Below are 72089 nucleotides of genomic sequence, written 5' to 3' on the forward strand. Positions count from 1 at the left end.
TGCCTGATGCTGAAAACGTGTTTGGTGTATCGCAGCATAAAACTATCAGTTGATGTTATTTACAATGATACAAGCCAACAGAGAAACACAAAAGAATCTGACAAAAACCAGGAACTAATTTGGTACTTCCTACTGAATATTTAAACAAAATGTTAACTTTCCTGTTATTAAAACATAAAATGAGGTTTCAACCTTTATATTTTTTATGTGCACTTTAACTGTTAATACATATGATTAGTCATTTAATATTAGTACAATAATTAATAAAGTTGAAAACAGTTTTAGTCAAACTAGAAAACATCAGATGCTGCTCTGTAAACACAACCTGTTACGGAACAACTGGTTGAGTGACATTGAACATGGACGATGTTGTGTAAACATTCTGTAACATGTGTTTAGAGTAGAGTGCAAACAATATTTTATTTTCAGGTCAGTTTTGTCCCCTGTGCTCACAATATGGGACGACATATAGAGTGTGCTGTACGTTTCATTAGAAATGCAAAGTCAAATATATAATCCTTGTATGAAGCAAGGATGGAGTGAGGTACATGTATAAACTACCTTGAAACAAAACGGTGCCAAACTAGAAAGGAACGATAGAACAATGGATAAATCTTGCATTTTAATATAGACATTGGATCACATGAGCTTCAGTTCTTTGATGTGCAGAAAAACCAGTTTGAGTGTTTATGAAGAAGGAGGAGGTCAACCGTTCCAGTTCTCTGGTTTTAGTGCTTTTATCAATTTGACCATTTGTGCAAACTAAACTCAAAACTCTGCTTTTAATCCAACCATTTAAACAAATAACAAGTAGGACAAAACAATGTTCTCTGAAATATTGGAGTTCACAAATGTATGAAGGTTGTATATATTAAATTAATTTTAAAAACATCAGTTTATTGTACAGGATTGCTCTTTATGATTTATTTCAAATTATGAGACATAAATCACAAAGCAAATTAGATTTCATTTTCTATGGGTTGTTTTTTTATCACATTAATAGTCAGAGGTGGGTAAATTGTACTCAAATTAGAAAACAATTTGACTTTTTACTCAAAAAAAGTAAAACATGGCTGTCTAAAAGTGAAAAGTTTTTTATAAAAAGGCCCCTGAAGTACTGAGTAACTGATCACAGCGTTTGTTTTAATATTTAAAACACATTTACATCAGACAGACAAAAAGTTATCAGCAAATGTTTACGGAGATCCGCTTTAATATATAATTAGTTTTCCATGTAATCATAAGTAAATAATGTTCAACAATAATAATGTTTCAGTGTTAAACAAACCAACACACCTAACTGGAGTTTAGAAATAATTGAAATAGAGAAACTAAACGAGCCTCGGTCTGATCTTTCATCAGGAGACAGACCAGCTGCTGCATAATGACAAATCATAAAGAGCAAATCTAGATGTTATTTAGTGTTTCTCCTGTTTCGTCCTCAATGTATGGATTGTCTTACCTTCAGTTTGAAGTTGATCTGCAACACAGCAAAGATAAGTGAAAATAAGTGTCTGAATTTTTTAGGTTTTTCCTCCAGTTGAGAAACCGATTCTGTTTCTATTCCCTGATTCACATCCAGTTCTTCGTGGTTTTTTAGTTCCTATTCCTCAATTTGCAGGTTTTGCTTACTGTAAGCAAGTTATCAGAGGCAACTGGCAGACTCAGCTTCCCCTATTTCTGATGCAAAGCTGGAAGGTTGAGCCCTGTGAGTATGGCAGGCCAGTTTAGCATACAATCTGTTTTGTCTGACTCTATAAATATTTAAAAGGAGTTTTGACTAGAAACAACTACATTTTGACTATTCTAAAGGGTAATTTAAAATATCTGCTTTTATATTATGACTTGTAAATAAACAATTCAAAATGTCTCCAGTGTTTGTGTTTCCCACGGTGTGTTATAGTGGGTTTGGTTTTTACCTTTAGTTAAACAAAAACATGTGCCACTGTTTGTATGGCAAGCCGTGTTAATATAAAATCATCTTCTCCATACTCACATTGCAGACATCTGAAATCACTTTATGATTAAACATGATTAGTTAATTATGAAGCTATCTCTTCTACTGAGTCCCAGTTGAAGATATCAGCAATTAATATTGACTATTAAAAACATATATTTCCCATGTTGATAATAATAATGAGGAGAACATGAGGAAGCGCTAAAATAATTCATATACTTGGATATTTTGCATATATTTGATTAACACCTCTAGTTGTTTCCCTATGTGAGTTTTGTATTTTTACATAATCCTCATTTTTTCATTTGTTGTATTTTTGCCACTTGCTCAATAACATTTCTTGGGGAAATAAGAATGAGGAGAGTTAACAGAACTGCTGTGTAAATAACCTTCACCCACTTCAAAATAAGAGCATGAACATAAGCATTTAATTATTCTTAACAGTAAAAACCAAAACTTTGACACAGATGTTAAATTTGATTAAACTGAATGTTTACAAAACAGCAAAGTAAATTAGTGATTTAAAATTCATCTGGAAAAATTAACTTAAGGAAAGCTAAATGCACTGAACATTTTCAAAGTTAGCAAAAATTTCTAATAAGAAAAAATAGCTCTGCTACTAGCATTGTAGTGGAAGTGTGCAAAGTAACACATTTCAAGATGGCAGATATCCTCTTACTCTTGTCTCAAGGCAGACTAGCAATTAGCTTTAGTATCTAATCTCTTGTCGTCCTGTATGACTAGAGACTGAAGGTAAGCTGTTAGCTGCTAATAACCTCTCAACAGAACCCCACTTCAAAAACATCTAAATTCTCCTTTTAATGTAACAGAAAATGGCATTTAAACAACTGCTTTACTAGATATCATGAAAAATGTTCATTATACAACAGTTTATTCAGAAACCACATTGTTTGTCCTATTTAAAGGTATATTCCTGAATAAAGTAAATCAGGTGTTAAGTAAATAGAAGGGATAAAATGTGGTACAAGAACTGAAAACCAAATCCAGTCAGAAATTATTGTCGTTTTCCACATTCTGAACATTTCATGTTGTTTTTTGAAGCATCAACAAGAAAACAAAACAATCCTGGGATTCCAGCTCCAGATCTCCAGTATTAAATTATCACATTATATTTCTACTCATAAAGATGGAAAAAGCTGAACAAAAGAGAAGCAACTCATTTTAAGTGTCTGAGGAGCTTTTACTCCATGTTTACTGGACTGATGATCAGGGGCATTTCGTTTTTTCCTGATTTGTTGGTGCAGGGGCTGAAGAAGGGGAAGAGGTTTTCAGTGAAGATGTCGTGGAAAAAGTAAATGTGGACTTTGGAATCGACGTTGTAAAAATACCTGTGGGAAGAAGAAAAGAACAAGGACAGTTTACTAACTTAATAAGGTTTCACATCCAGCCATTAATCGTTAGATTGATGAGTTCCTGAAAGTAAAACAAGGTTTTGTTTTCACCTCTCCTTTCTCATAGTCCACAAATATTCCAATCTTATGAGGTCGAAGTTTCATCTCCACGTTTGTGCACGGCTCAGAGCGAAAGGCGTAATTGTGTCTGAGGGAAAAGAAGAAAACAATTAAATTTTCTAATGACTGCCTGTAGAGCCTTGATGGGAAGAGTGGACACACAGCCAGACACAGGGATTTAACGTGAGGAGGTTTCTGTTATAATGTGTGAAAATAGTCATAATGTTACCAGAATAAAGTTGTCACATGGCAAGAAAAACGTTGTAATATTACTAAAATAAAAAACAACAGCATAGAATAAAATAAAGTTGTAATATTAGTAAAATAAAGTAGTAATTAGTTAAGAAAAACATGACAGAAGTCTGATGGTCTCTGATTGGTTAGCGAGTGGGGTCAGAGGTCACATTACAATAGTTACAATAATCCAATCCACCATTTACAAAAACTCACAGCAGTCACTGAGTCTGACCAAAAGCCAAAGAATGATCAGAAATTTCAACATGGCTTCCATGTCCTCCATTACTAATGAAGGACGTTGTTTTTGGGTTACATACAGATCACATTGTACTGACATTGGCATCACCTACTAGAGCTCTGACTCAGTGGTGATAGAAAACCATCCGCACTGTGTAGAGCAGAACTGAGCCAATTCAAAGCTAGTTGCTTTTGGTAAAGGGCCGTAAGTTAGACTGGCAGTCCACTAGTTCACAATTTGTAGCGTAGAGACGACCATATGAACACAACAGACAGAAAGCAGGAGACGTAAATATACAGACCATAAATATGGATGTTTGATGTTGGGCATTCTGACCACCAGGAACCTCTGAGATCTTCACTCTGTGGAGGAATCATAAAGATATTTATCACATTCCAGCTCTCCATACAAAACAGGCAAAAATAGATCTTGACAAATAATAAAAGTAACCCTAAGAAGCAACTTCAACATATACTTTTTTAACATTTGTTTTGACAGTGAAAACAGAGAAAAAGCTTTAGCCTCTTCTGACCGGAACATCTTCTTCTACAATTTCTCTTTCTATCTTCTCATCACTCTCAGCATCTCACATTCCTACCCTTAGAAATCCTGACCTGCTCATCTTTCCCATCTCTGTCTCTCTACTTCACCAACCTGTACAAATTATTATTTCCCTCCTTATTGTCCAACCAGCATATAGGTCATTATTGGCCCTTTGTTTAGGCTTTGCCAGCACTATTTTCACAATACTTTTTCCTCCACATGTGCTACTGTAGCACATATTCTCAAGGGAGAAATTGAGTCTTTTCAAAATGCTTTATACATTTTTTTATTTTTTTAATAAAATTTCAAAATGCTATATGAACAACAGATGATTTGACAGAATAATTATTCAAAATATCTAAAAAGAAAAGATGAATTTTAGCTTATCCAAAATACACTTTCAGATATCTGTTGTTAGTTTTATCTGGAATTATTTGCTTTCATAGTATCTATAATTTAATTTGTACATGTCGAGTCCTATAGGTTATTGTATCTAAAAATACATTTAAAAGTCTTGAATTATGATGTAATATAAGACATATTTAATTGGAATTATGACTAGTCAGAACAAAAATCAGGATGTCTCAAATTTAGTTTATAACTAATCATAATTTAGTTATTGATACATGAGATGTATGTTTCAGATGGTCAGTAATTCTAGAATTAGAGTTTGAAAAACCTTAAAGTTAAACCTGATTCAATTTGATTGAAATAAAAAATATTTTATTTATCTGAATGGGAAATTAAATCTTGTAAGTTATATTAATTTAAGATTCCTCAAAAAGTTGTTGATGGTGATGACTGTTGGCAGGAAATATCTAGTATTACAACGATTTACTGACAGTTTCATGAAGAGAATGCTCATTGTTTTCCATAATCTTGATTTATGTATAATCCTTCTTTGCACCATCGTCTTTGGACCAGAACATCAGATGTTAGATCAGCACCATCAGTCTGTAGCTGCTGAGGTTCTTTGAATGTTTGGTCTTTGGTACACAGGAGATATTTCGCTGTTTTTAGTAATTACCCCAGAATCACAGTGATGGGAATATCAAAACAACTCCACAGTCATTTAAAGATATTTTATTGTCAAACATATAGAATCCCTTATTTAAACATCTGTAAACATAAAATCTCCTTCAAGTGTTCATAAAGTGAACACTCTTTATGAACTCTTACCAAAGTAAGTAAAATGGGTTTTTTCTTGATTAAAGCTTAAAAAGTGATTTTAAAACTGGGAGACCCAAACCAGCACCATACAAACTGTAACATAGTGTAGATAAATAATGCAATACAGATATTAATAAAATGCCTTAAAAAGCTAAATTTCACACAGTTTTACATAATTTATGTTCCGTTTATAATAACATATCAGTACTGAAAAATATAGTCAAGTACTTTTACTCCCTTCATGTCACCAACTTGTTAGTTTAATCACAGGAAAGAGTTTTATTACAGTAACATTAGAATATGGTGCGATTCAAACAAATGTAAATAATGCATGTAGACATTATATTGCCTTCACAAGACAACAGCAGCTGAGAAAAACTACTTCTTAACCAGTTTTCACATGAATAGATAAATAAAAGTGTACATAAAGAAAAAACATGTCAAGGATTAAGAAAACACTTGAAGAATCCAGAGGTCTGGAAAGAACATTGGCAAAACTTTCATTCTGGTTTTACTTTGGATGCATCTGCTGAACTAATTTCTATTGTCTCACAAATTGAAATGGAAATAAATATTCATGTTTTTCCTTAACTATTGAATGCTCTCTGAGGATCTTAGCAAAACCTCTTTAGGACGGTTATTTAAAATGCTGCTTCCTGGCTTTTGATAAAATTCTTCATTTTCAAATGAAACTCCAATCTTTATGGAACAACATTGGCTTACAATTTACTTTAAAGTGCAACTTAAGAATCTTTTTCCAACTTCATAGACAGGCACCAGATAATGTCAGTGTAAAGTAGGTTTTCTCCCTCTGACTTAGAATGACTTTAAAATGAGCACCAACAGACTCCTGAACGACTCCTGAACCCAAATCCAGGATAAAGAGGTTCAGTGAATTTGGTGTTGAAGGTGTAGATGTGGATCAGTGCATCTGAAGAGACTCTGTAGAAGGACAGAGTCCCAGCAGGACAGTCCACATACACAGCCACTTTGGAGGAGGAAGAGGGTGAACACTTAAAAATCTTTTTACAATCATGCCAAACAGCATAACCCTCATCTGAGCAGATCAGACTCCAAGAGTTATTATTAAATCCAAACCAGCTGTCATCAGTCTGTCCTTCTCTTTGGATTCCCCTGTAACTCACTGATACATAGACCCTCCCAGTCCACTCCACCTCCCAGTAACAACGACCAGTCAGAGGTTTAGCACACAGCAGCTGAAACAAATCAAATCTGTCTGGATGATCAGGATATGGCTGCTCCTCTTCCACAAGCATCACCTTCCTGTTGCCTTCAGATAGTCTGAGGAATCTGTTTACAGTGTTCATGTCGACTTTGAGAGGACAGGAATCTGAAAGACAGGAGAAACATGAATCAACTTGAAGATAAAATGATCATTTTAATGTCTTGATCATGACAAATAAATTGATGTTCAGACCACTTTATTATAAATCACATGAAAAACACACTTACACTTCCTCAGACCTGCTGTTAACCACTGGACTCCAGCAGGTTCCACCCTGGAAGAGGTCAGACATTCACATGAATCACATCAGTGTCTTTTTGTCATGTATGTGGTTTTTATGCAAGAGTGGGAAAAAGAAAGTCAGTTCTGAAAAAACAGTGCAGCTTAGTTTGTAATAATCCATATATAGGATACAGCAAGCATGTGAGAGAAGGGATACTAAAACATTGTGATCAAGGTTTGTATTTTTAATTATATTTTGTTTTTTGGCTTTCATACCATCATTATCACCAAATTACAGTTATACTTTTAGTTGTTGATTAAATTATCATGCTGTGTCACAGAATGTCAATTAAAATTTGGTTTGAAACTGGCAAAATGTGGAAGAAAAAGAATAATTTAACAAGATGCTTTAACTAGGTTCATTGTAGAAAAAGATGTTAGTGGACTGTATGCTTCACTTAGGAAGTGTAATGGCATGTAATTGATGATGCCAGTAATGTAGATTTATACAGTATCTGACAATAACACTGTTAAGCTGCAGCAGAAGTTTCCCTACTTCAGAGTCTCCAGCTTCCAGTCTGCATGATCCCGTCCGGCAAACAGAGGCTGAGCTCCTCTCTCTCCTGGATGATTGTAACTCAGGTCCAACTCCTTCAGGTGTTTGGGATTCAACATCAGAGCAGAGGCCAGAGCAGCAAAACCTTCCTCTGTGATCAGACATCCTGAAAGCCTGCAGACAAACAAACATAACAGCGCAATGCAAAAACATTTACTAACAATACCCTAAAAAAGACTGATGACCTGCCGTCTTATTTTTAATCAATAATTTGCAGAGTGGCTTAAAGTTTCTTGTGTTACAGCAGCAGTGGAGAAGAAATGGTAGAAAGCTCAGGTGTCATAACACCACATTTACACCAAGACATTTGTGTATTCAGCAACCTTGACATCAATCATTCCTTTTGTCAGACAGTTTTAGCTTCAAGCTTTTTATTACAGATAGTCTGAATATTTTCTCATTATTGAAAATGAGTTTTAAAATGTTCGTGTTTCACACCAAATGCTGCAGTTGCCACTAGATATAATCTAGAAACAACATCTTTTGATGTTGAAACAAAAGATGTAATCATAGAAAAAGAAGCAAAAACCTAAAATTTAGCAAAACAAATGCAACCACAAACAAAATGCTGCAACCATAGAATATAGAAGTGAAAGGGAAATTATCACAAATAGCACAAACAACGGCAAATATGAACAAATTAAAGTGCTGCAAACCAGTTTGGAGTAAAATTTGGGGATTTGCAGACATTTTATGAGTAACTTTATCAGCTTCATCCGATATTAAAATCTGAACTAACCTCAGAACTTCGAGTTTACAGTTTGGACTCTTCAGTCCGTCACAGAGCAGCTTCACTCCTGAGTCGCCCAGGTTGTTGTTACTCAGGTCCAGATCCTTCAGGCGAGAATCTTGAGAGGAGAGAACTGAGGACAGAGCTTCACTGACAGGTTACATCCACTGAGTCTAAGGAGACAAAATAAATACAGAGTATTTATTATTATGTGTTTAAAGTGAACTGCTGCAAGAAACTGGTTTCAAGGCAGCAGCTAAAGAGAAAATAGCTACATTAGACATAAACAACAATTTTTTTATTTATTTATCTTGGTCAGCTATGAACATTTTTATTATTACTGCCACTGTGTCAGAGTCTCTGTGTGCTACCTGATGGACTTAGGGTCTGGATACGTACAGGTTACGTCTGGGTTGATGCTCTATGGTCTTGATCTTGAAAGATTCCAGATAAGGAGCACAAAGTTGTGCATACAAAAAGAATCACATCTGTACTGAGTGGCCATGTTGCAAGCAATGTAAGAGAGGAAATATTATTTATAGCACAACTGTGTGCCACTGGACCTGAGTGAAACTGCTGCAGATCCCCTTCTTTCAATGTGGATTTTGCATGTCTTAGTGGCAGTCATAATAGAAAGTATTATGGAGTGACATGGTCGTAAAAGAAAACTGAAGGCATGGAGTTTGAGGTATAATAATACATTTCATTTACATAAGTGTCTCAAAATAATAAAGCATAACAGTAGAAGCATGTAAAAGAACCTCCAGACATTTGATTTTTGCTGCTTTCTCACATGGTTTTTCACATAGTTCTCAGAGAAATGCTTCATTATTTTGCTCTTCACTAGTTTATACAATGAAATAGAAAAAACTGATTTAATTGATCTGTACTTACATAGCTTTGCTGGAGGCTTTGACTATTGGCAACAGTCTGTGAAGAGCTTCCTCTGAAGCAGAGTATTTCTTCAGGTCAAACATCTCAAGGATTTTCTCAGATGAAAGGAGGATGAAGTGCAGAGCTGACCACTGAGCAGGAGACAACTGGTGTGTTGAAAGACTTCCTGTTCGTAGAGATTGTTGGATTTCCTCCATCAGAGATTGATCATTTAGTTCACTTAGACAGTGGAACAGATTGATGCTTTTCTCAACACAAAGATCATTATTCATCTTCTCCTTGATGTACTGGGCTGTGTCTTTATTAACCGCTAAACTATCTTCTGTCTGTGCCACAAAGCCTCTGAAGTGACGCTTATTGGTCTGCAGTGAAAGACCAAGTAGGAAGCGGAGGAACAAGTCCAGGTGCCCATCTGGACTCTCTAGGGCCATGTCCACAGCACTCTTGTACATTTCTGTCTCTGAGGATTCCTGGTGTCTTTTTTCCAATTCCTTGGATTTCATTTCACCTTTTGCCATCAGATTGACTCCAGATTTGATGAAGGTCAGATGAACATGAAGAGTAGCCAGAAACTCCTGAACACTCAGGTGGACGAAGCAGAAAACTTTGTTCTGATACAGACCTCTCTCTTCTCTGAAGATCTGTGTGAAAACTCCTGAGCATGTTGAAGCTGTTCTGATATCGATGCCACACTCTGTCAGGTCTGATTCATAGAAGATCATGTTTCTTTTCATCAACTGTTCAAAAGCCAGTTTTCCCAGAGACTCGAGCATCTTCTGGTTCTCTGGACTCCAGATTGAATTTGTCTCAGCTCCTCCATCATACTTGATGACCTTCAGTTTGGTCTGCACCACCAGGAAGTGGATGTACATCTCAGTCAGGGTCTCTGGCAGCTCTTCTTCATCTTTCTTGTTCAACATGTCTTCCACAACTGTAGCAGTGATCCAGCAGAAGATTGGGATGTGGCACATGATGTGGAGGCTTCTGGATTTCTTTACATGGGAGATTACTATTCTGGCCTGCATCTTAGATTTAAATTTTTTGGTGAAGTATTCATCTTTCTTTAGGTCAGTGAATCCTCTGATCTCCGTCATCTTGCCAATAAACTCAGGAGGGATCCGATTGGCTGCTGCAGGTCTTGTGGTTATCCAGAGGAGAGCTTTGGGAAGCAGGTTCCCTCTGATGAGGTTTGTCAGAATAACATCCACTGAAGTGAACTTTGTTACATCTGTCAGGATCTCATTTTTCTTGAAGTCCAGTGGAAGTCGACATTCATCCAACCCATCAAAGATGAACACAACTTCTAAATCTTCAAACCTAGAGATTCTTTTGGTGTCACTAAAAAAGTGGTGAACAAGCTCCACTAAGCTGAACTGCTGGTCTTTTAACAGATTCAGCTCTCTGAACATGAATGGAAACATGAACTGGATCTTTGGGTTTGCTTTGTCTTCAGCCCAGTCCAGAGTGAACTTCTGTGTCAGCACTGTTTTCCCAATGCCAGCCACTCCCTTTGTCATCACTTTTCTAATTGGTTCATCTCCTTCATGAAAGGGTTTAAATATGTCTTCATGTCTAATTGTTTCTGGTTGGTCTGGTTTCCAGGACACTGATTCAATCTGTCTGACCTCATGTTCAACATTGACCTTTCCAGCGTCTTTCTGTGTGATGTATAGCTCTGTGTAGATTCTATTCAGAACATTGTGAGTTTTTGGTTTACCAATCCCTTCAGGCACCTTTGTTAACCTCGTCTTCATTCTAGACTTCAGTGTTTGTTGGCATGTGGTGAGTGATCCTTAAAGAATGGGAAAAAAAGTAAAATATTTTTTTTCATTTGTTTTACATTTCATTTTGAAAACATTCATGTATGTGTAGATATCACACAAATATTTCTGCTTAATTCATTTTTTATAAGCTATGATACACAACATTTAAGAACCAATTATTTAAATCCTAATGTCTGGCCATAAGAATAAAATACCACTGAATATAATTGAGAAAATATGAGCTTCCTACTGGATGGTTACTTCATAGCCAACTGTCTTCCAACTGGCAACGAGTTACTTACTGTTAGTGAACAGTAAGTAAGAGAGTAAGAGTAAGTAAGAAAGACATCTTATTGTTGTGGAAATGATGTTAGTCTGTTTTACAAGCGTAAAATTATTGGCATCAAGCAGAGGAAACATCTAAGGAGATCCAAAGACTAAGGTTGGGTTAAAACTAATATTATTTTAAAAAATAGAAGGAAACAAAACCCTGAATGACTGTAATTGGTGATCACTTAAGTGTTCAGTTAAATCAAATCAAAGGAAAAGATTGGTAGAAGTCAGGTCTAAGAATGAGAATTTCCACAACATGAAGGGAATAGTATTGTAGCCATATGAAAACCTTTAATCAATGAGGTTAACTGGAGAAAACAGCTTTAATGTGTAAGGCAACATAAAGCTATGACTCTATTGTGACACAAGAAGGTCAATTGATCTGATGAGTCCAAATTTACTCTCTTCTAGAATGAAAGGCACATCAGGGTAAGAAGAGAGGCAGATTAAACTGAATGTTCACACAGCAACCAACCAGTAAGTATAAGATTGAATAATTGAACTGTATTTGGCCCAGACATGATCTATACCTACTTGCTAAATATTCTTAATACCCCGCATGAAAACCAAACTAATTCTAACATAAGGAATAAATTGAAAGACAAATTTACTTATCAATCTTCCAGCATATTAACTCTATAGAGAAATTGTCTTAATGGTTTGAAGATGGTTAGCCAGCTCCTTCTTGTTCATCCTTCTGAAGTAGTATTGTGTGATTGTCTCAAATGCTTTTCTCATTTGCTCTTTATCTTCACCCTCTAAATCATCTTCATCCTCATTCCCCTCTAGAACATCTGGGTAATCTGAATCCAGAACCATTTGGATCTTCTTCAGCTCATTTTCCACAAAAATGGAAATGTTCTGTTTAAGCTCCTAAAACAGAAAAAACACAACTTAAACTGAAAGCATTAAGGTGATGGACCTGAGTGAAGTTTCCCCTCCCAAATTCTTCAAATCAGACAAAATTGGTGTCAAACATCTGTGATACGTTTGTGCAGCAAAAAGTTTGGTTTGTGACGCTATAATTTAAAGATATCTTTAAAGATAAACATAAATATTTCTAGAGGTCACATTTAAATCTCTTTAGTTATTCGCACAAGCTCAGCTCGGTTTAGTTGGTTCTTGTTGTGCAACAAAAAACTTTCATTTGTGCTGCTTTGGCTTTGAAGATATCAAATCAGACACCCATTTTGTTTGATTTGACAAAGTTTGGTTGACCTTTCATGACCTCTAGAAATATTTATCTTTATCTTTAAAATGATAGCGTCCAAAAAAATTGCTGCACAAGCCAGCACAATCTTAGCACAAACGTTGACACTGATCTTGTCTAATTTAAAGAAGGTGTGGGGGCAACTTTATTCAAGTAAAGGGTATATTTTGGTAAAATATGTCATCAGAAACAGGTTTAAACCTGTATGAATCATAGAGTAAAAGGAAGACAACTAGCAGAAAAACAGTCAACTTCCTGTCCAAAGGGGGTGGGGCTAAGGTGATGTCACTCATTGTGATCAGTGGTGGTCTGCTATGACAAACATATTTCATGCAACTGTGATGTGTATGGAAGTTATTCCACTCTGGCGAATGGTCAGATTTTGAAGCCCATGCCCACATGCAATAAAAACCTTTTAATAACTTGAAAAAATATCAAACAGAAGAAAAGTGTGGCACTAATTCCATGACCATTTTATAAAAGCAAACTAGAGGATGTAGGGAAAGAGTGGGAGCCGCATCGGATAGGGGAGTGATGTATACTGACATGGGACAGGGCTTCCACAGGTAGTCTTCACTGTATGAAAGGTTTGTAACAATATGAATGTCTCATGACCACGTAACCATGTGTCAACTGTTGGATTCAACAGTTTTATAAAAGAGAGATATGTCTTCCATAAAACATGGGAGAGACTTTCTGGCTGTATTCTGCTGATCTACTGATCCATGCTGGGGTTTTCCACTAGTAATCATTTGTGGTACCAGAGAAAAGTGACAGAAGTCTGATGGTCTCTGATTGGTTAGAGAGTGAAGTCAGAGGTCACATTACAAGAGTGACTCCCTTACAATAATCCAATCCACTCAGTGACTGAGTCTGACCAAAAGCCAAAGACTGGTCAGAAATTTCAACATGGCTTCCATGTCCTCCATTACTAATGCAGGACGTTGTGTTTGGGTCACATACAGATCACATTGTGTCTACTAGAGCTCTTACTCAGTGGTGATAGAAAACCATCCACACTATGCAGAGCAGAACTGAGCCAATTCAAACAGCCCTGCTAGTCGCTGTTAGAAAAGGTCCATAAGTTAGACTGACAATCCACTAGTTCACAATTGTAGCGTAGAGACGACCATATGAACACAACAGACAGAAAGCAGGAGACATAAATATACAGACCATAAATATGGATGTTTGATGTTGGGCATTCTGACCACTAGGGAGCTCTGAGATCTTCACTCTGTGGAGGAATCATAAAGACTTTATCACACTCCAGCTCTCCATACAAAACAGGCAAAAATAAACAAAAGTTATTTGTAGATCTTGACAAATAATAAAATTAATCCTAAGAAGCAATTTCAACTGATTATACTTATATTTTTTCTAAATTTTTGTAGTGTAAACCATAAAATAGAGAAAAGGTCTGAGCCTCATCTGACCAAACATCTTCTTCAACAATTTCTCTTTCTATCTTCCCATCACTCTCAGCATCTGTCGTTTCTACCCTTAGAAATCCTGACCTGCTCATCTTTCTCATCTCTGTCTCTCTACTTCACCAACCTGTACAAATCGTTATTTCCCTTCTTATTGTCCAACCAGCATAGGTCATAATTGGCCCTTTGTTTAGGCTTTGCCAGCACTATTTTCACAATGCATTATATCTCCTGGTACTCCTTTATACACTCCTAATTCCTTTTCCTACCTTCTTTATTTTTATATGCATCTGAATTTTTCACAGTGTATTGAACTTCTTATTTTTAACAAAAAGGACAATCAGAAAGGAAATTTACCCCAAGTTACTATGAAAGCATTTGTGTGAAGCTCAATCTCTTTTAAGACACAACTGCACGACTTCCTCACTGTGAACATCCCCACACTGTCCGAGATCAGAACTGCTTATCCACATGTTATACTGCTAAAAAGGGAAATATGTGTACGTGATTACATGTCTCTAAACTGAATTCAGACAGCACTCCCAGGATTTTTCTGTCATTGAAAAATAAATTTGTAGAATAAGATTTTATCAGGGTACAAAACACATGTTAACTCTTAGTTGTGTCTACAAAAGAAAAAATGTGCAAAGTGAAAATAAATAGAGTTCTGTCACAATAGGAACTACTGCCTATAGACACAAACAAAGACGTAATGGAAAATATATTTAAAGTAAAAAGGATAAAAAAATTAAAACAAGGCCAGTTGGATGAAAAAATAATGCCATCTGGGATTTGTATCTTCAGCTGATAAGTGGTTAAAATAGTTATACACAAAAACAAAACATTCACAAACAACTCACTCATGTGGAGATGGAGGTTGGTCTGTTTCTGACAGTTGTCCAGATGAAGAGCTGGAATATGAGTGCTGAGGGCTGCATGCAAAACAATCAGACAGTAAGAGAGATTTTTAAACACTGCTTTAACAAATTGCTTGGTGAGGCCTTAAAGTGCTCTGCTTTTTGTTTTGTTGAAAGTTTTTTGTCCTCGCCAATATGGAAACACCTGATTAAATTAGAACCATTCCAGCTTAAGAAAAAGACCCACAACTCCTACAAAATATAAATGTTTCTTTTTTAAGGCTGAGGTTCTGGAATACAACTTTACAAGTGTATATAAAAACTGCATGGCAATTTCTTGCTGTTTGTGTCCAACTTAAATCTATGTAATAAAAAAGTTTCAATAACAAAAGCATAAATATATGAAGCACTTTTCAAATCAGGATATTGTAAAGTTAATAACTAAATCATGAATCAACTGTGATTAACAACATTTTCAGGTTTTGTTTTACTGATCAATTGACTGACAGTTGAATTATTAAATCACTAGTTTTTTCTTCTGAAAGCAAAAAAAAATGTCATTTGTGAAATGCTGCATATGTTGAGTGTTTTAGACAGATTAATTATACATAGCTCACCTCTTTGGAGGGTTGTTTGATTTAAAACGAATAAGAATATCCATGGAGCTATTCTCACAGAGCTCTAGATCCAGTTCATCTTCATTCTGTTTTCTGTAAGTGAAGTAGGTTGAGTGATATGAATGCCTTTTTTTGGACTGAATGAAAACAAAAAATCTCTAAAATCTTCTATCTCACCTCCTGGTTTTCCTCTGATTCTCAGTTTTTGTCAGAGTTTCTCCTTCTTCCAGCTTCTCCCTCTGATCCATGATGGTGAGTTCAGATCCACATCAATCTGCAAGGAGTGTTTATGTTAAACTGGAGAAGCAAAACAATTCACTCACTAGTTCTTCAGTTCAGCAAATATTGTTTTCTTCACATTGTTTGTTCAATAAAACTATCAGCAAACAGTATTAGACAATAACACCAGCAAACAAAGAAGCAGGAAGAGAACTGGCAAAAAAAAGTAATATTCCTAATATTTTTTAAAGAAATGTTATGCACTTGCCTGATTTACATGCACTTGTGTGGGAACATGTTCTTCAAACTGTAGATAATTATGATTAATAACTTATAATTAACAGAAGTTGCTAGTTGTTTCACTCAGAATAAGTCTGGGCGCAACCTGATAACCAGGAATTACTGGCCAAACAACATTCAGTCAGTCAGTGATGTTCTGTGAAAACCAACTAAAGGAAGAGTTACAAAACAATAAATGGATTGACGTCACCATCTGGGAGGAGCCTGAACTTACAGCTGGTCTCTGTTTGTCTTTGTCTAAAGATCATTGGAAACAGGTGCGGTCACATTTCTGAGATTTTCACCTATGGTTTTAATTTTGTTTAGCCTCAAAATATCTAATGAGTTTGTGGAAAGAATAAAAAATATTCCATAAAACTACAGACCATTAGTTTGCTTTCACTAATTGGGCCACGTTACCCAACAACAGAAGATTGAAATAAAATTATTTCAACACTTTTATGATGGGGAAATATTATGTAATTATAAAACAAATAAGAATAAAGAAATAGATGTGAAGAGACCTGGAATAGTTATAAACTGTAAACCAAGTTGAGGCTTGTATTTCCACCAACTGGTTTCTCTCTCCAGTCTGTGTGATGATTTTTATTCTGCATAAAGCAGCCAAGATAAAAACAGAAGTGACTTTAGTTCCCTCTTTGGTTTAATGTCTATAATACAAGTAAAGATAATTACAAGAAATGAACCTGTAAACAAGTTAATTATCAAAGAGGCTGTTATCTTACCTTAAATCTTTCTGCTTCACAGCAAAATGAAATATATAAGAGTTTGATAAACAAATATGGGGAAAAGCTTCGTCTCTAAGACGGGACAGAACCAACCTCATCACAGGTGGATCGTCACCTGTGAGGGAGGGAGGAGTTTAACTACTGCTCATTGTTTTAAGCTGTCAGTTTATACTTTAGACAAGGGGTCTCAAACTCCAGTCCTCGAGGGCCAAAGTCCTGCAGTTTTTAGATGTGTCACAGGTACAAAACGCTGGAATAAAATGGCTTAATTACCTCCTTCTTGTGTAGATCAGTTCTCCAGACACTTGAATTATTCTATTCAAGTGTGGTGCAGCAGAGGCACATCTAAAAGTAGCAGGACACCAGCCCTTGAGGACTGGAGTTTGACACCCCTGCCTTAGAAGGAATTTTATCTAGTCAGAATACAGTCAGATATCTCTTAATTTAGCTTTGCCTGAAATTATTTGCTTTTAAGATATCTGTAGTTGGATTTGCACAAGTTGAATCCTATATAAGTTACTTCATATCTAAAAATACATTTAATACATCTTGACTACTTATGTAATTTAATATATATTTTATTGGAATTGTTACGAGACATAGCAAAAAAGCAAGATATCTTGCTTAATGACTAGTCATATTTAAATTTTATTTGAAATATTCAGATGGCCAGGAATGTATGGCATAAATAGACTTAGACTTAGACTTCCTTTATTGTCATTGTACAAAAAAAACACAAGGTGAATCTTGACAACGAAATGTCGTTACTTGGCTACCAGTGTAGCAGAGCTAAAACCTTATACTACCCAATAAATAAATAAATACAATACAAGTGCCATAGAATACACAGGTTCAGTGTTGTGAAAAAAACTAAACTAAAGTGCATGTATTAACCATGTCCATGGGGGGGTCATTTGGTTTGTGAGTGTGTGGAGGGGTGTTATGTGGCGTTAAGCAGTCTGATGGCCCGGGGGAAGAAACTGTTCAGTAGTCTGGTTGTTCTGCACAAGATGCTGCAGAACCTTCTTCCAGACGCCAGGGGGGGAAACAGTCCATGGTTGGGGTGGGTGGGGTCGGAGAGGATCTGGTGAGCGCGAGATAGGCAGCGCCTCTCTGCGATGTCCTTGATGCAGGGGAGCAGAGCCCCCGTGATCTTCTCCCCTGTCCTCACCCACCCTCTGTAGAGACTTCCAGTCAGAGGCCTTGCAGCTCCCAGACCAGATGGAGATGTAGCTGGTCAGTTGGCTCTCGATGGTCCCTCTGTAGAAGGTCTGAAGGATGGGGGGCGGGAGGGATGCTCTCTTCATCCGACGCAGGAAGTGCATGCGCTGCTGGCCCTTCTTCACCAATGAGGAGATGTGGGGAGACCAGCTGAGGTTTTCGTTGATGTGCACCCCCAGGAACTTGGTGCTGCTGACGACCTCCACTGCTGAGTCGTTGACGAGGAGTGGTGTGTGGGTGGGTCTGGATTTCCTGAAGTCTACGATGATCTCCTTGGTCTTGTTGACATTCAGGATCAGGTTGTTTCCTCTGCACCAGTCCACCAGATGCCGCACCTCCTCCCTATAGGCCGTCTCGTTGTTGTCCCGGATGAGGCCCACCACTGTGGTGTCGTCCGCGTACTTCAGGATGTGGTTGGATCTGAAGTGTGGACGGCAGTCGTGGGTCATCAGGGTGAACAGCAGGGGGCTCAGGACACAGCCCTGAGGGGTGCCGGTGTTCAGGGTGATGACATCGGAGGTGTTGTTCTCCATTCTGACAGCCTGGGTTCTGTCAGTGAGGAAGTCCAGTAGCCAGTTGCAGAGGGGGGTGTTAATTCCTAAGGGGCCCAGTTTGCCACCAGGTCTTGGGGGATGATGGTGTTGAACGCTGAGCTGAAGTCCAGGAACAGCATCCGCACGTGGGTGTTCTTCTCCCCCAGATGCTCCAGGCTCAGGTGGAGAGCAGTGGAGACTGCATCCTTAGCACTGCGCTTGAACTGGTATGCAAACTGGAAAGGGTCGTGTGATGGGGGGAGCGTGGAGATGATGTGGTCCTTAACAAGTCTTTCGAAGCACTTCATGATGGTGGATGTCAGTGGGACGGGGCGGAAGTCGTTAAGGCATGTGATGGTGGTTGACTTCGGGACCGGAACGACAGTGGCAGACTTGAAGCACCGTGGGACGACAGCCTGGTCCAGGGACGTGTTGAAGATGTCCGTGAGCACGTGGGCCAGCTGGTCCGAGCATTCCTTGATTAGCAGACCTGGAATGTTGTCCGGACCTGCAGCTTTCTGCGCGTTGACCTTCCTCAGAACCTTCCGCACTGCTGATGTTTCTAGTCTGAGCGCCTGTTCATCGGGGTGTGGCGTCGCTTTCCTCGCAGGGTTGTTGTTCAGCTCCTCAAATCTTCCGAAGAAGTTGTTGAGCTCGTTGAGGAAGCCAGTGTCGGTCTGGCAGGATGGGGGTGTGGGTTTGTAGTCTGTGATAGACTGGATGCCCTGCCACAGTTTCCTGGTGTTGTTGGAGTCCTGGAAGAGACCCTGGATTTTCCGGCTGTGGGCTTGCTTAGCGTCTCTGATGGCCCGGTTCAGGTTGACCCTCGCAGACCTGAGAGCCGCAGCATCACCAGATCTGAAAGCAGCATTTCGTTCTATCAGCTTCGTTCCCACCTCCTTGGTCATCCAAGGTTTCTGGTTTGCCCGAGTGACTATTGTTTTTGTTGCTGTCTCTTTTTCCATGCACCAACTGATATAGTCGGATACAGATGCAGCGTACTCCTCCAAGTTGGTGTGCTGGTTGTGTGTAGCTGCTTCCTTGAAGATGCCCCATTCAGTGCACTCAAAACAGTCCTGCAGTGCAGACATGGCGCCCTCAGGCCATACTCTCACCCTTCACTGCAGGTCTCTCTCTGATGAGCCGGGGCTGGTATGCAGGAATTAGCATGACAGAGAGATGGTCTGAGGAGCCCAGGTGGGGGCGGGGGGCTGCTCTGTAGGCCTTCTTTATGTTGGTGTAGACAAGGTCCAGAGTGTTCTCCCCTCTAGTAGCAAAGTCCACATGTTGGTGAAAGTTTGGGAGCGGTCTTCATGTTGGCCTGGTTGAAGTCGCCAGCAACAATAAAAACACCTTCCGGTTGTGTGGCTTGCATGTCCGTGATGTTGTTGTAGAGAACACTGAGGCTTGCTTTGTGTTGGCGCTGGGTGGGATGTAAACAGCAACAATGGTGACGCTGGTGAATTCACGTGGCAGATAAAAGGGTCGACATCTCACAGTCAGGAGTTCAATGTCTATGGAGCAGTGACTGGAGACCCTGGAAGCGTTGTTACACCAGCTGTTCTTCGTGTAGATGCAAACGCCCCCCCCCTCGGGTTTTACCTGTGAGAGCACCGCTTCTGTCGGCTCTGAATGTTGTTAGCCCGTCCAGGCTAACTGCGCTATCTGGGACCGATGCACTGTAGAATTGGAGCATCTTAATAGTAAACCTGATTAAATTTGATACAATTCAAATATACCTGATTGTTCCTGTTGTGTTTAGTTCTTCATATTCACAATGAACCACATCCTTTTGTCAGATAGCTCTATTCTCTTTATTGCTAACTCACAGGTCCAACTCCTTCAGTGCTGCCAACATCTCATTCTGACTCCTTCCCACCCAACCCTGCAGAACAACATGCACAATAATAATACTAAACAGAAAGTGAAAGTAACAGGATGAAGAACTTGTAGGCGTGCATTTCAAAACAAATTAAACAGCAGAAACACAACACAAAAACTCAAATACATGTTAATATGAGAATATATTCTAACAAATTCAAAGAAAAATTAAATGCGACTCATTAATTCAAAAAGGTGCTATAAATGTGGATGACTGTGGGCAGAAAAGATCTTGTGTCGCAGTCTGTTAGTGAGTTTGAATCTGAAATGTGTTCAAGTGTTCAAGTTGCTAATATTGAAATGCTGCCCTCTCGTGGACACATAGCATTCCCCCTAGTTATAACAGCGACACAACCTGCACTGAAGACTATATTGCTTGTTGTAGCATCTTTCATCTTTCCCTAATCAACCCAATGGAGCTCCAACTCCTCATTGTCCTTTATTTAGGAAATAAGAAGGTATCTTTTATGGATTATTTATCCCCTTTTCAGATGAGATGATTTGCTGGACCAGCAGGTTGTAACTGAAGAATAAGGAGCTTAAATATTAGGAGGTTGATAGTGGGAACAATGGATCAGGGCTGATAAGCTAACAGATTGCAGGTGTGAGGAGTTGGACCTGGAACCAGGCTGAGGAGGGGAAAGAGAAATTGTCACAGGAAATTGAAGGAGAGAAACAAGGGAATAGGAAATAACCTTAACACTAAGGAACAAATTAGATTAAAGAAACATGATAAACTAGAGCATCAGAAAATAACTTGGAGGCAAGAAAAACATAAAAACAATCACTGGGGAGAACAGAAGTGGAAAACAGAACAAAACTAAAGTAGATAAGTCAAAGGAACAACAATAATGACAAAAATCCACAACCTAATTTAAACGCCCCCAGATCCTGACACCAACCTTAATGGGGCAGGATATGAAATAATGAACATAAATCATGTTGTGCAATATAAATGTTACTCACTTTTATATCATTTATGTGTACCGCTTATAACATATTAGTGAAGATGTATATTTCCAAGTATTTATTCTTCTTATAGTTAATTTGTTAATCACAAGAAAACAATGACTGCTTGGAATCATTACTGTAACATTATAATATATTGCAGTTAAAAAGTGTCAAAAGTGCAAGTAGATTACATTACATTGTCTTTAGGCACTAATAGCAACAAGAAAATCTACATCTTAACCAGTTTTCACAAAACTTAGAGAACAAAGATGTACATCAGAAAAATGCATATTACAGAGATTATTGACAAAGAACCGAGAGGTTTTGGATTAAATGTTACATCCAGTCTTAGATTAATTCCTTTTAATGATCTGATCATAGAATCTTTATTCTCACATTCTGAGAACTAATTATGGATTCCCCACTGCACTCTGTGCATCTCAGCATTCCTTCCCTAGAGTGGCTGCAAGGTGTAGTAAATGATGCTGCCAGGCTTCTGACAATCCTACAGGTTTTCATATGTGACTCTAATATTGATGCAGTGACATTGACTTCAGTTTTTTTTCACAGTGTAATTTAAAATTATTTTATTGAGTGAAGGGGTTTTCACAGACAGGCACCATTGAATATCAGAAGGCCACTGCAGCCACATGTCCTGTGATCAGAACCTGCTGATAATTCTTTATGGTAAATTGAAAACAAAGGGAGACAGAACCATTAGTTCAGTGGTTCTTAGACTTAAGAATTCTCCTTTGTTTGGTCCTAAGATTAATGGACAATGTTATTTCTTTTAAAAAACAGTTTTATTTAAAGTGACTTTTTATTATTTTTTTCTGTTTTTAATGCATTGATAGTCTTGAGATGTTTTAGTATTGAAAAGCACTTAGGACTAAAATGAGCACCAACACGCTCTTGAACGATTCTTGAACCCAAATCCAGGATAAAGTGTTTCAGTGAATTTGGTGTTGAAGGTGTAGATGTGGATCAGTGTGTCTGAAGAGACTCTGTAGAAGGACAGAGTCCCAGCAGGACAGTCCACATACACAGCCACTTTGTCAGAGACAAAGGAGGGAGAGGAGAAGGAGAGAACAGGGATGCTAGCTTTTTTTTCACTATCATGCCAAACAGTGTAACCATCATTAGAGCAGACTAGACACCAGGACTTATTATTAAATCCAAACCAGGAATTATCACTCTCTCCCTTTCTTTTGATTCCCCTGTAACTCACTGATACATAAACCCGCCATCTCCACTCAACCTCCCAGTAACATCGACCAGTCAGACCATCAGTACACAGCAGCTGATAGAGATCAAATCTGTCTGGATGATCAGGATACGGCTGCTCCTCTGTTGAACATGTCACCTTCCTTTCTTCATCAGAAAGTTTGAGGAATCTGTTACAGTGTTTTGGTCGACTGTTAGTGGACAGGAATCTGAAGGACAGAAGAAACACAATTCAGTTACTGATGTATAATTTTCTGAATTCACTCATGCAAAGATGAGACAATCTACTATGAATCAAAATGCTCTTACATTTCCTCAGACCTGGTGTCCATCTTTCTCCTGCAGGCTCCAAGCTGTAAGAAAGGAGGTTTTTGATGGTTTTACCAATTTTCTGTTACCTATGTCTAATATTTTACTGGTACTATCACTTCAGTTATAATGGATGCCTTTTTCTCATAAGCTGTATATTATTTAAGAAGGTTCAAATCCCAGCATTAATGATCCTAAACATACAGCAAGAAATTAAACAAATATTGATCAATTATTGTTTATGAATTAGATACAATTTTTAGTCACAGCCCCATTTTCAGATTAAGATTAAAATGAAAACCTTATTAGTTATGCTGTGATGGACTGACAGCCTGTCCAGAGAGTCCCTGACCTCTCACCCAATGACTGTGGAGATTAGCACCAGCAACCCTCATCATCCTGCAAGGACAAGCGTGCTAGATAATGGATGGACACTAATTTTGAATGATGCAACAAACACTCATGCTTCTAGTTTGCAATTATGCTTTGCTTTGTGTTTGTTAAAGTTGAAGCTGTTTAAATAGTTTTGCACAGCTCTGTATGAACTGCTCAACATCCTTTTTATTGGTTTTGGCAACTAATCATCTCTCCAACATGGCAAGATTTTAATGCTGCACTACAAGTCGTCTCTGACATAAACTAGCATTCATTGTCTGAGGCTGTTTGGGGCTGTTGGGTTTATCCTACACTCAAGATTGATCTAGAAAGATGAACAAATCCCATCATTAATCTTCCTTTATTTTTTTTGACAAATAAAGAGTTCTGGGAGACTTTGAACAACACCTTCTGGTTTGCTGCCATATTTTCCACTGTGTCTATTCTGAATCTAGCATTAAGCAATAGCATAGCTATGTGGCTGCAGAAACTATTTTCTTACTTCAGAGATTCCAGTTTGAAGCTTGGATTCTTCAATATATCTGCTAGACTCTCCATTCCTGTGTCTCCTGGATTATTGTATCTGAGGTCCAGTTCCTTCAGGTGAGAGGAGTTCACAGTCAGAGCCGAAGCCAGAGCAGCACAGCCTTCCTCTGTGATGAGGCAGCCTGAAAGCCTGCAGACACAAACACATAAAAATGTTGAAAAAATCATTTATATTCTCGAAGTGACACACTGGTTAGAACTGCTAGAATAATTAGTTGGAATGCTAAAAAGGTTAGAGAACTGTGTCTGTTGAGCAGCAGCCTACATGCTGGCCTAACAAATAATAAAGATTATATTTTCTGTCTCCCAGTGTTACTATGTAAAAATTAGAATGACAAAATGGGGTTATATTGGTCAAAAAATTTGCTAATTCAAAGCTACATCTTGGTATATTTTCCATTAATCTCACAACTGGACAACTTCATCTTCAGTTGCAATGCTTCCTATGTTTTTGCCAACTTCTACTGTCACTTCATGATAATACAGTCAAACTGCAGATACCCTCAACAATCTCAAATCCACCAAAAATCTTCATTTGATCCCCAGAAGCAGAAAAATCTTCTGACTTGAACAACAACAACAAAAAACAAAGCTCTCATCTCATCCAACCAGACCAAACATGGAAGTAGACACCTCAGCCTTAGGAGCAAAGGTCACTCATTGGAAAATCTCCCCTGTTGACAACACATTATAGCACACACTCTATAACACACTTGATAGTAGTCTAGATTTTATCAATCTAGACCAGACCTGGGCATTGTATGGCCCGCGGGCCGCATGCGGACCGATTGAGGATCCTGTGCGGCCCGCGAGGTAAAAAGTCAGACCACACTATTTGCAGACCTGGGCATTGTACGCCCGCGCCACATACGGCCTGTCTAAGGTTAATTGGAAATTTCAAAATAAACATATTTTCTAATTTCACCTCGTGAATGGACTAAAGCTGCTTTGCTTTATTTGAAGTTTTTATTTACGTACATAATGACGCATCAGGACGCACGCATGATTGGATCGTTGTCACAAGCAGGTCACCGCACTACTTTAGCCCTGAGAAATGTCTGCTCGTGCTAAAAACAGAACGCTAAAGGCCGAACGCAGAGTTTCAACAGAAATTGGACAGCTAAGTATTTATTTACGGAAGTCGGAGGTAAAGCTGTGTGTTTAGTTTGCGGGAGCAGGTCGCCGTGTTTAAGGACTACAATTTGAATCGGCATTACGAGACGAAACACGCGGAGAACTACAGAAACTTGAACGATGCTGAAAGGCGCGGGCATCGGAAGCTTTGCTAGCTAAGCTACAAAAGCAGCAAGGTTTTTTTTTTACCATGCTTCTGTTGGAATAAGAATTTTAAAGTAGCACAATAGTACATAAGTTAACTTTAGGTTAAGATAAACTTAGATACAGATCCAAACTGGGACAGCTGGTGACTCTCTGAACGCAGAGGAGTAGACAGAAAACAGGCCTAGACGCCTTGAATCTCTTTAGATAGGGAGCCTGTCTGCCAGGCAATTAACAAATTCCTGAGCATGGTTCAAAAGTTCACTAGGATCTTAAAACTTTTTATAAATAATTTTATCTATATTAGAATTAACTATATTTCTTTAAGCATGTTTTTAATTAGTTACTTATTAGATCCAAACTTATAGTCATTATTTAGCATTACATTGTGTGCAAGCTTGGTTAAAAACACAAACTACTTTCTTGTGGAAACATTTTGAGGCAGAGATAGCGCTGCAGCTGCAATCATATATCAAACTGGACAGCGTCTGATACGAGAAGGGTTTTCCGTATATCTGCTTTTGGGGCTCTTTAGCAGGAGGTAATAAAATTAACATTAAGACAGCCCACACAAAGGAAAAGAACACACCTCCTAATGCATATATTTAAATGAGGAGAATACGCAGTCTATAAAAAATGGTTGGTTTCACAGCAGAAGTTGGAATCTCTTTGTGCTGAGTGAGAGTTTCCCGGAGGATGCATCTTCTGTTTTGTCTTTTTTTTACTCAGTTCTTTGTCTCTGTTTTGTAATGTCTTGGACTTTTGCTCTAGGTGAGAGGCTTATTGTAAAGTTCTTGGATTGAATTTCTCTGGATAAAACTCTGAATATCTGAAGTCTGACGTCGTATGATTGCTCTTTTCTCTCTGCACACTTACACAGACACAGGAATTCGGGACAAAGAATTAATTAACGAGCTAAATCAAGTTATTCCTCTTTTTAATTCTTAACACTTCACACATCCAGGGATGCAGCAACCAAGACCAGCTTTGTAATATCCCACAAAATCGCTAAAAACAGTAAGCCGTTCTCAGAGGGGGAGTTTGGTGGACTCTGCAGCACCAATATGCCCTCAACAAAAAGAAGCATTTGAGCAAATCCCGCTGTCCAGGCGAACCGTGACAAGAAGGATCGAGGACATTGCGGGGAATCTGGAGCTCCAGCTGCAACGCGAAGTGGCAAGTTTGGACTTTTTCTCCAAACTTGGAGAAAAACTTGGCTTTGGACGAGAGCTGTGATGTCCGCGACACAGCACAGTTACTCATATTTGTCCGTGGGATAATGTCGGACTTCAAGATTACGGAGGAGCTGGCAGCAATGCGGTCGATGAGAGGAGCGACAACCGGGAGCAATCTGTTCGCGGAGGTACATGCGTACATGGACACACGGGGACTGAAATGGGACAGACTGGCAGGTGTCCAAATCTTACGGGCAAAAATGTCAGACTTTTGAAACGTATTCAAGATAAAGTGACGGAAATCGATGCAGATCAAAAATTGGTATTTTTGCATTGTATTATACACCAACATGTGTTGTGCAAATCAGTGCTAAAAATTAACCATGTTATTGATGTTGTTACTAAAATTGTAAACTTCATCAGGGCACGGGCATTGAGTCACAGACAGTTTGTCACTTTGGAGGAGCATGAGGCTGAACATACAGCTGTCAGATGGCTCAGCCTGGGCAAAGTGCTAAAAACAGTGTGGGATCTGAAAGCAGAGATTGGAGAGTTTTGTGAGAAGAAAGGTAAAGACATCCCAGAGCTCTCAGACGAGGACTGGGTGACTGCACTGATGAATGAACATAAAATAAACATATTTTCTAATTTCACCTTGTGAATGGACTAAAGCTGCTTTGCTTTTATTTTGAAGTTTTTATTTACATACATAAATACGTAAATAATTTATGTACGTAAATATTTACGTATTTATGTAAAAATACGTAAATATTTTTACAAATATTTTGTGCACAAGGCAAGGGCCTTTTTGTTCATGAAATGCACAGCCTGGTGAAGGCTTTTATGAGAAAGATGCAGTTTCTTTCAAGCCAACTGGAGAGCAACACTCTCACTCACATGCAAACCCTGAAAGAAGTCACACCATCAGCTGATTGCCTTCGCAGGTACTCATCTATGTTAGGAGCATTGCACAGTGAGTTTTCAAGGCGATTTGAGGATCTCAGAAAAATTGAGGATGAAATGCACATGGTTTCTTCTCCATTTACCTGCAGTGTGGATAATGTACACAGTGATGTTCAGCTGGAACTCATTGACCTGCAGTCTGATGCAATACTGGCAGAGCACTTTAAGTCAGGATCTCTGCTTGATTTCTACTCTTCTCTGAAGGAGGGGAACTTTCCAAACATTAGGAGACATGCTCAGAAGATGTTGGTTCTCTTTGGCTCTACCTACATATGTGAACAAACATTTTCAAGGATGAACTTTATAAAATCCAGGTACAGATCCTCTCACTGATGAGCATCTGTCAGCCATGCTTCGCATCGCCACTTCAGACATTCAAGCTGACTTTGATGCACTCGCTAAAGCCCAGCAGAGACTAGATTTCTCTCACTGAAAATACCAATAAAGTGGTTAGACTACAAAGACATGTAAGCATGTAGGCATGTAAAGGCACCAACTAGCAGTGAACTGGAACACTTTTTTGGAAGCCCTTTTCTCAATCAGTTCAATGTGATGTATCTTGTTTGGAGTACAAAGACAATATTGTGGTGTCTTTAGTCTGTTAAGAACCTCTTTCCAACAGTATATAAAACTCAAATGTGTTTTGGAGTGAATGTGACTGAAAATGTTCACTAATATGAGTCACAAATTGTATAAATGTTCACATTTTGTTTACCATTGATTTGGTTAATTTGACTGAATAAATAACATTTTTTTGTAAGGCAACCTCAGTTTTTCATTGCTTAACTATAACATCTACTCTTACTAGCTTGTCAAAACAATGCTATTTACTGCTTTTTATAAAGAAATACAATTAATATTATGCAGGATTGAGTTCAGCCTTTTGGTCTGGCCCTCCACAACATTTTCTGTCTCTCATGTGGCCCCATGGAAAAAATAATTGCCCACCCCTGATCTAGACTATTCTCCGTCTCTTGTCTTGATCTAACAACTTGCAAAGTCCAAACCAAGGTATGTGTTTATTTGACCAGAGCACCGTATTTTGTTGCCATATTTTATGTCATTCCCCTTTATTGGTTCCAGCTGTCCCTCATTTCCTGATATCCCCACATGTATTGAAGTTCACCTGTGTCATCTGTTATCCCTGGATCCTCTATGTTCATTTGTTGTGCTTTGCAGCGTTCCAGAGCAACTTTGCATTTTGACATCATTAAAACATTTTTCTCACTTCAACCTGGGTCTGACTGCTCTCATCCTCATCTCAACCCTCAGTACAAATACTTTTGATTTTGCAGAGGGACCTGGTGGTTCTAAACTTCTTACATTACAAATAAACATAAGCAGTAGGAACTTCTGTGTTTTTCAGTACATTCAGTGGTGCCAAAAATGCTTTAATTTTTTTATAACGTTCAGCACACTAATCTCAAAGGTTTAGAGACAATTTCTTTGATGTCATTCTTTAATTTCTGCTCTGATAAGTGACCTGCAAGACATTTTATAGGCAAATTTGTTACAAATCATGTTCTTAATTTACCTATAGTAAATTAAGCTTAACTTAACTGATTAACAGTTAAATGTTAGAAACATTTAACTGATCAGTTAAGGTGCACCCTCAGCTGAGTCTTCAATAATAAAGATTTCAAATACCTAAGTAACTTTTCAAAATAACATTGTACATTTTTAGGAAATGTGCAAACATGTTGTTAGCACGGAAATACTTCTTATGGAGTTGTTTTTGCAGAAAGACTGTTGGTGCCATTAAAGTCGATATGATCTGACTCCCTTGCGTGTGAAGTACAAAGTTGGACCAAAACACAGGTTGGGAAGAAAGCTGTTTAGATAGATAAGAAAAACATTTGTGATTAATTGGCTTATTCGGCAGTTCAGATGTGGACCAGATGTTTAGATTAAAGAGATCAAGATTTTTCGAGAAACTCCAACAGACACTCAGTCTATGAGCAGCCAGAAATCTTGACACAAATCAAAATAATTATCTGGATTGGTCAAAACTTCCCCCATACACACTAGTGTAAAGGATGGTGTATAAAAATGGGTTGTTGATAAAAAATGAGGAGATTTTGGGGAAAAGACTTTTGGAACTTTGATTTTGTAATGATGCATCCGTGGTAGAAGTGATAATAAATCTCCTGACCCGTCGTGGCTGGTAGTGAAGGACTCGTCTCTAAGTATTGTTTGTTTAATAATCAAGAGTTTTGGACCTTCCTATTCTACAACAATGTTCAAAAACATTGTCCTTTGTCCCACTAACAAAGTGAAAACCTATTAGTGTCTACATTGTGTAGATTAAAAAAAGAGAATTACTCTCAAATCAATAACACAACATAATCTGGAAAAAAATGAAGAACTGGAAATACTTTACAGATACAGTTTAAAGCCACTGCTTTCATACAGAGGAACCAATTTTACACATTTATTTTGAATGTCTCAAAAATTTAACTTTAAATTTCACTTGGGGGAGCGTATCAACCACAATAAGAACAATGTTTCGGGGGCAAAAATATATATTTTGACACTGGTTGTTGATCGTTGCTGGGACCAATATTGATATTTGAAAATATGACTAACATTTGTCGATTCTGATATTGACAATATATTGTGCTTCCCTACAAGAAGTGAAGATTTTCAGCTTGAGACCATTTTGTATTTATATTTAGGTTATCTTGATTAATCTGAAACATGAAATATATTTTTAACAGTAACATGGTATTATACAGTTCAAATTAAAACTTTTATCTTATTTCCCTTGGACAAGTAAGAAAGATTCTATGTTCATTGTTAAACTCACAACTTTATATTTTTTTTAATGTTTTTTTCCTAGACAGTAACGATTTGCTTAACTAACTTGCCCACATATCAGCATTGAAACTTCTTTGCTGCAACTGCTCTCTACTGCCAAGTCAGAGAAAACTCAATACTTGATACAGTTTTCTTTTTAAAATGTACACAAACAAAAATATGCTTTAGACATGTTTCTAAATATGTAAAACAAAGAATTTTACATTCTACATCTTACATAAAATGCAAAACATATGTGTTGCACAGAATGTAAAACATAGAATTAAAATGGATCAAATCTGAGACTCTCCAGTTCACAGTTAGGACTCATCAGTCCTTCACACAGCAGCTTCACTCCAGAATCTGTCAGGTCATTGTTACTCAGGTCCAGATCTCTGAGACTAGAGGATGTTGAGCTGAGCAATGAGGACAGAGCTTCACCGCTTCTCTCTGAGAGGTTACAACCACTCAGTCTGAAAGGACAAAGACAATACAAAGTAAATGTATTATTATGATTGCAGACTTTTATAAAACTGACTACATCTGTACTTACATAGCTTTGCTGGAGGCTTTGACTATTGGCTGCAGTCTCTGAAGACCTTCCTCTGAAGCAGAGTATTTCTTCAGGTCAAATGTCTCCAGACCTTTGTCTGATGACAGCAGGATGAAATGCAGAGCTGACCAATGAGCAGGAGACAACTGGTGTGTTGAAAAACTTCCTGTACGTAGAGATTGTTGGATTTCCTCCACCAGAGATTGATCATTTAGTTCATTCAGGCAGTGGAACAGATTGATTATTTTCTCAACACCATAATGATTCATCTTCTCCTTGATGTACTGGGCTGTGTACTTATTGGCTGCTAAACTTTCTTCTGTCTGTGCCACAAAGCCTCTTAAGCGACGCTTATTGGTCTCCAGAGAAAGACCAAGTAGGAAGCGGAGGAACAAGTCCAGGTGTCCATCTGGACTCTCCAGGGCCATGTCCATAGCAGTCTTGTACATTTCTGTCTCTGAGGATTCCTGGTGTCTTTTTTCCAATTCCTTGGATTTCATTTCACCTTTTACCATCAGATTGACTCCAGATTTGATGAAGGTCAGTTGAACATGAAGAGCAGCCAGAAACTCCTGAACACTCAGGTGAACGAAGCAGAAAACTTTATTCTGGTACAGACCTCTCTCTTCTCTGAAGATCTGTGTGAAAACTCCTGAGCATGTTGAAGCTGCTGTGATATCAATGCCACACTCTGTCAGGTCTGATTCATAGAAGATCAGGTTTCTTTTCATCAACTGTTCAAAAGCCAGTTTTCCCAGGGGCTCAATCATCTTCTGGTTCTTTGGACTCCAGATTGAATCTGTCTCAGCTCCTCCATCGTACTTGATGATCTTCTGTTTGGTCTGCACCACCAGGAAGTGGATGTACATCTCAGTCAGGGTTTTTGGCAGCTCTTCTTCATCTTTCTTGTTCAACATGTCTTCCATAACTGTAGCAGTGATCCAGCAGAAGATTGGGATGTGGCACATGATGTGGAGGCTTCTGGATTTCTTTACATGGGAGATTACCATTCTGGCCTGCTTCTTATATTTAAATCTTTTCATGAAGTATTCATCTTTCTGTGGGTCAGTGAATCCTCTGATCTCTGTCATCATGCCAATAAACTCAGTGGGGATCCGATTGGCTGCTGCAGGTCTTGTGGTTATCCAGAGGAGAGCTTTGGGAAGCAGGTTCCCTCTGATGAGGTTTGTCAGAAGAACATCCACTGAGGTGAACTTTGTTACATCTGTCAGGATCTCATTTTTCCTGAAGTCCAGTGGAAGTCGACATTCATCCAAACCATCAAAGATGAATCCAACTTTTAATTCTTCAAACCTGGAGATTCCTTTGGTTTCACTAAAAAAGTGGTGAACAAGCTCCACTAAGCTGAACTGCTGGTCTTTTAACAGATTCAGCTCTCTGAATGTGAATGGAAACATGAACTGGATGTCTTGGTTAGTTTGGTCTTCTGCCCAGTCCAGAGTGAACTTCTGTGTCAGCACCGTTTTCCCAATACCAGCCACTCCTGTTGTCATCACTGCTCTGATTGGTTCTTCTCTCTCAGGTGAGGGTTTAAATATGTCTTCAGGTCTAATTGTTGTTTCTGGTCTATCTGGTTTCCAGGACACTGATTCAATCTGTCTGACCTCATGTTCATTATTGACCTCTTCAGATCCTCCCTCTGTGATGTAGAGCTCTGTGTAGATCTGATTGAGAAAGTTTTGATTTCCTGATTTTGTGATTCCTTCAAACACAGACTGGAACTTTTTCTTCATGTTAGACTTTAGTGTTTGTTGACAGGTGGTGAATGATCCTAAGAGAATGCAAAAATAACTAATTAAAATAAATTCATCATTTCTTATATTTAACTTTAAAATTATTACAAATATTTTCTGTTGGTTACAGAAAAGGGTAGAGTGCCTTCTACGGGTCGAGGGAGATGTCCTGCCCCAAGTGGAGGAGTTAAAGTATCTCGGGATCTTGTTCACAAATGACGGAAGAAGGGAGCGGGAGATCGGCAGGCGGATTGGCGCAGTGTCCGCTATGAAGCGGGCACTGTACTGGTCCGTCGTGGTGTAGAGAGAGCTGAGTCAAAAAGCGAAGCTCTCGATTTACCGGTCGATCTACATTCCTACCCTCATCTATAGTCATGAGCTTTTGGTCATGACCGAAAGAATGAGATCTCAGATACAGGCAGCCAAAATGGGCTTCCTCCATAGGGAGCTGGGCTCTCCCTTAGAGATAGGGTGAGAAGCTCGGTCATCCGGGAGGGACTCAGACTGGAGCCGCTGCTCCTCCACATCGAGAGGAGCAAGTTGAGGCTCGGGCATCTGGTCAGGATGCCTCCTGGATGCCTTCCTGGTGAGATGTTTTGGGCACGTCCCACCGGAAGGAGGCCCTGGGGAAGACCCAGGACATACTGGAGGGACTATGTCTCCCGGCTGGCCTGGAGACAATCTCGGGATTCCCCCGGAGATTGACTTTTAGTTTGAATATGCTGAGTTATTATTTAATTATAATAATATCAACATATAATATTTTCAAATTTTGCTATTTGGTACACAACACAGACAAAAAAATACTGAACTACAGGGATCCTAAAGTACAAGCTCAGTGAAAGAGGCTGTATGCAGATAACATGGAAGGTTCAAAAACATTTCTATATTACATGAGCAACAACTTCTTTCCTGATGTTCATCATCATTTTCTGCTCGTCTTTGGAACAAAAAAAGTACTGTCGCTTGGCAATGTCTCAGCCAATAGAATAAAAGTGTTGTACTGGGTGTGTTTGTTTTCTTCCAGCAGGTGTCCCTGTGTGGCTACTGTTAATTATAGCAACCTGCACCAACCACTGGATGTACAGAAAAACAACAACCTCATCTTTCTCCTCAGTGTTACAATAAATATCCACTAGCAGTGCGCTACTAATTGCTAACAGCCGACTGAGTTTGTTCACCCAACCAATGAAAATGGATCCACAAATCCAATAGTGTTACAAGTTAGTCATGACTTGGTATCTATCTGATTGTTTCCTTTCTTAAGCCTCACTCAGTCACACTCATGCTGCTAGATTATTGAACACATTATGCAAGTAGTTTTCCAGCACTATTCATTTCATCCTCGTTGTTGTGACCTCACTTTTGTTCGCTGGATTTGCCCCCTCACCTTAAACCAACAGCTTTCTTAAAGAGTCACGAGGTGAGAGGCCACATTTGGTACCAGGAGCCACTGATTGAGCCCCGCTTGCTGTGTTGCTTCAGAATATAGATATCTCTTTGCAGCGCACTCCTCAGGCCACTCTTTAGGCGTGCTACGCCCTCTCCAGCCCAAAGGCTGCAGGTTGAGGTTCCTCTCTGCCCTGATCATCTGTGCTGGGCCACCTGTCCGACTCCTGGGACTTTGTGCCCAGTGAGATTCTACTCACTCCTCACCTGGAATACATCTGTATTCCACCAAATCTGTACTCCCCTTCCTTTACCTTAGCTCCTTTTATCTTGCATTTATTAGTCTTTGCAAATACCTCTATGACAGTGTTTCTTAATTCCAGTACTCAGGCCAACCTGCTCTGCATGTTTTACATGTGCCTCTATACCAGAACAGCTGATTAAATGATTGCGTGACGTCTTCTCCAGTCACCAAGTACTGAAGAAGCCTGTTGATCACCCAAGGATTTAATCCATGTGTATGGCAGAAGGGAAACACCTAAAACATGCAGGACAGTGGGATCTAAGGACCAGAATTAAGAAACACTGCTCTATGAACAACTAATCACTGTGGTCCCTCCTTATCAGAGGACCAGATCCAATTCATAGTGTCTGAGATGTTAAAGGGGAAAAAACTACACAGAATATAAAAGACATGTTTATATTCACAGTGAGAAAAAGAATCCACTGTGCAACAAATGTATTTGAATCTCATTTTGGAGCCTCTAAATATAAATCTAACAGAGGTTTGGCTGCCATGCACCAGTCTGTATGGAGCAGGTATCAAATCGGCAACCTATTGATTGTGTTGATTGAATGATTACCAACATTGAAAGAAAGATTTATTTATCAATTTACACTTTTTACAGAAATTGTCTTACTGCTTTGAAGATGGTCAGCAAGCTCCTTCTGGTTCATCATCCTCAGGAAGTGCTGTGTGATTTTCTCAAATGCTTCTCTGCTGCTGTTCATCTGCAGTTTATCTTCACCCTCTGAAACTTCATGCTCCTCCTTATTCTCATCTAAACCTTCTGGGTAATCTGAACCCAGAGCCATTTGGATCTTTTTCAGCTCACTGTCCGCAAAGGTGAAAATCTTCTTTTTCAGCTCCTAAAATGGAATAGTAGACACAGTTAAGGCCTCAATGGTTTAGCCAGTGCTGTGAAATACCATTAAATTCAGAGCTTTGTGAGTTGGGGATGACCTAGTAACATTTTTGTCAAAGTGAAATTTTATTGTAAATCTAAACTTAATTATTTACCCAAAATCTCCATCAATTTTAACTCAATAGGGAACAGACTCTTGTTAGTTCTCTGTTCATTTTGCTCCAATAGTGGAGCTAATATCTCATCAAGAGAGGCTGTTAGAACAAAATGGATGCTGGTGGAAAATCCACTGATTTATCCACTGGATCATACTTTGCAGAGATGACTAAAAATACATTAGACATGAATCAGTGGATGTAAATATACTGACCTTAAATATGGAATCCAGCTCTATATGTTGCTGTTGGGGAGACGGACCACTAGGAACCTCTGAGATTTGCTTCACTCTGTGGAGGAATCAGAAAGACTTTGCTCACATTACAGCTCTACACCCCCCCCCCCCCCCCACACACACACACACACGCACACACACGCACACACACACACACCCCCACACACACACACACATGCGGAAATAAAAAAGGAAGCTTTTGTAGATCCAGACAGGCAACAAAATTAACGTCATACTGAAGTTTATAAGGTGGATCCAATAGCAGCAGGTAGGACTAGTGAGGACCAGACGACACAGAAACCTCTTGTCACTTTGAGGGAAATCATGTGACTGATACAGTTCCTGTTTGGATGTGAACGCGCCAAATTGTATTTATGAGAGAAACTGTGTCAGCACATTTGTGGGTTTTGTTGGAAGGAAGAAACTTTGTGTTCTTTGCCTTGCGTTAGTTTTTGGCTCATATTGTAATACCAGCATGAATCAACAGAGGAAGAGGAAGTTCCTCTGTGTGAGATCATTTTTATCTTATCACAGAGAATAACATAAATTATTTTATTCTCATTTCCACTTTTGATAATTTTCTTTAAGATTATTCTGCTTCCTTTCTCTAGAATATTTGAATTAGTTTACATGGATTAACTTTTATTATTATTGTAGATGAAATGTTGGATTTACTCCCATAAACTGTCTTACTGTAACCGGATCACTTCTCCAACTATGGGTTGGGCTGCAGACACACAAAGCATCAAAATGCAAAGTAAAAACCAAATAGTGCTCTCACCATAGCAACTACCACCTTCAGATGCAAATACAGGAGTAATGGAAATTATTTAAAAAAAACTAACCTGGATGTCAGTTACAAAAGAAAAGTAAGGCAAGCTGAATGCTGTTGAAGACATAATGTCAGCTGCACTTCCTGTATTCAGCTGGTAGGTTCAGGTGAAAAAGTCTATATGGTTATAAAACAGAAACAAATGCCCAGATATACCAAGTTACAACATTTAAAAACAACTCATCTCTTTGGAGAAGGATGTTGGTCTATTTCTGACAGATGTCCAGATGAACAGCTGGACAGTGAGTGCTGAGCTCTGTCATGTAAAAAACATGTACAGCAAGAGTACAGTGACTAACAGGTGCATTGGCCCTAAACCTAACCCACTTCACCATTTGCTCAACAAACGGTGAAATGGGCTGCAAACACAATACAACAGCAAAACAAATTAACACAAATAACAGACAGTACATAAAAAATATTTATTTTAAAGTTTGAAAAAGAGATCTTTTTCTACCCTTTCATGCCTGTCTTTTAGAAGTAAACAATAAAACATTACAAATAAGAAAAACAACCAAGAATAAAAGCTGCAACTTTGCTCCACAAAAATGGAAATCCTCCAGATCACTAGAAGGAGTTTGGAGTGACGTATTATGAAAATATGCTGATGTTCTACTGAAACAGACATTAAATATACAGCAACTTTTTTTTCTTCCTCCAACTTTCTTCAGCAAATCTAATTAAAATCCTGAAAACTGTTTATGTTGTTTGAATCTCCTTGGATTTATCCAACATCTGCAGCATTCGATGTTGCTGTTTTGCAGAATTTTTACTTTTGCTTTTATTTCCTGTTTCTGCAGCATTTTGTCTATGTCAATATGTATAATGCAGATTGGAGTGTTGAGTGTCTGATGAGAGTTCATTAAAGCAAACGGAAAACTTAAAAAGGTTTAGGAACAGACTGGGAAAAGCCGAGTTAAAGGGAGGATTACAGAGGTTCTTTGTATGGGTTGTAACAAAAGGAATCATCAGTATTTGTGTTTCCACTGAACTTATAATTGTACAATTTCATTTGCTTAATGGAAATGCAGCATTTTTGAAAAAACTCAAGTTTTTCTATGAAAAGTTTTAGCACTATGATCAGGTGTTTTTTTTTTTTTTTTGCCCATTTCAAAATTGGTTTATTTCATAAAACTACAATGGAAGCACATAATCAACAACCAGATGGTGTAAACCACCAAGAAGAAGATGACAGGAAGTAGTAGATGGATGGGAGAAAGAAACTTGAACCAAATGAAAAGACAAATAGAAAGAAACATTAAATAAACAAATCACAAACCAACAACAAAGAAAACAAAGAATAAGACTAACTGTAGTGATACGAGGAATAAACTAAAATGGAAAAGTAAGAGAAAAACAAACAGAAAATTGATCAAAAGAGGAAATAACTAAAACAGCCCAAAAAACAAATATCAGTCTGTAGTTGCAACATTATTTATTTATTCATTTTGCATTTGTATTGTTCAGGTTTTAGTTTCTATTTTCTTGCAATTGCTTTTGTTTTTGTCTTGTGTGTTTAGGAGTTTGCATCATTCATGTGTTTGCAGCGTATTTCATTATTTGTTGTAATGAAATACAACAAATAATGTCAGTCACCATATAAGCAACTAACCTTAGGAATATAATCCACTAATCACTGCATTATAATTCAAGGGTGATTAATAAGTTGATAGACATTATGTTGTCAATCACAACATAATATCTATCTAAAGCAGATAGTTAGATCCTTTTACGAGCCCCCGGTCTGATTACTGACCTGATAAATTATTAAATCACTAAAACAAGACAATAGTACAATAAAAAAAAAAAACATTTTTCTTCCATACTTTTCTATACTCTATAGGTAAATGTTGGGATCACGTTTTAGATACATAGATTGTTTAGATGTAGCTCACCTCTTTCTAGATGAAGGCTGGTTTGATTTAAAATCAATGAGATCCCGCTTGGACATGTTCTCCCAGGATTCTGGTTCCACTTCATCGTCAGATTGTTTTCTGTAAATAAAGTTGCTTAAGTGATGATTTGCTCTAACAGATTGATGACACAAAAACAGTGGAAGGTCACTTCACCTCTTAGCTTTGCTCTGAGGTTCTCCTTCTTTCAGCTCCTCATTCTGACTCATGATGCCGAGGTCAGGGCCACATCAATCTGCAAACAGTTTTTATATTAATTTACAGAGACGATCTCTCACCTGTCCCACAGCTCTACATATTGTTTTTCTCTCACATCATGTTCAATAATGCTGCGTTCACACCAACATGTTTCGCATGTCAAAAACGTGATTCACAGCCTCGATGCGCCTCAACATAGACTGTAATCCAGACGTGGCTGACGCTCAAAACGTGGTTGGTGTATCGCAGCATAAAACTATCAGTTGACATTATTATGCAGTAAGACAAGCCAACAGAAAAACACAAAGGAATCTGGCAAAAAGCAGGAACTAATTTGGTACTTCCTACTGAATATTTAAAAAATGTTAACTTTCCTGTTATTAAAAACATAAAATGAGGTTTCAACCTTCATATTTTGTATGTGCACTTTGAACTGTTAATAAATATGATTAGTCATTTAATATTAGTACAATAATTAATAAAGTTGAAAGTTATTTAAAACTATGTTTTGTCTCACACACAACTAAAGATTCATATACACACAAAAGACTAAAATGCCACACACATACAATTTTTCTCACTGTTGTAATACATTTTAAATATTTTTAAACATTTTAAAATACATTTTAAATATTATTACCAGAATCACACCCTGGTCTTTGTGCCTGTACTTCCCCTATGTATAAAGGTGAAGACTTTCATACATTGGAGGTTATGTATAAGGCTGAATATATTAAATTAATTAAATATATATATATTCTGTCTATACAGGATTTCTCTTTATGGTTTATTTCAAAATATGAGAAATAAATCACAAAGCGTATTAGATTTCATATTTTTTTTATCACATTAATAGTCATTAATTTTCTATAATATAGAGTATAGAAAATTGTACATTTTACTCAAAAAAAGTAAAACGTAGCTGTCTGAAAGTAAAAAAGTATTTTTGTAAAAAGGCCACTGAAGTACTGAGTAACTGATCATAGCATTTTTTTAAATATTTAAAATTACATCAGACAGACAAAAAGTTATCAGCAAATATTGACGGAGACAATAATAATGTTTCAGCATTAAACAAACCAACACATCTAACTGGAGTTTAGAAATAAATGAAATAGAGAAACTAAACGAGCCTCGGTCTGATCGTTCTTTATGACCGACCAGCTGCTGCATAAAGACAAAAAAATCATAAAGACCAAATCTAGATGTTATTTAGTGTTTCTCCTGTTTCGTCCACAATGTATGGATTGTCTTACCTTCAGTTTGAAGTTGATCTGCAACACAGAAAAGATAACTGAAAATAAGTGTCTGAAATTTTTAGGTTTTTCCTCCAGGTGAGAAACTGATTCTGTTTTCATTCTCTGATTCACATCCAGTTCTGTCCGGTTTTTTAGTTCCTGTTTCTCAATTTGCAGGTTTTGTTTACTGTGGGCAAGTTATCAGTAGGTACCTGCAGACTCACCTTCTCCTATTTCTGATGCAAAGCAGGAAGGTTGAGCCCTGTGAGTATGGCAGGCCAATTTAGCATACAATCTGTTTTCCATCCATCCATTTTCTTACACCCTTGTTCATCTGAGTTTTTATAAATATTTAAAAGGAGTTTTCACTAGAAACAACTACATTTTGACTATTCTAAAGAGTAATTTAAAATATCTGCTTTTATATTCTGACTAGTAAAAAAACACAATTCAAAATATTTCCAGTGTCTGTGTTTCCCACGGTGTGTTATAGTGGGTTTGGTTTTTACATTTAATTAAACAAAAACATGTTGACGTGGGTCATGATCTCACTTTGGTACCGCTGTGTCTTTATGGCAAGCAGTGTTAATATAAAATCATCTTCTCCATACTCACATTGCAGACATCTGAAATCACTTTATGATTAAACATGATTAGTTAATTATGAAGCTATCTCTTCTACTGAGTCCCAGTTGAAGATATCAGCAATAAAATATTTACTATTTCAAACATATATTTCCACCATGTTGATAATAATGAGGTGAACATGAGGAAGCTCTAAAATAATTCATATACTTGGATATTTTGCATATATTTGATTAACACCTCTAGTTGTTTCCCTATGTGAGTTTTGTATTTTTACATTTTCTTCATTTTTTCATTTGTTGTATTTTGGCACTTGCTCAATAACATTTCATGGGGAAATAAGAATGAGGAGAGTTAACTGCTGCATAAATAACCTTCACCCACTTCAAAATAAGAGCATTTTACTGTTAATAATAATTACTGTTAATTATTAACAGTAAAAAACCAAAACTTTTACACAGATTTCAAATGTTATTTAACTGAACATTTACAAAACAGAAAAGTAAATTAGAGTTTTAAAATTCATCTGAAAAAATTTATCTAAAGGAAGCTAAAGGCACTGAACATTTTCCAAAGTTAGCTAAAAAAAATTAGCTGCTAATAGCAGAGCTAAGTGTGCAAACTAATAAATTTTCAAGATGGCAGATATCCTCTTACTACCTTGGCTCAAAGAAGACTAGTAAGTTAGCTTTAGCATCTAATCTCTTGTCGTCCTGAATGACTAGAGACTGAAGGTAAGCTGTTAGCTGCGAATAACCTCTCAACAGAACCCCACTTCAAAAACATCTAAATTTTACACCATGTTTACTGGACTGATGATCAGGGGCATTTCGTTTTTTCCTGATTTGTTGGTGCAGGGGCTGAAGAAGGGGAAGAGGTTTTCAGTGAAGATGTCGTGGAAAGAGTAAATGTGGACTTTGGAATCGACGTTGTAAAAAGATACCTGTGGGAAGAAGAAAAGAACAAGGACAGTTTACTAACTTAATAAGGTTTCACATCCAGCCGTTAATCGTTAGATTGATGAGTTTCTGAAAGTAAAACAAGGTTTTGTTTTCACCTCTCCTTTCTCATAGTCCACAAATATTCCAATCTTATGAGGTCGAAGTTTCATCTCCACGTTTGTGCACGGCTCAGAGCGAAAGGCGTAATTGTGTCTGAGGGAAAAGAAGAAAACAATTAAATTTCTAATGACTGCCTGTAGAGCCATGATGGGAAGAGTGGACACACAGCCAGACACAGGGATTTAACGTGAGGAGGTTTCTGTTATAATGTGTGAAAATAAAGTCATAATGTTACCAGAATAAAGTTGTCACATGGCAAGAAAAACATTGTAATATTACTAAAATAAAAAACAACAGCATAGAATAAAATAAAGTTGTAATATTAGTAAAATAAAGTAGTAATTAGTTAAGAAAAACATGACAGAAGTCTGATGGTCTCTGATTGGTAGAGAGTGGGGTCAGAGGTCACATTACAATAGTTACAATAATCCAATCCACCATTTACAAAAACTCACAGCAGTGACTGAGTCTGACCAAAAGCCAAAGAATGATCAGAAATTTCAACATGGCTTCCATGTCCTCCATTACTAATGAAGGACGTTGTTTTTGGGTTACATACAGATCACATTGTACTGACATTGGCATCACCTACTAGAGCTCTGACTCAGTGGTGATAGAAAACCATCCGCACTGTGTAGAGCAGAACTGAGCCAATTCAAAGCTAGTTGCTTTTGGTAAAGGGCCGTAAGTTAGACTGGCAGTCCACTAGTTCACAATTTGTAGCGTAGAGACGACCATATGAACACAACAGACAGAAAGCAGGAGACATAAATATACAGACCATAAATATGGATGTTTGATGTTGGGTATTCTGACCACTAGGGAGCTCTGAGATCTTCACTCTGTGGAGGAATCATAAAGATATTTATCACACTCCAGCTCTCCATACAAAACAGGCAAAAATAAACAAGTTATTTGTAGATCTTGACAAATAATAAAAGTAACCCTAAGAAGCAACTTCAACATATTATACTTTTTTAACATTTGTTTTGACAGTGAAAACAGAGAAAAAGCTTTAGCCTCATCTGACCGGAACATCTTCTTCTACAATTTCTCTTTCTATCTTCCCATCACTCTCAGCATCTCACATTCCTACCCTTAGAAATCCTGACCTGCTCATCTTTCCCATCTCTGTCTCTCTACTTCACCAACCTGTACAAATCATTATTTCCCTCCTTATTGTCCAAACAGCATATAGGTCATTATTGGCCCTTTGTTTGGGCTTTGCCACCACTATTTTCACAATACTTTTTTCTCCACATGTGCTACTGTAGCACATATTCTCAAGGGAGAAATTGAGTCTTTTCAAAATGCTTTATACATTTTTTTATTTTTTTAATAAAATTTCAAAATGCTATATGAACAACAGATGATTTGACAGAATAATTATTCAAAATATCTAAAAAGAAAAGATGAATTTTAGCTTATCCAAAATACACTTTCAGATATCTGTTGTTAGTTTTATCTGGAATTATTTGCTTTCATAGTATCTATAATTTAATTTGTACATGTCAAGTCCTATAGGTTATTGTATCTAAAAATACATTTAAAAGTCTTGAATTATGATGTAATATAAGACATATTTAATTGGAATTATGACTAGTCAGAACAAAAATCAGGATGTCTCAAATTTAGTTTATAACTAATCATAATTTAGTTATTGATACATGAGATGTATGTTTCAGATGGTCAGTAATTCTAGAATTAGAGCCTTGAAAAACCTTAAAGTTAAACCTGATTCAATTTGATTGAAATAAAAAATATTTTATTTATCTGAATGGGAAATTAAATCTTGTAAGTTATATTAATTTAAGATTCCTCAAAAAGTTGTTGATGGTGATGACTGTTGGCAGGAAATATCTAGTATTACAACGATTTACTGACAGTTTCATGAAGAGAATGCTCATTGTTTTCCATAATCTTGATTTTATGTAAAATCCTTCTTTGCACCATCGTCTTTGGACCAGAACATCAGATGTTAGATCAGCACCATCAGTCTGTAGCTGCTGAGGTTCTTTGAATGTTTGGTCTTTGGTACACAGAGATATTTCACTGTTTTTAGTAATTACCCCAGAATCACAGTGATGGGAATATCAAAACAACTCTACAGTCATTTGAAGATATTTTATTGTCAAACATATAGAATCCCTTATTTAAACATCTGTAAACATAAAATCTCCTTCAAGTGTTCATAAAGTGAACACTCTTTATGAACTCTTACCAAAGTAAGTAAAATGGGTTTTTTTCTTGATTAAAGCTTAAAAAGTGATTTTAAAACTGGGAGACCCAACCAGCACCATATAAACTGTAACATAGTGTAGATAAATAATGCAATACAAATATTAATAAAATGCCTTAAAAAGCAAAATTTCACACAGTTTTACATAATTTATGTTCCGTTTATAATAACATATCAGTACTGAAAAATATAGTGAAGTACTTTTACTCCCTTCATGTCACCAACTTGTTAGTCTAATCACAGGAAAGAGTTTTATTACAGTAACATTAGAATATGGTGCGATTCAAACAAATGTAAACGATGCATGTAGAGATTATATTGTCTTCAGCGAGACAACAGCAGCTGAGAAAAACTACTTCTTAACCAGTTTTCACATGAATAGATAAATAAAAGTGTACATAAAGAAAAAACATGTCAAGGATTTAAAAAACACTTGAAGAATCCAGAGGTCTGGAAAGAACATGGGCAAAACTTTCATTCTGGTTTTACTTTGGATGCATTTGCTGAACTAATTTCTATTGTCTCACAAATTGAAATGGAAATAAATATTCATGTTTTTCCTTAACTACCGAATGCTCTCTGAGGATCTTAGCAAAACCTCATTAGGACGGTTATTTAAAATGCTGCTGCCTGGCTTTTGATAAAATCCTTCATTTTCAAATGTAACTCCAATCTTTATGGAACAACATTGGCTTACAATTTACTTTAAAGTGCAACTTAAGAATCTTTTTCCAACTTCATAGACAGGCACCAGATAATGTCAGTGTAAAGTAGGTTTTCTCCCTCTGACTTAGAATGACTCTAAAATGAGCACCAACAGACTCCTGAACGACTCCTGAACCCAAATCCAGGATAAAGAGGTTCAGTGAATTTGGTGTTGAAGGTGTAGATGTGGATCAGTGCATCTGAAGAGACTCTGTAGAAGGACAGAGTCCCAGCAGGACAGTCCACATACACGGCTACTCTGGAGGAGGAAGAGGATGAACACTTAAAAACTTTTCTACAATCGTGCCAGACAGCATAACCCTCATGTGAGCAGATTAGACTCCAAGAGTTATTATTAAATCCAAACCAGCTGTCATCAGTCTGTCCTTTTCTTTGGATTCCCCTGTAACTCACTGATACATAGACCCTCCCACTCCACTCCACCTCCCAGTAACAGCGACCAGTCAGAGGTTTAGCACACAGCAGCTGAAACAAGTCAAATCTGTCTGGATGATCAGGATATGGCTGCTCCTCTTCCACAAGCATCACCTTCCTGTTGCCTTCAGATAGTCTGAGGAATCTGTTTACAGTGTTCATGTCGACTTTGAGAGGACAGGAATCTGAAAGACAGGAGAAACATGAATTAACTTGAAGAACTGATCAATAAACTGATCATCTTAATGCCTTGATCATGACTAATAAATGGAACACCTGTTCCAGACAGGTGTTCAGACCACTTTATTATAAATCACATGAAAAACACACTTACACTTCCTCAGACCTGCTGTTAACCACTGGACTCCAGCAGGTTCCACCCTGGAAGAGGTCAGACATTCACATGAATCACATCAGTGTCTTTTTGTCATGTATGTGGTTTTTATGCAAGAGTGGGAAAAAGAAAGTCAGTTCTGAAAAAACAGTGCAGCTTAGATTGTAACAATCCATCTATGGGATACAGCAAACGTGTGAGAGAAGGGATGTCAAAACATTGTGATCAAGGTTTGTATTTTTAATTATATTTTGTTTTTTGGCTTTCATACCATCATTATCACCAAGTCACAGTTAGACATTTAGTTGTTGGTTAAATTATCATGCTGTGTCACGGAATATCTATTAAAATTTGATTGGAAACTGGCAAAAAGTGGAAGAAAAAAATACTTTCAAAAGATGCTTTAGTTTCATTGTAGAAAAAATTGGTAGTGGACTGTATGCTTCACTAAGGAAGTGTAATAGCATGTAACTGATTATGCCAGTAATGTAGATTTATCCAGTATCTAACAATAACACTGTTAAGCTGCAGAGGTTTCCCTACTTCAGAGTCTCCAGCTTCCAGTCTGCATGATCCCGTCCGGCAAACAGAGGATGATTGTAACTCAGGTCCAACTCCTTCAGGTGTTTGGGATTCAACATCAGAGCAGAGGCCAGAGCAGCAAAGCCTTCCTCTGTGATCAGACATCCTGAAAGCCTGCAGACAAAACAAACATAACAGTGAAATGCAAAAACATTAACCAACAATACCCTAAAAAAGACTGATGACCTGCCGTCTTAGTTTTAATCAATAATTTGCAGAGTGGCTTGAAGTTTCTCATGTTAAAGCAGCAGTGGAGAAGAAATGGTAGAAATATGAGAAGCTCAGGTGTCATAACACCACATTTACACCAAGACATTTGTGTATTCAGCAACCTTGACATCAATCATCCTTTTTGTTAGACAGTTTTAGCTTCAAGCTTTTTATTACTGAATATTTTCTTATTATTGAAAATGACTTTAAAAATGTTAGTGTTTTACACCAAATGCTGCAGTTGCCACTAGTTATAATCTAGAAACAACATCTTTTGATGTTGAAACAAAAGATGTAATCATAGAAAATAGAAGCAAAAACCTAAAATTTAGCAAAACAAATGCAACCACAAACAAAATGCTGCAACCATGGAATATAGAAGTGAAAGGGAAATGATCACAAATAGCACAAACAACGGCAAATATGAACAAATTAAAGTGCTGCAAACCAGTTTGGAGTAAAATTTGGGGATTTGCAGACATTTTATGAGTAACTTTATCAGCTTCATCCGATATTAAAATCTGAACTAACCTCAGAACTTCGAGTTTACAGTTTGGACTCTTCAGTCCGTCACAGAGCAGCTTCACTCCTGAGTCGCCCAGGTTGTTGTTACTCAGGTCCAGCTCCTTAAGGCGAGAATCTTGAGAGGAGAGAACTGAGGACAGATCTTCACAGCTTTTCTCTGACAGGTTACATCCACTGAGTCTAAGGAGACAAAATAAATACACAGTATTTATTATTATGTGTTTAAAATGAGCTGCTGCACCAAAATCGGTTTCAAGGCAGCAGCTAAAGAAAAAATAGCTGCATCAGACATAAACAACAATTTTTTTATTTATTTATCTTGGTCAGCTATGAACATTTTTATTATTACTGCCACTGTGTCAGAGTCTCTGTGTGCTACCTGATGGACTTAGAGTCTGGATACGTACAGGTTACATCTGGGTTGATGCTCTATGGCAGGGGTTTTCAAAGTATGAAAGGGTGAGCCCCCCTCCAAGGAGCACAATGCCTGCCCACACACACACACACACACATGCCACTACAAAACACCTTCTAATTGCTTTTAGTTTAGAACCATCTCATCTTTTAAAATGACACTTTATCTGAATGAAATTTAACACATGAACATTTTAAAACATTTCCTCCCAGGGCCTTTGGATGGCAGATATGCCCTTTTTTCATTTTTCTAATGATAAGAATAATTCCAAACTCATTTTTCAACCGTTTTCTCAACAAACGTTACATCTGAGATTCTGAGTTTAATGTTTGAGATACCAACAGTGTTTTCACATCTTAACAAAAACATTTTGATCAGATCTTTGGAACACATCTGTAAATGTTGCACATTTCCTTGAAATTTCAAAAATAAATCAAAAACCTAAACAGTTGCAAAATTGTGGAGCTCTTTTTGTGGCTCATCTAAGCAATTTAAACAAACAATTTATCTCGAGCTAAAAGAGCGTGCAGTATGGAAGAACGGAGGCTTACAAAAGAACAAACATTTACGCACGCTATGCGCACCCCTTTTTTTCTACCACGGTCCTGAATCATGTGTAACTCATTTTATTTATGATTTTAACTAAATTGGCAACGTGGCAACATTACTGTTCAGCTCAATTTGCTTGTGCTTTTGATGCGCAAATCCGGTTAATGCGGGGTTGCACTGTGGAGCGGTATAACCGCAGATCATCTTCAACCAGCAGCCTTGACCGGGATTTGCTTTTTATCATTGCGAGAGCGGAAAACCCACATTCACAGAGATAGGTTGAAGTGAAGGAGATGAACACGTTCACTAAAAATTTGTCAGTTTTTTTTCTCTCACATCAGTAGACAGCAAGCGGATAGCTTCTTCTTCGGTTTATTTTTTTCCTCGCACCGCGCCTCCCCTAATGTGCTCTGGCGCCCCCCAGGGAGGCGCGCCTCACACTTTGAAAACCGCCGCTCTATGGTCTTGATCTTGAAAGATTCCAGATAAGGAGCACAAAGTTGTGCGCAAAAAAGAATCACATCTGTACTGAGTGGCCATGTTACAAGCAATGTAAGAGAGGAAATACTATTAATAGCACAACTGTGTGCCACTGATTGCACATTGAAAACTGCTGCAGATCACCTTCTTTCAATGAGGTTTTTGCATATCTTAGTGGCAGTCATCATAGAGAGTATTATGGAGTGACGTGGTCGTTAAAGGAAACTGAAGGCATGGAGTTTGAGGTGTAATAATAATACATTTCATTTACATAAGTGTCTCAAAGTAATAAAACATAACAGTAGAAGCATGTAAAAGAAACCTCCTGACATTTAATCCCTGCTGCTTTCTCACATGGTTTTTCACATAGTTCTCAGAGAAATGCTTCATTATTTTGCTCTTCACTAGTTTATACAATGAAATAGAAAAAACTGATTTAATTGATCTGTACTTACATAGCTTTGCTGGAGGCTTTGACTACTGGCAGCAGCCTCAGTAGAGCATCTTCTGAAGCAAAGTATTTCTTCAGGTCAAACATCTCAAGCTCTTTCTCAGATGAAAGTAGCATGAAGAGCAGAGTTGACCATTGACCAGGAGACAGCTGGTTTGCAGAAAGACTTCCTGTTCTTAAAGACTGTTGGATTTCCTCCATCAGAGATTGATCATTTAGTTCATTAAGGCAGTGGAACAGATTGATGCATTTCTCCACACATAGATCATTATTTATCTTCTCCTTGATGTACTGGGCTGTGTACTTATTAGCTGCTAAACTTTCTTCTCTCTGTGCCACAAACCCTCCTAAGCGACGCTTATTGGTCTCCAGAGAAAGACCAAGTAGGAAGCGGAGGAACAAGTCCAGGTGTCCATCTGGACTCTCCAGGGCCATGTCCACTGCACTCTTGTACATTTCTGTCTCTGAGGATTCCTGGTGTCTTTTTTCCAATTCCTTGGATTTCATTTCACCTTTTGCCATCAGATTGACTCCAGATTTGATGAAGGTCAGGTGAACATGAAGAGCAGCCAGAAACTCCTGAACACTCAGGTGGACGAAGCAGAAAACTTTGTTCTGATACAGACCTCTCTCTTCTCTGAAGATCTGTGTGAAAACTCCTGAGCATGTTGAAACTGCTGTGATATCGATGCCACACTCTGTGAGGTCTGATTCATAGAAGATCAGGTTTCTTTTCATCAACTGTTCAAAAGCCAGTTTTCCCAGAGACTCGATCATCTTCTGGTTCTTTGGACTCCAGATTGAATCTGTTTCAGCTCCTCCATCATACTTGATGTCCTTCAGTTTGTTCTGCACCACCAGGAAGTAAATGTACATCTCAGTCAGGGTCTTGGGCAGCTCTTCTCCATCTTTTTTTTTCAACATGTCTTTCATAACTTTAGCAGTGATCCAGCAGAAGATTGGGATGTGGCACATGATGTGGAGGCTTCTGGATTTCTTTACATGGGAAATTACTATTCTGGCATGCGTCTTATATTTGAATTTTTTGGTGAAGTATATATCTTTCTTTAGGTCAGTGAATCCTCTAATCTCCGTCATCTTGCCAATAAACTCAGGAGGGATCTGATTGGCTGCTGCAGGTCTTGTGGTTATCCAGAGGAGAGCTTTGGGAAGCAGTTCCCTCTGATGAGGTTTGTCAGAAGAACATCCACTGAGGTGAACTTTGTTATATCTGTCAGGATCTCATTTTTCTTGAAGTCCAGTGGAAGTCGACATTCATCCAAACCATCAAAGATGAACACAACTTCTAAATCTTCAAACCTGGAGATTCTTTTGGTTTCACTAAAAAAGTGGTGAACAAGCTCCACTAAGCTGAACTGCTGGTCTTTTAACAGATTCAGCTCTCTGAACATGAATGGAAACATGAACTGAATGTCTTGGTTTGCTTTGTCTTCTGCCCAGTCCAGAGTGAACTTCTGTGTCAGCACCGTTTTCCCAATGCCAGCCACTCCCATTGTCATCACTTTTCTGATTGGTTCATCTCCTTCATGAAAGGGTTTAAATATGTCTTCATGTCTAATTGTTTCTGGTTGGTCTGGTTTCCAGGACACTGATTCAATCTGTCTGACTTCATGTTCAACATTGACCTCTCCAGCGTCTTTCTGTGTGATGTATAGATCTGTGTAGATTCTGTTCAGAAATTGTGCTTTTTTGGTTTACCAATCCCTTCAAACACATGTTTGAACCTCGTCTTCATTCTAGACTTCAGTGTTTGTTGGCATGTGGTGAGTGATCCTTAAAGAATGGGAAAAAAAGTAAAATATTTTTTTTTCATTTGTTTTACATTTCATTTTGAAAACATTCATGTATGTGTAGATATCACACAAATATTTCTGCTTAATTCATTTTTTATAAGCTATGATACACAACATTTAAGAACCAATTATTTAAATCCTAATGTCTGGCCATAAGAATAAAATACCACTGAATATAATTGAGAAAATATGAGCTTCCTACTGGATGGTTACTTCATAGCCAACTGTCTTCCAACTGGCAACGAGTTACTTACTGTTAGTGAACAGTAAGTAAGAGAGTAAGAGTAAGTAAGAAAGACATCTTATTGTTGTGGAAATGATGTTAGTCTGTTTTACAAGCGTAAAATTATTGGCATCAAGCAGAGGAAACATCTAAGGAGATCCAAAGACTAAGGTTGGGTTAAAACTGTCTAACATATTATTCAAAAAATAGAAGGAAACAAAACCATGAATGACTGAAATTGGTGATCATTTAAGTGTTCAGTTAAATCAAATCAAAGGAAAGGATCAGTAGAAGTCAGAGGTCTAAGAATGAGGATTTCCACAATGTGAAGGGAACAGTAGAGTAGCCATTAGAAAACCTTTAATCAATGAGGTTAACTGGAGAAAACAGCTTTAACTTGTTAGGCAGCATAAAGGTATGACTCTATAGTGACATAAAAAGGTTAATTTATCTGATGAGTCCAAATTTACTCTCTTCTAGAATGAAAGGCACATCAGGGTAAGAAAGAGGCAGATTAACACTGAATGTTACACAGCAACCAACCAGTATGTATAAGTTTTAAGAATTGAACTGTATTTGGCCCAGACATGATCTATACCTACTGGCTAAATATCCTTAATGCCCCCCATAAAAACCAAACTAACTAACATAAGGAAAATTGAAAGATAAATCTACTTATCAATCTTTCAGCATATTAACTCCATAGAGAAATTGTCTTACTGGTTTGAAGACGGTTAGCCAGCTCCTCCTGGTTCATCCTTTTTAGGAAGTGTTGTGTGATTTTCTCAAAAGCTTTTCTGCTCTTCTTCATTTGCTCTTTATCTTCACCCTCTAAATCATCTTCATCCTCATTCCCCTCTAGAACATCTGGGTAATCTGAATCCAGAACCATTTGGATCTTCTTCAGCTCATTCTTCACAAAAGTGGAAATGTCCTTTTTAAACTCCTAAAACAGAAAAAACATAACTTAAACTGAAATCATTAAAGTGGTGGTTTGCCCTCCCACCTTCTTCAAATCAGACAAAATTGGTGTCAAACATCTGTGATACGTTTGTGCAGCAAAAAGTTTGGTTTGTGACGCTATAATTTTAAAGATATTTTTAAAGATAAACATAAATATTTCTAGAGGTCACATTTAAATATCTTTAGTTATTCGCACAAACTCAGCTCGGTTTAGTTGGTTCTTGTTGTGCAACAAAAAATTTTATTTGTGCAGCTTTGGCTTTGAAGATATCAAATCAGACACCCATTTAGTTTGATTTGAAGAAGATCGGTTGACCTTTCATGACCTCTAGAAACATTTCTCTTTATATTTAAATTGATAGTGTCAAAAAAAATTGCTGCACAAGCCAGCACAATCGTAGCACAAACGTTTGACACCGATTTTGTCTAATTTAAAGAAAGTGTGGGGGCAACTTTATTCAAGTAAAGGGTATTTTTTGGTAAATATATGTCATCAGAAACAGGTTTAAACCTGTATGAATCATACAGTAAAAGGAATACAACTAGCAGAAAAACAGTCAACTTCCTGTCCACAGGGGGTGGGGCTAAGGTGATGTCACTAATTGTGATCAGTGGTGGTCTGTTATGACACACATAATATTTTCTGCAGCTGTGATATATAAGGAAGTTATTCCACTGGCGAATGGTCAGATTTTGAAGCCCATGCCCACATGCAATAAAAACCTTTTAATAACTTGAAAAAATATCAAACAGATGAAAAGTGTGGCACTAATTCCATGACCATTTTATAAAAGCAAACTAGAGGATGTAGGGAAAAGTGGGAGCCGCATCGGATAGGGAAGTGATGTATACTGACATGGGACGAGGGCTTCCACAGGTAGTCTTCACTGTATGAAAGGTTTGTAAAAATATGAATGTCTCATGACCACGTAACCATGTGTCAACTGTTGGATTCAAACAGTTTTATGAAAGAGAAATATGTCTTCCATAAAACATGGGAGAGAATTCATGGCTGTTTTCTGCTGATCTACTGATCCATGCTGGGGTTTTCCACTAGTAATCATTTTGTGGTACCAGAGAAAAGTGACAGAAGTCTGATGGTCTCTGATTGGTTAGAGAGTGAAGTCAGAGGTCACATTACAATAGTTTCTCTCTTACAATAATCCAATTCACCATTTACAAAAACTCACAACAGTGACTGAGTCTGACCAAAAGCCAAAGAATGATCAGAAATTTCAACATGGCTTCCATGTCCTCCATTACTAATGCAGGACGTTGTGTTTGGGTCACATACAGATCACATTGTGTCTACTAGAGCTCTTACTCAGTGATGATAGAAAACCATCCACACTGTGTAGAGCAGAACTGAGCCAATTCAAACTGCCCTGCTAGTTGCTGTTGGAAAAGGTCCATAAGTCAGACTGATCTTCCACTAGCTCACAATTTGTAGCGTAGAGACGACCATATGAACACAACAGACAGAAAGCAGGAGACGTAAATATACAGACCAAATATGGATGTTTGATGTTGGGCATTCTGACCACTAGGGACCTCTGAGATCTTCACTCTGTGGAGGAATCATAAAGACTTTATCACACTCGAAATCTCCACACAAAACAGGCAAAAATAAACAAGTTACTTGTAGATCTTGACAAATAATAAAATTAATCCTAAGAAGCAATTTCAACTGATTATACTTATATTTTTTTCTAAATGTTTTGACAGTGTAAACCATAAAATTTAGAAAAAGTTTGAGCCTCAGCTGACCAGAACATCTTCTTCCACAAGTTCTCTTTTCACTGACAGCGTCTCACATTCCTACCCTTAGAAATCCTGACCTGCTCATCTTTCCCATCTCTGTCTCTCTACTTCACCAACCTGTACAAATCATTATTTCCCTCCTTATTGTCCAACCAGCATATAGGTCATAATTGGCCCTTTGTTTAGGCTTTGCCAGCACTATTTTCACAATGCATTATATCTCCTGGTACTCCTTTATACACTCCTAATTCCTTTTCCTACCTTCTTTATTTTTATATGCATCTGAATTTTTCACAGTGTATTGAACTTCTTATTTTTAACAAAAAGGACAATCAGAAAGGAAATTTACCCCAAGTTACTATGAAAGCATTTTGTGTGAAGCTCAATCTCTTTTAAGACACAACTGCACGACTTCCTCACTGTGAACGTCCCACACTGTCAGAGATCAGAACTGCTTATCCACATGTTATACTGCTAAAAAGGGAAATATGTGTACGTGATTACATGTCTCTAAACTGAATTCAGACAGCACTCCCAGGATTTTTCTGTCATTGAAAAATAAATTTGTAGAATAAGATTTTATCAGGGTACAAAACACATGTTAACTGTTAGTTGTGTCTACAAAAGAAAAAATGTGCAAAGTGAAAATAAATAGAGTTCTGTCACAATAGGAACTACTGCCTATAGACACAAACAAAGACGTAATGGAAAATATATTTAAAGTAAAAAGGATAAAAAAATTAAAACAAGGCCAGTTGGATGAAAAAATAATGCCATCTGGGATTTGTATCTTCAGCTGTTATACATAAAAACAAAACATTCACAAACAACTCACTCATGTGGAGATGGAGGTTGGTCTGTTTCTGACAGTTGTCCAGATGAAGAGCTGGAATATGAGTGCTGAGGGCTGCATGCAAAACAATCAGACAGTAAGAGAGATTTTTAAACACTGCTTTAACAAATTGCTTGGTGAGGTCTTAAGGTGCTCTGCTTTTTGTTTTATTGAAAGTTTTTTGTTCCTGCTGATATGGAAACACCTGATTAAATTAGAACCATTCCAGCTTAAGAAAAAGACCCACAACTCCTACAAAATATAAATATGTTTTGTTTTTTTAAGACTCATGTTCTGGATTACAACTTTACAAGTGCATATAAAACTACATGGCAATTTCTTGCTGTTTGTGTCCAACTTTAATCTATGTAATAAAAAAGTTTAATAACCGAAAAAATATATTTGTGAAATATTGTAATTATTGAGATTTTTAGACAGACTGATTATGCATAGCTTACCCTGTAAAGGCTTGTTTGATTTAAAATCAGGATGATCAGCATAGATCTATTCTCACAGAGCTCTAGATCCAGTTCATCTTCATTCTGTTTTCTGTAAGTGAAGTAGGTTGAGTGATATGAATGCCTTTTTTTGGACTGAATGAAAACAAAAAAGTGAAGGTTGATAACTTTCTATCTCACCTCCTGGTTTTCCTCTTATTCTCAGTTTCATTCAGAGTTTCTCCTTCTTCCAGCTTCTCCCTCTGATCCATGATGGTGAGTTCAGATCCACATCAATCTGCAAGGAGTGTTTATGTTAAACTGGAGAAGCAAAACAATTCACTCACTAGTTCTTCAGCTCAGAAAATATTGTTTTCTTCACATTGTTTGTTCAGTAAAACTATCAGATAACAGCATCAGACAGCAACACCAGCAAACAAGCAGGAAGAGAACTGACAATAAAAGTAAGAATATTCCTAATAATTTTTTTTAAAGAAATTTCATGCACTTGCCTGATTTACATGCACTTGTGTGGGAACATGTTCTTCAAACTGTAGATAATTATGATTAATAACTTATAATTAACAGAAGTTGCTAGTTGTTTCACTCAAAATAAGTCTGGGCGCAACCTGATAACCAGGAATTACTGGCCAAACAACATTCAGTCAGTCGGTGATGTTCTGTGAAAACCAACTAAAGGAAGAGTTACAAAACAATAAATGGATTGACGTCACCATCTGGGAGGAGCCTGAACTTACAGCTGGTCTCTGTTTACAATGATCTTTAGACCTTTGAGAAAGGAGCGGTCACATTCCTGGTATTTCCACCTATAGTTTAATTTTGTTTAGCCTCAAAATATCTAATGAGTTTGTGGAAAAAATTATAAATATTCCATGAAACTACAGACCATTGCTGTGTTTTAACTACTTGGGCCGAGTTACCCAACTACTAGATAGAAAAAATTATTCCAACACTTTTATAATGGAGAAACATTAAGTAATTATACTACAAACAAGAATAAAGAAATAGACTTGAAGAGACCTGGAATAGTAGAAAACTGTAAACCAAGTTGAGGCTTGTATTTCCACAAACTGGTTTCTCTCTCACCAGTGCGATTATTATTATTCTGCATAAAGCAGCCAAGATAAAAACAGAAGTGACTTTAGTTCCCTCTTTGGTTTAATGTCTATAATACAAGTAAAGATAATTACAAGAAATGAACCTGTAAACAAGTTAATTATCAAAGAGGCTGTTATCTTACCTTAAATCTTTCTGCTTCACAGCGAAATGAAATATGAAAGCGTTTGATAAACAAAATGGGGAAAAGCTTCGTCTCTAAGACGGGACAGAACCAACCTCATCACAGGTGGATCGTCACCTGTGAGGGAGGGAGGAGTTTAACTGCTGCTCATTGCTTCAAGCTGTCAGTTCCAACCTTAAAAGGAATTTTATCTAGTCAGAATACAGTCAGATATCTCTTAATTTAGCTTTGCCTGAAATTATTTGCTTTTAAGATATCTGTAGTTGGATTTGTACAAGTTGATTCCTATATAAGTTACTTTATATCTAAAAATACATTTGATACATCTTGACTAATTATGTAATTTAAGATATGTTTAATTGGAATTGTTACTAGACATAGCAAAAGAACAAGGTATCTTGCTTAATGAATAGTCATAATTAAATTATATTTAACATCTCATTCTGACTCCTTCCCACCCAACCCTGCAGAACAACATGCACAATAATAATACTAAACAGAAAGTGAAAGTAACAGGATACAGAACTGGCAGGTGTGCATTTTAAAATAAATTAGGCAGCACAAACACAACACAAAAACTCAAATACATGTTAATATGAGAATATATTCTAACAAATTCAAAGAAAAATTAAATGCAATTCATTAATTCAAGATTCTTCAAAAAGGTGCTATAAATGTTTGACTGTGGGCAGAAAAGATCTTGTGTCGCAGTCTGTTAGTGAGTTTGAATCTGAAATGTGTTCAAGTTGCTAGTATTGAAATGCTGCCCTCTGGTGGACACATAGCATTCCCCCTAGTTTTAACAGCAATACAACCTGCATTGAAGATGATGAGAACTGCCCTGTTGAAGCATCTTTCAGTGATGTCCCCAATTAATGGAGCTCCAACTCCTCATTGACTACTGTCATTTATTTAGGAGATAACTAGGTATCTTTTATGGGTTATTTCCCTTCTCATGCTGAGCTGGTCCCACATCAACAATTTCTATAGCAGACAAAGATCACTACATTAAATCCAAGAAACAGTTTTTAAAATGATTTCATTTATTCAGGGATAAAATAAACACCAAACTGACCTGAAAAGGTAACTTATATTAAAGAAACATGATAAACTAGAGCATCAGAAAATAACTTGGAGGCAAGAAAAACATAAAAACAATCACTGGGGAGAACAGAAGTGGAAAACAGAACAAACTAAAGTAGAAAAGTTAAAGGAACAACAATAATGACTAAAATCCACAACCTAATTCAAACGCCCCCAGATCCTGACACCAACCTTAATGGGGCAGGATATGAAATAATGAACATAAATCATGTTGTGCAATATAAATGTTACTCACTTTTATATCATTTATGTGTACCGCTTATAACATATTAGTGAAGATGTATATTTCCAAGTATTTATTCTTCTTATAGTTAATTTGTTAATCACAAGAAAATAATCAATGCATAGAATCATTATCACAACATTATAATATATTGCAGTTAAAAAGTGTCAAAAGTGCATGTAGATTACTTTACATTGTCTTTAGGCACTAATAGCAACCAGAAAATCTACATCTTAAGTTTTCACAAACTTAGAGAAGAAAAAATATACATCAGAAAAATGTTATACAGAGATTATTGATAAAGAACGAAGAGGTTTTGGGTCAAATCTTACATCCAGTCTTAGATTAATTCCTTTTAATGATCTGGTCATAGAATCTTTATTCTCACATTCTCATAACTAATTATCAATGCTTTTTGTCCCTGTGATCAGAACCTGCTGATGATTCTTTATGATTAATTGAAAACAAAGGGAGACAGAATCATTAGTTCAGTGGTTCTTAGACTCAATAATTGTCCTTTGTTTGAACTTAAGATTGGTGAACTATGTTGTTTCTTATAAAAACAGTTTGATTTAATGTGACTTATTATTTTTTTCCTGTTTTTAATGCATTGATAGTCTTGAGATGTTGTACTAGTTTTGAAAAGTGTAGCCCAGTGATAAAAACTCAAGTAAAAATTTTATTATGTTGATTTAATGTTTTCTTCTACAACAAGATTAAAAAGTATAAATAGAGTTTATGTTTTGTTCTACTCATATAGATTAAAAGTGATAAAAATCTTTAAAAACTGTGAAATATACCTTTAGTGGTTGCTTTTAGTGACAGATTAAACAACCATTAGCTGACACAGGCTGATTTCACATCAGCCAATGAGGTTGATTGTCCCGCCCCTTTAACTGCTGAGCTGAGATTTTGCTCAGGACACATCAGACATGCTTGAGAGCTCACAGCTGACGGTTGCTTCCCATAGTAACCTGGAAGAGCCTGTCAAAATTTGATGTAGAATCTGGACAATTGAAAGCTTTCCTTGTGAGCAGCTGAAGCCGGAAGAATCCCAACCCAACTGGTCACTAACTGTGGAACATTGAATTGATAGAGACATCGAAAAGACTTATTTTATTTTCTGTTTAAAAAGCTCTCAATTTTGATTTATTTACAAATGTGGATCCACAATTGCTTATTATATTAAATCCAACTCTTAGAAACACCATGTACTCTCTTTTGTCACTAAGCTCCCTTGAATTTAGAGTCTTCTGATCCGGCCCAAATGTCTTTATATTTCTATATAATTGATATTAGTCATTGAAGTAAATTAATTTACCTGCCATTTATTATTATCAAGTATATTTGAAGTAACTTTCCTTGTGGGTTACAAAGGCACTTAGGACTAAAATGAGCACCAACACGCTCCTGAACGACTCCTGAACCCAAATCCAGGATAAAGAGGTTCAGTGAATTTGGTGTTGAAGGTGTAGATGTGGATCAGTGTGTCTGAAGAGACTCTGTAGAAGGACAGAGTCCCAGCAGGACAGTCCACATACACAGCCACTCTGTCAGAGACAAAGGAGGGAGAGGAGAAGGAGGGAACAGGGATGAAAGCTTTTTTTTCACTATCATGCCAAACAGTGTAACCATCATTAGAGCAGATTAGACACCAGGACTTATTATTAAGTCCAAACAAGCAGTCATCACTGTCTCCCTTTCTTTTGATTCCCCTGTAACTCACTGATACATAAACCCTCTGTCTCCACTCAACCTCCCAGTAACATCGACCAGTCAGACCATCAGTACACAGCAGCTGATAGAGATCAAATCTGTCTGGATGATCAGGATACGGCTGTTCCTCTGTTGAACATGTCACCTTCCTTTCTTCATCAGAAAGTCTGAGGAATCTGTTTACAGTGTTTAGGTCGACTGTTAGTGGACAGGAATCTGAAGGACAGAAGAAACACAATTCAGTTACTGATGTATAATTTTCTGAATTCACTGTCACAAAGGTGAACAATCATAAAGGAGATAATCTACTATGAATCAAAAATGAACTCACACTTCCTCAGTCCTGATGTCAACCATCTTTCTCCTGCAGGCTCCATGCTGTAAGAAAGAAGGCGTTTTGATGGCTTTACCACTTTTCTGTTACCTATGTCTAATATTTTACTGGTACTATCACTTCAGTTATAATGGATGCCTTTTTCTCATCCTGTTGCTTAATCTGTATATTATTAATAAGGTTCTAATCCCAACATTAATGATCCTAAACATACAGCAATAAATTAAAAAGGTATAAATCAATTTATGTTTATGAATTAGATTCAATTTTTAGTCACAGCCTCATTTTCAGATTTAGATTAAAAAAGAAAAACTTATTAGTTAAGCTGTGATGGACTGACAGCCTGTCCAGAGAGTCCCTGACCTCTCACCCAATGACTGCTGGAGATTAGCACCAGCAACCCTCGCCATCCTGCAAGGACAAGCGTGCTAGATAATGGATTGATACTAATTTTTACTGATACAACCATCACTCATGCTTCCACTTTGAAATTATGCTTTGCTTTGTGTTTGTTAGTTGAAGCTGTTTAAATAGTTTTGCACAGCTCTGTATGAACTGCTCAACATCCTTTTCATTGGTATGGACAACTAATTATCTCTCCAACGTGGCATGATTTTAATGCTGCACTACAAGTCGTCTCTGACATAAACTAGCATTCATTGTCTGAGGCTGTTTGGGCTTTTTGGTTTATCCTACAGTCAAGATTGATCTTGAAAGATGAACCAATCCCATCATTAATCTTCCTTTATTTATCTTAGACAAATAAAGTATCTCCAGAACTCTTTGTCAAAGATCCTGAACACCTTCTGGTTTGCTGCCATATTTTGCACTGTGTCTATTCTGAATCTAGCATTAAGCAATAGCATAGCTCTATGTGGCAGCAGAAATTATTTTCTTACTTCAGAGAGTCCAGTTTGAAGCTTGGATTCTTCAATATATCTGTTAGACTCTTCATTCCTGTGTCTCCTGGATGATTGTATCTGAGGTCCAGTTCCTTCAGGTGAGAGGAGTTCACAGTCAGAGCCGAAGCCAGAGCAGCACAGCCTTCCTCTGTGATGAGGCAGCCTGAAAGCCTGCAGACACAAACACATAAAAATGTTGAAAAAATCATCTATACACTGGTTAGAACTGCTAGAATAATTAGTTGGAATGTTAAGAAGATCAGGGAACCGTGTCTGTTGAACAGCAGCCTACATGCTGGCCTGACAAATAGGAAATATTATATTTTCTGTCTCTCAGTGTTACTATGTAAAATTAGAATGACAAAGTGGGGTTATATTGGTCAAAAAATTCTCCTAATTCAAAGCTACATCTTGGTCAGAGTCTTGGGCAGCTCTTCTCCATCTTTCTTGTTCAACATGTCTTCCACAACTGTAGCAGTGATCCAGTAGAAGATTGGGATGTGACACATAATGTGGAGGATTCTGGATTTCTTTATGTGACAAATTACCATTCTGGCCTGCTTCTTCGATTGAAATCTTTTTGTGAAGTATTCATCTTTAAACAGCCTTCAACTGGACAACTTCATCTCCTTGTAAACAGTTGCAATGCTTCCTATGTTTTGCCAACTTCTACTGTCACTTCATTATGATACTGACAAACTGCTGTTACCATCAATGGACTAAAATCTTCATTTGATCCCCAGAAGCAGAAAAATCTTCTGACTTGAACAACAACAACAAAAAAGTTCCCATTCTCACCCAACCAGACCAATCATAGAAGTCCACACCTCAGCCTTAGAGCACAGGCCACCCTTTGGAAAATCTCCCCTGTTGACAACACATTACAACACACACTCTAGACTACTTTCTCTAACACTCTAGAAAATAGTCTAGATTAATCTAGACTATTTTGACTTGATCTAACAACTTGCAAAGTCTAAACCAACCAGAGCACTGTATTTTGTTGCTATATTTTATGTCATTCCCCATTATTGGTTCCAGCTTAGACTTAGACTTCCTTTATTGTCATTGTACAAAAAAAAACACAAGGTGAATCTTGACAATGAAATGTCGCTACTTGGCTACCAGTGTAACAGAGCTAAATCCTTATACTACACAATAAATAAATAAATACAAGTGCCATAGAATACACAGGTTCAGTGTTGTGAACAAAATTAAACTAAAGTGCATGTAATGACCATGTCCATGGGGGGGTGGTTTGGTTTGTGAGTGTGTGTGTGTGTGGAGGGGTGTTATGTGGCGTTAAGCAGTCTGATGCCCCTCATTTCCTGATATCCCCACATGTATTTAAGTTAATCTGTATCATCTGATTATCCCTGGATCCTGTGTTCCTTTGTTGTGCTTTGCAACGTTCCAGAGTATCTTTGCATTTTGACATCATTAAACATTTTTCTCACTTCACCCTGCGTCTGACTGCTCTCATCCTCATTTCAACCCTCAGTACAAATAAACTTCTTACAGTACAAATAAACATAAGCAGTAGGTACGTCAGTGCTTTTCAGTACATTTAGTGGTGCCAAAAATACTTTTTTTTTATAACGTTCAGCAAATTTGTGATTTTACACACTTTAATCTCAAAGGTTTTGAGACAATTCTTTTGATGTCAGTCTTTAGTTTCTGCTCTGATAAGTGACCTGCAAGACATTTTATAGGCAGATTTGTTACATTACAAATCATGTTCAATCAAACACAATAGTAAACTTAATCTACTACCTGTAAATTAAGTTTACTGACTTAATTTTCCGATAGGAAATTAAGCTTACGTGATCAGTCAAATGTTAAGCACATTTAACTGATTAGTGAAAACAGGATGCACCTCAGCTGAGTCTTCAATGCCATAATAAAGATCGTAAATACCTCAGTAACTTTTCAAAATTACATTTTACATTTTTGGGAAATGTACCTAAATGTCCCCCAATAAATTCCCCTTTGTCCCGAGTGAAAACCTGTTAGTGTCAACTTTGTATAAACTAAAAAATAGAGAAATGCCCTCAAATCAGTAATGCAACAAAATCTGAAAAAAATGAAGAACTGGGAATATTTTACAGATACAGTTTAAAGCCACTGCTCTCATACAGAGGGACCAATTTTATATATTTATTCTGAACATCTAAAAAGCATAATGTGTAAAAACAATTAGAAAACTGCTGTTTGTTTGCTGAGGGAGCATATCAATGAGAATAAGAGCCATATTTTGGGGAAAAAACATATTTTGACACTGGTTGTTGATCGTTGCTGGGACCAATATTGATATTTGAAAATATGACTAACATTTGTCGATTCTGATATTGACAATATATTGTGCTTCCCTACAAGAAGTGAAGATTTTCAGCTTGAGACCATTTTGTATTTATATTTAGGTTATCTTGATTAATCTGAAACATGAAGCATGTTTTTAACAGTAGGATGGTATTATACAGGTCAAATTAAAACTTTCATCTTATTTCCCTTGGAAAAGTAAGAAAAATCTATGTTCATTGTTATGCTCAAAACTATTGCATTTTTTATGTTTTTCCCCTAGATAGTGATGGTTTGCTTCACTAACTTGCCCACATATCAGCAGTGAAACTGTTTTTGCTGCAACTGCTCTTTACTGCCAAGAAAGAGTAAACTCAATACTTTTTAAAATGTATACAAACAAAAATATGCTTTAGACATCTTTCTAAATATGTAAAACAAAGAATTTTACATTCTACATCTTACATAAAATGCAAAACATATGTGTTTTATGTAAAATATAGAATGTAAAACATAGAATTAAAATATTTCTCACCTGAGAATCTCCAGTTCACAGTTAGGACTCATCAGTCCTTCACACAGCAGCTTCACTCCTGAATCTGTCAGGTCATTTGTTACTCAGGTCCAGATCTCTGAGACTAGAGGATGTAGAGCTGAGCAATGAGGACAGAGCTTCACCGCTTCTCTCTGAGAGGTTACAACCACTCAGTCTGAAAGGACAAAGACAATACAAAGTAATTGTATGTATTACTATGATTGGACACTTTTATAAATCTGACAACAACTGTACTTACATAACTTTGCTGGAGGCTTTGACTATTGGCAACAATCTCTGAAGACCTTCCTCTGAAGCAGAGTATTTCTTCAGGTCAAATATCTCCAGATCTTTCTCTGATGACAGTAGGATGAAATGCAGAGCTGACCACTGAGCAGGAGACAACTGGTGTGTTGAAAGACTTCCTGTTTGTAGAGATTGTTGGATTTCCTCCATCAGAGACTGATCATTTAGTTCACTTAGACAGTGGAACAGATTGATGCTTTTCTCAACACCATAATGATTCAACTTCTCCTTGATGTACTGGGCTGTGTCTTTATTAATTGTTAAACTTTCTTCTGTCTGTGCCACAAAGCCTCTCAAGTGACACTTATTGGTTTCCAGTGAAAGACCAAGTAGGAAGCGGAGGAACAAGTCCAGGTGTCCATCTGGACTCTCTAGGGCCATGTCCACAGCACTCTTGTACATTTCCGTCTCTGAGGATTCCTGGTTTTGTTTTTCCAATTCCTTGGATTTCATTTCACCTTTTGCCATCAGATTGACTCCAGATTTGATGAAGGTCAGGTGAACATGAAGAGCAGCCAGAAACTCCTGAACACTCAGGTGAACGAAGCAGAAAACTTTGTCCTGATACAGACCTCTCTCTTCTCTGAAGATCTGTGTGAAAACTCCTGAGCATGTTGAAGCTGCTGTGATATCGATGCGACACTCTGTCAGATCTGATTCATAGAAGATCAAGTTTCCTTTCATCAACTGTTCAAAAGCCAGTTTTCCAGAGACTCGATCATCTTCTGGTTCTCTGGACTCCAGATTGAATCTGTCTCAGCTTCTCCATCGTACTTGATGACCTTCAGTTTGGTCTGCACCACCAGGAAGTGTACATCTCAGTCAGGGTCTTTGGCAGCTCTTCTCCATCTTTCTTGTTCAACATGTCTTCCACAACTGTAGCAGTGATCCAGCAGAAGATTGGGATGTGGCACATGATGTGGAGGCTTCTGGATTTCTTTATGTGACAATTACCATTCTGGCCTGCTTCTTATATTTAAATCTTTTCATGAAGTATTCATCTTTCTGTGGATCAGTGAATCCTCTGATCTCTGTCATCATACCAACACACTCAGTGGGGATCCGATTGGCTGCTGCAGGTCTTGTGGTTATCCAGAGGAGAGCTTTGGGAAGCAGTTTCCCCCTGATGAGGTTTGTCAAAAGAACTTCCACTGAAGTGGACTTTGTTATATCTGTCAGGATCTCAGTTTTCTTGAAGTCCAGTGGAAGTCGACATTCATCCAAACCATCAAAGATGAACACAACTTTTAAATCTTCAAACCTGGAGATTCTTTTGGTTTCACTAAAAAAGTGGGTGAAAAGCTCCACTAAGCTGAACTGCTTGTCTTTTAACAGATTCAGCTCTCTGAATGTGAATGGAAACATGAACTGGATGTCCTGGTTAGTTTGGTCTTCTGCCCAGTCCAGAGTGAACTTCTGTGTCAGCACCGTTTTCCCCAATGCCAGCCACTCCTGTTGTCATCACTGTTTTTATTGGTTCTTCTCTCTCAGGAGAGGGTTTAAATATGTCTCCATGTCTTATTGCTGTTTCTGGCCTTTCTGGTTTCCAGGACACTGATTCAATCTGTCTGACTTCATGTTCAACATTGACCTCTGCAGATCCTCCCTCTGTAATGTAGAGCTCTGTGTAGATCTGATTGAGAAAGTTTTGATTTCCTGATTTTGTGATTCCTTCAAACACAGACTGGAACTTTTTCTTCATGTTAGACTTTAGTGTTTGTTGACAGGTGGTGAATGATCCTAAGAGAATGCAAAAATAACTAATTAAAATAATTTCTTCACTTGTTATACATTTTACTTTTAAATTATTACAAGTCTTTCTGTTGGTTACATTTTTATAGCTTCTAAATCAAAACATCAAAAAACCAACCATTTAAATCTTCTAGCCAAATTTATAAATAAAAAGCCACTGAATTCTTTAGATAAAACATTAAAGGAGCATGGACCTTTCAGTTTGTATATGCTATTAACTGAGTTATTATTTAATTATAATAATATCAACATATAATATTTTCAAATATTGCTACTGAAACAAAACACACAGCCAAGAAAATGGTGAACTACTGCAATTCTAAAGTACAAGCTCAGTGAAAGAGGCTTTATGCAGGAAACATGGAAGGTTCAAACAATATTTCTACATTCACAAGGAAAAATGTGTTTCCTGATGTCCATCATCATTTTCTGCTCGTCTTTGGAACAAAAATAGTACCGTCACTTGGCAACCTCTCAGCCAATAGAATAAAAGTGTTGTACTGGGTTTGTTTGTTTTCTTCTAGCAGGTGTCCCTGTGTGGCTACTATCCATTATAGCAACCTGCACCAACCACTGAATGTACGTAAAAACAACAACCTCAGCTTTCTCCTCAGTGTTGCACTAAATATCCACTAGCAGTGCATTACTGATTGCTAACAGCCGACTGAGTTTGTCCACCCAACCAATGAAATGGATCCACAGATCTGACAGTGCTACAACTTAGTCATGACTGGGTATCTATCTGATAGTTTCCTTTCTTAAACCTCATTCAATCAACTCACACTCCCAGATTATTGAACACATTATGCAAGTAGTTTTCCAGCACTGTTTATCTCACTCTCATTGTTGTGACCTCGCTTTTGTTAGCTGGATTTGCCCCCACGCCTTGCCCTTGTCAGATTGTTGCTGGTTGTCTTTCTGGATCTCGATCCATGTCTACTCCTTCAGATACTACTCAATTCCTCTCTATAGCCCGTCTGACCCAGGATTTAGAATAAGAATTGTGTTTTTGCTGAACATGGAGGGGGACCCAGTCCATCATCATGGGCCAATGCAGGTAGCAGGAGAACCACTCCTCATCAGCGCTCCTCCTTCATGGATACTCATCTCTTAGCCCTCCATCAGTGCAGCATCTGCTCCATTCTTAGTCCCTCAGCCAATCCGTACAATAAATGATCGGCAGACCAGGTTAGTATATATTCCACACATTAACAGCCCTGCCCTGTCTGCTCAAGCTTTCAAAATAAATATGAGTTTATTACTCACCCCAGTGTTGTTGCTGATTTAGAAAAAAGTTCAGCTCTATTCCGACAGGCTGCAACACACAATTCAAAAATTTACTCTAATCTGGCTCACAATTGGCTATTTAACTCCACTACTGGGGTCTGTCAAACAGTCAGATTTCAAAACAAGGAAACTTCTCAAAATGCACAGTCCAGTACCCAGAGACTTAAGGAGGGAGACTGAACATTTGGAAACATTATAATGTAAATGTGTGACCAGTATGGACCCAAACCCTGTCTTAGGTACAAGGGGGACCAAACAACTCAAAACCCCAAACAATAAATATTAAGTTGGAAATAATTTACTCCAATTCCCCTCAGCAGTACACTCAATAAACCAGTTTATCTTTCTTGATATGTGTCATGGTCTTTAAGAATCACTAGATGAGAGGCCACATTTGGTACCAGGAGCCACTGATTGAGCCCCGCTTGCTGTGTTGCTTCAAACTGTAGCAATTTGTTTGCAGCGTACTCTTACAGAGCTTATTCTGCGATGTTCTCGAACCTCATGGCTGATCACTTGTAATACATCTGTATTCCACCAAATCTGTACTCCCCTTCCTTTACCTTAGCTCCTTTTATCTTGCATTTATTAGTCCTTGCAAATATCTCTATGAAAGTGCTTCTCATTTCCAATACTCAGGCTTCCCTGCTCTGCATGTCTTAGATCTGGCTCTATATCAGAACAGCTGATTAAATGATTGCATGTCGTCTTCTCCAGCCACCAGTACTGAAGAAGCCTGTTAATCACCCAAATATTTAATCCAACTGTATGGCAGAAGGGAAACACCTAAACATGCAGGGCAGCAGGAACAGAGGACTGGAATTAAGAAACACTGCTCTATGAACAACTAATTATTGTGGTCCCCTCCTTATTAGAGGACCAGATCCAATTCAGAGTGTCTGAGATGTTAAAGGAGGAAAAAACTACACAGAATATAAACATGCAAAATGCAACCAAAAGAAATAAAAATCCCCTGTGCAACAAATGTATTTTAATCTCAATTTGGAGCCTCTAAATATATATTTAATAGAGATATGGCTGCCATGCACCAGTCTGGAGGGAGCAGGTATCAAATCAGTAATCTTCCTCACTACTGTTAAGAATTAAAAGAGGAATAACTTGATTTAGCTCGTTAATTTATTCCTCTTGTCCTGGATTCCTGTATCTGTATACGTGTGCAGTGAGAAAGAGCAATCATACGACATCAGACTTCAGAGTCCAGAGTTTTATCCAGAGAAAATCAATGCAATACAGAATGTTACAATAAGCATCTCACCTAGATCATCAAAAGTCCAAGACATGACAAAACAGAAACAATTAACCGAGTAAAAGGGAAATAAAAACACAAACAAAAGATGCATCTTCTGGGAAACTCTCACTCAGTACAAAGAGATTCGGACTTCTGCTCTAAAACAAACCATTTTATAATAATGTGTATTCCCTTCATTTAAATATATGCATTAGGAGGTGTGTTTTTCCCTCGTGGGCCTTCCCATTGATTTTATTACCTCCTGCTAAGAGCCCCAAAGGCAGATATATGGATTGTCAAACTGGGTCTTTGCCGTACCAGGTGTCTCCTGCAACTCTCCCTGAGCTAAATTTACGACCTCTGTCTGTTTTAGTTTTCTGCCTCAAATGATTCAACAAGAAACCAGTTGTTTTTTAACAAACTCGCACAAAATCTATTGCTTAATACTACCTATAAGTTGGATCTAAAACTAACTAATTAAAAACATGCTTTTTAATGCTTAAAGAAATATATTAATATGTTTGATTATATGTTTTGACGGACTTCTATAGTTTTTAATGTTTGCCTGAACTATTCAACCCTGAGTAAAGAATTTATTGCCCTGATAGCCAATACACTCCCTGTCTGAAATGTTCCTTAAGGAGTATAAGACTGCTTTCTGATTAGAAATTTATGTAAGTTCAGAGAGTCACCAGTTGTCATAGTTTGGATTTGTATCTAAGTTTATCTTAATGTAAACGTTAACTTATGTACTATTGTGCTACATTAAAATTCTATTTCAACACTACCATTGAAAGAAAGATTCATTAATCAATTCCACAGCATTTACACTCTTTACAGAAATTGTCTTACTCCTTTGATGACGGTTCAAAAGCTCCTCCTGGTTCATCATCCTCATGATGTCCCGTCTGATCTTCTCTACTGCTTTTGTGCTGCCTTTCATCCGAGGTTTTACATCTTCCTCTTCCAACAAAATTTGGGGTATTGGAGTGGCAACAAAACTGGTGTGAAGAGGTGAGATCTGTCCAAGGTTCATGCAGAAAACAGATTATAACGGGCCTATGAGACTGAAGTAATCTTGTATTGTGATTCAACAATGATTATGAAATGTGTATTATGTTATGTTTTATGTAAGAGTGTAACGATTATGAAGTAAGTAAGATCTGAAGTTGATTGTTTATAAATTAGTTAAAAACAAGAAATCACAATTGAATGTATAATCACACTGAATCAAAGTGGAAAGAAGTAATGATTGAAGGAATGTATTAATCATGATTGTGTTGATGAAGTTATGTGATAAATGATTCTGATTCTGTGTAAAATATAAAAAACTGAAATCAGAATAAGGGAGGAATAGGGACAGTCTATGGGGCAGGAGACAAGCCTGGGCATGTTCTGATAACAAGCAGAGAGACCTGGTCGGAATGTTCTGGGAAAACAGCCAGGAAACTATAACGTAATCAGTCCAGAGCAGAAGGGAGCAACGGACGACCAAATATGGAAGGACAGAGAGCCTGGTATGAAGTGGTTACATACTTGAGAAATCATGTGATTCGGTCCCGCACACAACAGCAGGAGGACAGAACATAAAAAGGCGAAGGCAAAGACAGTCTGGGTCTTTTGTCCGCAGCAAGTGAGAAGAACCAGCAGGCTGAGAGGACATCGCTGGAGCCTCGCCTGGACTCAGAGGGAAGACAATCTACACTTTGCTGGAGGAACAGACGAGACCATGGCCAATACCTCTGGCTCCTGATTCGACTGAAGCTCCACACTCAACCCAAAAAGATCTCAAGATTTGCTGCAATGGACTTGGGGACTGGACAAAGGTCACAAAAGTGATGAAGATTTGGGGCGTCGGGAGATAACTACCAACTCTGCTTTGTTCCTGTTCGGAAGAGGATTTTAGAAATTGGATGGCACTGTTAGGGAGAGCTGTTAGGAGAAGGTTATGTTGATTCTATACTCATTTAGAAATTTTAATCTTTATATTTATAATTACTGAATATTAATCTGTTTGCCATTTATCCTTGCTTAAAGCTCGCTTAAATAAAATATATAGCTATCAAAATTCTATCAAGGTTTGTGGACATTGAAATTAATTGAGTCATCTCATTACTATCGGTTCTTCTACTTAATGTAAAATCTATGTTCATGGTTCTAGAAAAGTGGTGGCTTCGGACTTTCCTTTAGTTGACACATAAAATAATGACCCTGGGACTTACAAAGTCACTAAAAATATTCTAGTCGGTAACAAGTGCTGGTTATTCTTAGAGGGTGGGCTACAGTTAACAGAAGAGGTTATTGGAGTTATGCAGTAGTGAGGGCTACTCAACTGATTGCTTGTTAACTGAAAAGGGTCATAACTTCTGGACTGTTGGTAGTTAGAACTAGACGAGTGTCTCTCGACACCAGCTTAAATAGATTGTCCCTCTAAGTCCTTCAGCAGGGTAATACCCAGGTTTCAGGATCTTTCCGGACCTGTTAGACGGAGAGCTGGTCAGTAGTCAGCCCAGAAGAGTTGTGAGGATTAGGGCGGGGCTGGCTATTGCGCAATAACATTTCCTCCTTACTTTAGGCAAAGGTGAATTTCTTCTTTGTCTGCTTCTAAAATAAAATAATAGATAAATATTACATCAATGGTGCAGTCAATACTGTGAACTACCATTAAATTCAGAGGTTCATGCGTTGGGGAAGACCTATTAACACTTTTTTTAAAAGTTACATTTTATTGTAATTTGAATTATTTACACAACATTTCCATCAACTTCAATTCAATAGAGAATTTTCTTCAACAGACTCTTGTTAGTTCTCTTCTAGGTGCTGTTCATTGTGCTCCAATACTGGAGCTAAATAGCTAATCAAGAGATGCTGGTGGAACATAATAGGTGCTGGTGGAAAGTCCACTGGTCAGAGCTCCTGTGGTTTCCAAAAGGCCAGAGTGGCTCTGAGCTGCAGGAGCTTTCACCGCTTCATGCAGCTTTAGTTAGTTTTATTCCTCTGCAGATCCTACAGTTATGCATGTCTCCCTTGTTTTTGATAAATCAGCACCATAACACTTTTCCACCATTCCTGAGGGATCTCCTCACTCTTCAAAATCTTGTTGAATAACCTAATTTAAAAAAAGCGTAAATGGACTGTTCTTCCAGTCTTGCTCAGAGAAAGGAATGACAAAAATAATTAAACAAAAAATAATAAAACCAACAAATTTACCTACAAATAAACTCTATCTACAGAGATAAAAAGGAAACTAAGAATAAACTAACACATTTGATAAAGAAATAAGAATAAATAGCTCCAAGAGCCTGCATCAATTCTTTCTTCAAACACAAAAACATTACTCTTGTTTCAGAGTCCACTATCTGTCCCTCTGCTCTGCCTTCTTTCTCTTCATTTTTCTAAGTTTCATCCTACAAACCATCCTGTGGTAAAGATTAACCAAACTGTTCAGTTCTATCAAATCTCAAAATGAAACCTATTTGGAAAACAAGTAAAACATCCCAGCATCTGAACTCACTTTTCCAGTCTGATAAGATGCATCTGATCCAGGATTCAAGAAAAAAAACATGCCCACAGTTGGGCGTGTCTGCAAACAAACGATATGCAAAGCAAAAACAAATAGTGCTCTCACCATAGCTAGTGTCATCTTCAGATGCAAGTACAGGACTAATGGAAATTCTTTTAAAAAACTAACTTGGATGTCAACAACAAAAAGAAAAGTAAGGTTAGCTGAAAGCTGTTGAACACATAATGTCAGCTGCACCTATTCAGCTGGTAGGTGAAAAAGGTCAATAAGACAGAAACAAATACCCAGATATACCAAGTTACAACATTTACAAACAAGACATCTCTTTGGAGAAGGAGGTTGGTCTATTTCTGACAGATGTCCAGATGAACAGCTGGGCAGTGAGTGCTGAGCTCTGTCATGTAAAACAGTCATGTACAGTAAGTACAGTGGCTGACAGGAGTATTGGCCTAACCCTAACCCCTAACCCTACCCCATTTCATCGTTTGCTCAACAAACAGTGAAATGGGCTGCAAATACGATACAAACAGCAAAACACATAAACACAAAAAAACAGACTGTAAATAAAAAATATATATTGTAAAGTTTGAAAAAGGGATCTTTTTCCTGTTTTCAAACTTTCATGCCTGTCTCTAGAAGTAAACAGTAAAACATTACAAATAAGAAAAACAACCAAGTATGAAAAGCTGAAACTTTGCTCCACAAAATGGAAATCCTCCAGAGCACTAGAAGGAGTTTGGAGTGGCTCGTATTATGCAAATATACTGATGTTCTACTGATGTTCTACTGAAAAAGACATTAAATATACAGCAACTTTTCTTTCTTCCTCCAACTTTCATTTTTGAAAAAACTCAAGTTTTTCTATGAAAAGTTTTAGCAGGATGATGAGTAGGGTTTTTTGCCTGTATCAAAATTGGTTTAATTCGCAAAACTGCAATGGAAGCACATAATCAACAACCAGAAGATGAGAGGAAGAAGTAGGTGGACAGGAGAAAGAGACTTGAACCAAATAAAACCATAATTAGAAAGAAACATTAAATAAACAAATTAGGAAAACAAAGAATAAAACTAACTGTAGAGATACAAGAAATAAACTAAAATGGCAAAGTAAAAGAAAAACAAACAATAAAGAAATGATCAAAAGAGGAAATAACTAAAACAGTCCAAAAAACAAATATCAGTCTGCAGTTCCAACATTATATTATTTCTTTAATTTTTTTAAATTTTTTTTTTGCATTTGTTTTGTGCATGTTTTTGTTTCTATTTTCTTGTGATTGCTTTTGTTTTAGTCTTTGTGTGTTTTGGAGTTTGCATCTTTTATCTGTTTGCAGCGTATTTCATTATTTGTGTCAGGGTCTGTGTTTTTCTTCTGTTTCTTTTTATTTATTTATTTTTTGCTGTCTCCCTGGAGCACCGTGGCATCCACCGGGTGCCGCTAGGATGTAGAGCCCCTGGAGTTGTGCCATGCCGATCCCATTGACGCACCTGCAGCTTGTTTGGAGGGCTCGGCCTGGGTGTATATAGGAGCGGCGGAACGACTCCTCTCCGCCT

General features: G+C 37.5%; 2 protein-coding genes, 1 long non-coding RNA gene and 2 pseudogenes across 3 annotated transcripts; all 5 read right to left on the reverse strand.

The window, feature by feature from the left end:
• Positions 1-5545: 5545 nt before the first annotated feature.
• On the reverse strand, positions 5546-16887 carry LOC129356663 (NACHT, LRR and PYD domains-containing protein 5-like). Its single transcript, XM_055026238.1, is given in 12 exon segments — positions 5546-6968; positions 7091-7137; positions 7642-7815; positions 8441-8576; positions 8579-8604; positions 9326-11117; positions 12177-12294; positions 13808-13868; positions 14922-14993; positions 15536-15628; positions 15713-15809; positions 16780-16887. Coding segments are annotated over 11 exon segments (3114 nt in total). The 5' UTR covers positions 15784-15809; positions 16780-16887; the 3' UTR covers positions 5546-6444.
• Positions 16888-22195: 5308 nt separating this feature from the next.
• On the reverse strand, positions 22196-38085 carry LOC129356665 (NACHT, LRR and PYD domains-containing protein 3-like; annotated as a pseudogene).
• A 2750-nt stretch (positions 38086-40835) lies between these two features.
• On the reverse strand, positions 40836-41954 carry LOC129356668 (uncharacterized). The gene is made up of 3 exons (XR_008605440.1): positions 41875-41954; positions 41090-41186; positions 40836-40975 (listed from the first exon to the last, which is right to left on the reverse strand). It is a non-coding gene; the product is annotated as an uncharacterized LOC129356668 (long non-coding RNA).
• Positions 41955-43764: 1810 nt separating this feature from the next.
• On the reverse strand, positions 43765-55325 carry LOC129356662 (NACHT, LRR and PYD domains-containing protein 4E-like). Its single transcript, XM_055026237.1, is given in 14 exon segments — positions 43765-44657; positions 44807-44853; positions 45350-45502; positions 46130-46303; positions 48023-49193; positions 49196-49729; positions 49732-49812; positions 50776-50998; positions 52513-52585; positions 53615-53687; positions 54064-54099; positions 54102-54160; positions 54250-54346; positions 55310-55325. Coding segments are annotated over 13 exon segments (3219 nt in total). The 5' UTR covers positions 54321-54346; positions 55310-55325; the 3' UTR covers positions 43765-44133.
• A 1053-nt stretch (positions 55326-56378) lies between these two features.
• LOC129356664 (NLR family CARD domain-containing protein 3-like) lies at positions 56379-67995 on the reverse strand (annotated as a pseudogene).
• Between the last annotated feature and the right edge of the window lie 4094 nt (positions 67996-72089).

The sequence above is a fragment of the Poeciliopsis prolifica genome, unplaced genomic scaffold (assembly GCF_027474105.1).
Source record: "Poeciliopsis prolifica strain line A6 unplaced genomic scaffold, Auburn_PproV2 SCAFFOLD184, whole genome shotgun sequence".
NCBI classification, from domain to species: domain Eukaryota; kingdom Metazoa; phylum Chordata; class Actinopteri; order Cyprinodontiformes; family Poeciliidae; genus Poeciliopsis; species Poeciliopsis prolifica.